Below are 72,089 nucleotides of genomic sequence, written 5' to 3'. Positions count from 1 at the left end.
CCTGGACTTCCTGGTCCACAGGCTGATGCTCTAACAGCTGAGCCTAACCGACCAGGGTTACTTTTGGTTTTTATTTATTTATTTTTATAGATATTTTTAGAGATATGAAGTGGGAGAGAGAAATGTCAATGTGCGAGAAAAATATGAACGTTTCAACTGAGCCATACCATCCCAACTGTTTCATAAAGAGTTGTTTAGCAATTAAAAGACTTCTCCACTTCTGACATAGTTATCCATTCAGGTGAAACTTTTTCTTCCCACCACTTTATTCAATGCTTTTCTAATGGTTCAAGATACACCTGTATTTCTTCTATAGATGTGACAGTGCACATGACAGTGGCTCTTTTCAGAGTAGCAGTGAGGGACACCTCTCTGTCTTAGGTAACAGGGTTTGGTAATCTGGGCAGTATATATTCAAAAACATGCCCGGTGGAAGCTGCTGGAAATGCAGACATTTGCTGCTGTTAACAAGGGAGCTGGAATTGTGCCTTCAAAATAAGTTGTATTAAAACTACTTCAACCCTTCACGCAACCTTCATGTGCTAAATTTTGCCAGCCTGCTCCTTATTTGCAATACAGCAAACCACAAGCTAGTGGACAAGATAAAGCTTATATTTTGCATAATTCTTACATACTAGAATTTTAACCAAAAAAAAATCTTTGTTGTTTTTTATACCAGCAACATCAGAGTATGGAATCTGGTATAATGAAATACAGGCCAATCCCCCCACATAAATGAAGTATGTTATGCCTGTATTCAGTTGTCCTTGGGGAACAGGTTCGCCATTGCTTTATATGAAAATAAATTGTGTTGTTTAATGGTTTCCTCTAATCTTGAATATCCTGATTGAGCCTATTTGGTGCCCTGTGAAAAAGACTTTAGTCTATTGACATAATTTAGGCTTTGTCCCTTTAGTATGACTGACTGTTGCAAGGTGCTGCAGGGTGCCCCTGCCTACATATACCCAGGACTTAGCACACTGCCTGGTATGTAACATCACACGTCAAATCTGCTGAACCCTTACCTGCAAACAGCCCCAAATAGGGAGGGCAGCTCTGGCTATAAACTTTTCTTATTCACATGAAACTACCTTGGCTTCTGGTTTAGCAGTCAGGCCAATCTGAAACTGTCATTTGTTTTCTGTCATGTCAAAGGTATATGTCAGTGAAAAAGGGCATCTAAGTAACTAAACAAGCCAAATGAAATAGGAACTGGATGTCACTGTGACATCTAGTAATCCAGGACTGTTTAAAATGTCTTTCACCTAATCAGAGTACAAGACTGTAAATTGGAGGTCAGTCTGTTCTTGCTTTGTCATTCCAGACAATATCCGCAAAGTAAGGAACTAAATGTTAAGGCCTGCCATACCTCACCCCTATCTCCATACATCTGGTTCTTGGCCACACCTGTGGAATTCTGTCAACTGCTGATTCAACAGCTCCTCATTATTTGATCTACTTAAAAAAAGCATATTTCTGGTCAAACAACCTGAGGACACAATCACAATGTGAGTTTATTCATGTCTCTTTGCATATTACTCAGGAATCACTGTGGAGTTGAAGAGTGCAGACCCTGAGGTGTCAGAGGAAAAAAAAAAAAGCATGCAATAAGATCCCTGGAGTGTCACAGTGGTTATTGATTGTGGGAGGCTTGGATGAGATAGAGTGCAGTGTGTTCCATGGGATCCCAGTGCTATGAACTGGGCATACCCACATGGGGAACCCTTGGGATCACAGAGGTATGTGTGCAATGGAATCTCTGGGGTGTCATGGTAGATTGTACATGTTGGCAGCCATTGGTTATCAAAGTGGAGTTTTGGCATTGCATATGCTAATATCTGACAGTGTAAGGAGGGCAAGAACTTGGATTTTGGACACTGACCGTAGTCTGTCACAGTAGACTGCGGTCAAGAGAAAGCACATGGTGATATGTTGTACTGTGGAACATGGGAGCCCAGAGATTCAGTGGGGACAGTGTGCAATGAAACTGCTATGTTGTCAAAGTGGAAGGTGGGCTGTGGAACCTTGGAGGGTCATGCTGGAAAGAAGACAGTGGAAGCCATGTGGTGTCACAGTGGAATATGGGCAGTGGAGACAGAGGGTGTCACAAGGGAGCAGGTAATGTGAGGTCTCAGTAGAGTGTGGGCCCTGCAGTTCGTGAAGCATCAAAAGAACATATCTACTTCTGAAACATAACAGACCCAGCCCTCAGAGGGACTGGGCATTGCCAGGCAGGTAATTGAAAAGTTTTCATGGACTCAGCTCAGATCCGTACACAAACAACAAGCAGACACAGACATTTGATCCTGTTTATCTTCCCACTTTATTTCAGGCTGTTTATGTCTCCAAGTGTAAATGCCTTGCCATAGAGACACTTCAGTTGTTTCCTGTGCAGGAAAACAAGATTGGTTGAAAACATATTTTTATCTGAAAAACCTTTGTATGTGCTCTACTATCATTTGAAGCAAAGTTGGATAATAATGCATATTCATCTCAAATGTGGGATGTTCCCTGAACACAACACACAAAATAACCTCTACTCTGAGCACTGCAGAGGAGTATTTAATAATCATTTGAGGACCTAACAGACAAAGGAGGTCCATGCTGCAACTGGGACCTCTAAAATTCTCTGCAGTCCTATGTTCAACATGTTCCATTCCAACCTCTTTACAATAAACAGTGTTCTCACTGGGCCCTACAGGATTGGGGCACCCAAGGAGGGTACAAAACAGCTGTGATGATCAGAAGAGGTAACTGGGGCAGAGGTACACCTTTCTATAAAGAAGACAGCTGGCTACTTTTTTAAAAAATCTTCAACAGAGACATTTTTTGCAGTTATCTTCAGATAGAACAGGAAGGAGAAAGAGAGACATCAATGTGAGAGAGACACATCAAATGGTTGCCACCCACCTGACCTTAACAAGGACCAGGGACAAACTGCAACTGAGGTAAATGCCCTTAGCAGGAACCAAACCCAGGACTCTCTGGTCCGTGGGCCAACTCTATTAACTACTGAGCCAAACCAGTCTGGGAAAGACAGCTGGCTATTTGTGGGAGTTGGGAACAACATGAAGCAAGTGTTTTCTTCTAGAGGAAAACGTGGTCTGGGGGGAGGAGGTTTGGAGGCCTGGAAGAAGAGTTCTGAGGAGCGAGACAATGAGTGTGCTGTTGTTTTGAGGGATATTGGAGTGCCCACTCCCTCATCTTCCTCCGGACCGCAGGCCGACGCTCTAACCGCTGAGCCAAACCGGCCAGGGCTCCCTCATCTTACTTAAGCTTCCTCAGTAAGTGTCTGAATGGCAATGCAGTTCTCCAGACTTCCTGTATCCTGGTGACACTATGAAAACTTGAGGACACAGGTTCTATTTCTCCCAGCCTCAATGTGTCCATGTGGGAAAGAAATGCCCCAGCTATTGGGCAAGGCAAGGTTGAGACCCTAGCTGGGACCTCCTCACCTGTCCGACTCCTTCTCCCCTCCCCTGAAGCAATCGTCCTCACATAGTACTTCAGAGGATTGCGCCACAGGTCCTTTATGATGATCTGGTTGAAAGAACACAGCTGGTCAGAATAAGGCTGGCCTTTGAATGTCAACTCAAGCAGCTAAAGAACACCTCAGCACCATTGTGACATTGCACGTGAGGCCCCACCTCCGCAATCCTGCTGGATCCGGCCACGTTGTGGTCCGAGAACCAGTTGAAGAAGTTCAGGCTGCTGTTTTGGTGCCAGCGCCGGTAGACCTGTCTTTCATAATACTGGGACCACTGAATGGGAGTGCAGTGGGACACCCTGTATCCTGCAGGAAGATGTGTATGTGACCAGGAATGCACAAACTTTCAACCTCAACCCACCCCCTGCTGCCACCCATGCAGGCAGCCTCCTCTTACCTTGCAGAGTAATGAGATACTCCTTCACAATCACATTATTGCAGAAGTAGGGGTTCTTTTGAAAGAACAGCAAAATCTTGCAGCAATCACTGGCATCCCTGACCTCCTCCACCTGTAGAATTAAAGTGTATCAGGAGGGTGAAATTTGTCATGGGGACACACGCCTTCTCCAGTTGGCAAGGATAAGGTCAATTTTCCACTCTGCCTCCCTCCCCTGTCTCTGTAACCCCAGGCTGACCTTCAAATTGATCATGTGGCTGAGCATCTTTTCATCTTGCTCACAGATCATGGCTGACAGATCCGGGTGGTTGACAAACTGCGCTGGGTCAAGGAGCCTGCACACTGCATTCTGCTATCAACACCAACACAGGCCAAATCTCTTGCCTTACACACCAGGATCTCGACCTGAACCTGTGTGCTGCTCTCTGGGCAGAATACAATATGCTTTCTTCTGCCCACTAAATAAATATATATATATATAAATATATATAATATATATATATTTATATATATATATAATATATATATAATATATATATTTTCATATAATCTGCTGTTTTCCTGAGTCTGATGTGTAACCAAGCCCCCGCACTACGTTTCCAGAAACCATATAAGATAAGGGACATCTCCAAGGTTTGGGCCAGACTGTGGTCTCTACACCAAGTTTCTCTCCAGTGTGTCTTTTGCTTCTAAACTCTCCTTGTTGATCTCTTCTCCTGCACTGGCACAGTCACATTGTGGACACCCCATTACAGCTTCAAGGATACAGCTTTGGGCAACTGTAATCAAAACAGCCTGGTACTGGCACAAAAACAGGCATATACACCAGGAACAGAACTGAGAACCCAGAAATGGACCCAAGGCAACATGCTCAATTCATATTTGACAAAGGTGGCAAATGGAGTAAAGATAGCCTCTTTAATAAATGGTGTTGGGAAAATTGGACAGCTACATGCAAAAAACTGAAACTAGACCATCAACTTACACCATACACAAAAATAAACTCAAAATGGATAAAAGACTTAAATGTGATCCGTGAATCCATAAAAATTCTAAAAGAAAATGTAGGCATCAAAATTTCGGACATCATATGCAGCAAAATTTTCACTGATACATCACCTAAGGCAACAGAAACAAAGGAGAAAATGAACACATGGGACAACATCAAACTAAAAATCTTCTGCACAGCAAAAGAAACAATCATCAAAATGGAAAGACAATCCAGTGTATTTGAGAACAGCATTGCTAATGATATATCAGATAAGAGGTTAATTTCATATATAGAGAGAGTGCTCATACAACTCAACAAAAGGAAGACAAAGAACCCAATTAAAAAATGGGCAGGAGAGCTGAATAGACACCTCTCCAAACAGGACATACAAATGGCCAAGAGGCATATGAAGAAATACTCAACATCACTAATCATCAGAAAGATGCAAATTAAAACAACAATGAGGAATCACCTCACACCTGTCAGAATGGCTGCCATCAACAAATCATCAAACAATGAGTGTTGGCGAGGGTGTGGAGAAAAGGGGACTCTTGTGCACTGCTGGTGGGAATGCAGACTGGTGCAGCCGCTATGAAAAACAATATGGTGTTACCTCAAAAAATTAAAAATTGGACTTCCATTTGACCCAGTGATCCCACTTCTAGGAATATATCTTAAGAAGCCTGAAACAATAATCAGGAAGTATATATGTACCCCCATGTTCATAGCAGCATTATTTACAATAGCTAAGATCTGGAAATAGCCTAAGTGTCCATACTAGATGAATGGATAAAAAAAGCTGTGGAGTACATATACACAATGGAGTACTATGCAGCTGTAAGAAAGAAAGATCTCTTATCCTTTGAGATGACATGGAAGGACCTCGAAAGTGTCATCCTAAGTGAAATAAGCAGAAAGAGACAAATACCAAATGATCTCACTTATATATGGAGTGTAATGAACATAACAGTCTGAGGAATACAGCAGAACCAGAAACATGGAAGTAGGGCACAGACTGACATCCCTCAGAACAGGAGGTAGGAGGATAGGAAGAGATAAACCACAGAACTTATATCATGTATGCATAAACAATGGACATGGACAACAACGCGGGGGATGGGGTGGGGGGATGGGGAGGAGGGTGTCAATGGGGTAAAAAAGGAGAAACATCTGTAACAAAAATAAATAAGTAAAATATTTTTTAAAGAAAAGGATACAGCTTTGGCCCAGAATCCCCGGATGTGCTCAATAGGGGTGCTTCTAAGCTGTAAGTAGGGCTTGCGCCTCTGCCATGTCTTGCGCTTTAGCCGGGAGAAGGCCTTGCTGGCTTGCTCATTCACGGGAGCCATCTCTGACTGGAGGAGCTGGAGCTGCTCCACCGGGGACCAGGTGCACTGCCCACCCTGCCCAGACTCAGCCTGTGCCCGCTCCTCGGACTTCTCTTGCTGCTTTGCTTCAGCCCCTGACTCAGGATGCCCCTCACCTCGCATCTCCACAACCTTCACCATGTCCTCCCAATGCAGCACATTCTGCTTCCCAGCAATTAAATTCCCCTGAAATACCTCCTCCTCCTCCCCCTGCTCCTCCTGAGGACCCAGCATGAGCTCATCCTCCTTCTCCACCTCCCCATGCACCACCTCCTCCTGCCGCCCCAGCTCCAGATCTAGAAAAACCTCCTCCCCTTCCCACAGCAGGCCATGCCCTGCCACCACCTGCACCTTCTGCATGAAGCCCTGCTGCTCCATGACAAAGTGTTGCCCGTACACCAAATCCTCCTCCTGGGCCTCCCCCCCGTCATCCTGTTCTTCACTTTCTGGACCCAGCAAGACCTCATATTCTTTCTCCACCTGCAACAGCTCTCCATGCAACATGTCCTCCTGCCTGCCCGGCTTCAGGTCTGGAAAAACCTCCTCCCCTTCCCCCAGCATGCCCCGCGCTGCCACCCCCTGCTCCGGCAGCCCGAGGCCGTGCTGCCCGGACCCCAACTCCCCCGCCTGGCCCCCCTCCCCTCGCCAGGGCTCCTCACACTCTGGTCCCTGCTGATCCTCCTCCTCCTCCTGCACAAAGCCCTCACCGGACAACACCTCCTTCTCCCTCCCAAGCTCAAGCTCCACAAAAATCTGCTCCCCTTCCACCACTTCTCCCTCCATCTCTTCTTCCCACTGCTGCTCCCTATGTGGCCTCTGTTGGACCTCATGCTCCTTTTTCTCTACCAAGTCCTGTCCAGCCACTACATCCACCTCACTCCTCACTTCAAGTTCCCACAAAACCTCCTCTCCTTCTTCCAGCATGTCACATGCTGGCACCACCTGCATCTCCAGCCTGAGGCCCTGCTGCTCCAGGACAAAGTGCTGCCCGGACCCCAACTCCCCCGCCTGGCCCCCCTCCTCTTGCCAGGGCTCCTCACACTCAGGTCCCTGCTGATCCTCACCCTCCTCCTGCACAAAGCCCTCCTCGGACAACACCTCCTCCTGCCTCCCCACCTCAAGTTCCAGAAAAATCTGCTCCCCTGCCACCACTTCTCCCTCCATCTCCTCCATTCACACTATTCTTCCCTCTCTGCCACTTGCAGAACCTCACCCTTGTCCTCCTCCACTAACTGCTCTTCAGCCACCACCTCCTCCTCCCTACCTACCTCAAGATCTGGCCAAACCTACTGTACTTCCACTACCACCTCTTCCTATGCTGTTACTTCCACTACCTGTATAGGGTCCTCCACCTCCAGTACAAAGTACATCCAGCACCAGCTCCTTCCTCACCACCTCCAGCTCTGGAACAACCTCCTGCCCACCAACCAGCTCCTCCTCCACTGTTTCCTCCCAATGTACCTCCCCTTCTCTTCCCTGACCTTCTTCCCAATCCTCCTCCACAACCACCTTCTCCTCCACACCCTCCTCCCACTGTTTCATCTCCTCTGCCCTTGCCATCCTCCAACTCCTCCTCCTCCACCAATTCTCTCTCCAACCCCTCATCCTACTTCCACTGCTCTTCCCTGTATGCCCTCTGCTGACTTCCCACTTTTCTTCCTCCATTTCCTCTATGGTAACCACAAAACCTCCTCCTCAATTGCCATAACTCCTCCTTCTGCCAACACTTCATTTCTGATCCAACTTCCACCACCTGTGTGAGGTCCTATAGCTCAAGCAACAACTCTGCCTTCAATATTGCCTGTGTCCTCACCTCTGGGGGGTATCACTTTCCTAAATTTCTTCCAACATAAAATTCTTACAGGCATCTTCAGCAGTTTGATCTGCACAGTTTTCACACCCACTACTGTATCCTGTGTCCTCAAGGGCCTCTGTCACCTAAAACCCCCTTCAGAAAACTAAGGTAATCCAAGTGACCAGGAAGCACAGCAATTTCTATACCCAGTCTCCTCTCCTTTTGGCCGAGGTCAGGAGCCTAGCAGTTGCCAAGAAGCACATCTTGAAAGGGTGCAGACTGCATAGCCAGTGAAGCCCGCTGTGCATGCACTTGCCATGTCCTGATCCAGGTTTTTACTGCTGACCCTGTGCTTGGCAAAGATAGGGGTATGTGCACAGGGCTTTGGGATGCCACCATGAAGATTCTGTAAGCAAGGGAAGTTTTCTGCCCACACGTTTCCAGCACTTTTTGCTTCCTGCTGTTTAGACTTCTATCTAATTCCATTTCTTCACTACATAAGTAGTTTATCACCTCACTCTGCCCCTTGTCCTCAGTCACCTCTGGGAAACAGACAGGGTGAGCATCCTGGGCAGTAGAGCCTCTCCTGCCACATCGGGTAGCTGAGGTCCAAGGTGCAGGCAGGGGAAGGCTGTGTCGGGATGGCCCCGATCCTCCGTCCTGGGAGAGTGCAAAGCTCAGGGAACCCGGACACGGAAAGACTCCTGCTTCCTCTCGTTTCCCTTGTTCACTCTACCTTTGGTTTCTGTGCTCTTTGCAGTGTGCCCTTCACCCCACCATTTCTCTCAACTCTCTGCCTGTGTTGTATACAGCTACAGCCAGAAAGTGCTTTTAATAAAGAAGCCACTTTTTTTAAAAGTTACTAGCCCTGGCTGCTTTTGCTCAGTGGTTAGTGCATCAGCCTGTGGACCAATGAGTTGTGGGTTTGATTCCAGTCAAGGGCACATACTCTGGTTGGAGTTCGTCTCTGGCACTGATCAGGGTCAGGGTCATGCGGGAGGCAACAATCTGATGCGTCTCTCTCACATCAATGTTTCTCTTTCTCTCTCTCTGTCTCCCTCCCACTCTATCTGAAGATAAATGAAAAAAAAATATATCCTCAGGAGAATTTTTTAAAAAGTTACTTAGTAAATAAAAGACCTATTCTTCTCTTTCATAGGCACCCATTACAGTTACCAAATAGAATCAGGAACTTTTTGTTCCTACCTTTCCATTATGGTTTTATCATGGATCAAGACAGAACTGTGTCCCCTCTAAAGCTGTGACAAAGCACAAGACTAGGTATTGATGGCTCTTTTGAGAGGGGCAGTGAGAGACTTTCTTTTTGCCTTGGGGGGCACAGTGAAGCACCAGATCAGCCGGGCAGAATATGTTCCAATATGTCCCAGTCGGCAGCTGATACATTTGCAGGCATTCACTGAAGCCAATAGGGAGAGTGTACTGTGTCCACAAATTGAGTTCCGCTGAAGTTGGAACAAAATCTTGTCCAGATAACAGATGGCATCGCTTGCCCACCCACCCCTTACATGCTGCCCAGCTGACCTCAGGCAGAGGACAAGCTATGTCATCTTTTGCACAATACATTCCTAACTTCTTCCCAAGGAGCTGTGCTGTGTTGCAGCAGCAAAATGGGTGTGGACAAACTGGCACAATGAAAGGCATGGGAGACTCCTGAACTTGAGCAAAAAGCAAGATTTGATTCTGTGCAGTCTCCTCTGGGGAAGACTTTTCACCGTTGCTTAACAGGCAAATAAACTTTGTTCTTTAGGGGTTTTCTCTACACTTGAACCTCTCATGGGTGTTATGCTACTCATTGTGTCCAAGGCTTCAGTGCTTTGACACAGTTTAGCCTTTGTCCCTTTTGCATTACTGACGGATGCAGGCTGCTGCACTGCACGCCTGCCGACATTCACCCAGGACTGCACACCCTACTTGCTGTGTAAAAACACCCCTCTGAGGAAGTAGTCCTGCACACTTCCTTGCAAGCTGGCCCCACAGAAGAAGGGTGACTCTGCGTATTAAGTTTTCTCCTTGACACAACCCTGCCCGGGTCTTTAGCAATCATGCCTAGCTGAAAAGGACATCTCTCTTCTGTCATGTCCATGGCAGATGCATGAGAACATGGTCATATGAGCAACTTCCCAAGCCCAAGGATGTGAAGACTTATGTGTCAGAAGCTACCATCAGGCTCCTGTTCTCCAGATTTGCACACAGTCATGTCACCTGACCAAAGTACAAGACCTGTCAGTTCCTCCTCACTTCTGCACATTATCTTGAAAGACAATAAAACATTAAGGCATTCTGGACACTCATTGCCACTTCCATACCCCTGTTTTTCTGCTCCACAAGCAAAATTCCAGGAGATTCTCCTTCTACAGAGCCTTGTGAGGTCATTTGCTGAACACTACTACATTTCTCTGCTATAAACAACTCAAAACAGAAATGCATTTCAAGCTTCTTTATGGTTCTTTCAGTCACAGTTAGCATATATGACATATTCTCACCTAAGGGAGTCTGACAAGTGGTTGATAAAAGTGAAAGTAATTTAAATTATAAGACTAAAAGAAAGATAAGACATCAGAAAGAATGACTATGCCTGTAGTGGCAAGAGGCCTAGAGAAGTACTGAAGGCACCAAAAATACTATTACAGAAACATGATAATAAACCAATTTTCTTGCCTAGTTTCCTGGGCCATTCACCCTAAAGGCTTAGGTGCTCAGAGCTCTTGCACAAACTTGTATTCTGTGGGCCTTAAGGTCTCCCAGATGCTTTTATCTACCCTCCATCCCTATCCCTGCTGCCGTAGAGTACCCTCCACTTGACTTGAGATTTTTTTTTTCCTACATTTCCTTAGGAAAGGACATTCACAGGTGTTACAACTCACCATGGAGTTCTTAGCACCTGGGCTCCTCAGAAACACGTTTGCCTCCCTGCTCCCTCCGCTGGGTTCTGCATCCCTTGGTAGTGCTGCAGGGGGTTGGCCCACAGGTGATCACTGATGATCTGGGTGGAAAGACATAGCAGAGAGAGACTGAACCAGTCCACTTTCCATTCCCTTGGATCCATCAATACCTCCTTTTCTAAAATGGCCAAAGGACTATTACCTGTGCAATCCTGCCTGACCCTGGAAGGTGGTGTTCTGACAAACAGTTGAAGAAGTTAACACTTGTTGTGTCTTGCCTGTGGTTGGGGACTCCATGTTCATAATCCCAGAACCAAATTACTCTGGTAGAACTAGATGTCCTGTATCTTGGAGAGAGCTGGGAGGGTGGGTCCCCACTGTTTCAGTCTTTACAACTATTCACCATTTGGGTGCTCACCCAAACCCCCATGCTGGGAAGCATCTGACACCTGCAAGACTGACGTGATACTACTTAATGATCACATCGTTCAGAAAGTAGCAATTGTCCTGAAAATAAAAAAAAAATCAATTTGCAGTGCTACTGCGGATGGCCCAGTTCCCTCACCTGCCAAGAAGCAGTTACTTGTTTTCACTCCCAGCTTCCTGAGTCAGGCTACTTGCAGTAATCACCCATTCTTCATCCCTTCTTGCTTCTCAAACCCATCCCAGTGGTGCCCAATCTCCAACTGAACAAACTACTATGTGTCCCCAGTCTGACCTCCAAAATGATTAAGTAGTTCAGCAAGTCTTCATCTTGGTCTCCTATGATGACTGCTATCAGGGATGGCTCAGAATATGCTTTTTGGTCAAGGATTTTCAGAGACTAGCAAATGGAGAGCTCAAAGGCACAGAGCACAAGGGGAGACCACAGTGGACCATTGCCATAGACTGCAGACATTGCCTTCCATCCAAACTCCTCCTCATCTGCCTTTCTTACACATTCTGACAACCATACTACCTTTGGCTTTATGTTCTCTAAGGCTGCCTGCAGTAATAAAGGGAAAATGCATTTTCAATGCTTTCCTGAGCCCTACCTGACCTCTGTGTGCTGCTGCAGAGGATTCAGACATAAGCAGGTGCTTATATACTGTCTCACTGCTCTTTATTCCCCTAAGAAAAGTCTGTGTGTTCTCCCAAAAAGTGTCAGCACACATCTTCTTGAGATACCTTTGTTTGAGAACAGCTGCTCCAATTTGGAAATACTCAGCTTGCAATGACATTATTTAGGGCTGTGTGTGTTTGTGTGTAGGTGTGTGTGTTTGTGTTTGTGTGTGAGTGTGTGTGTGTGCATGTACCTGAGCCCATGTAGGTGTGTCTGTGAGTGTGACCATGTAAGGAGGGTGGAGGCTCATATTGTTGCCTCTATTAAACTTATTTTGTCATCAGATATTTCTGAGACAGTGTACTGGAATCACTTGGCTTATATTTGGTTAGTAACCAAATGTGTTTCCCCGGTGAGCTCGTTGGTAAAGAATAATGTATTTGAGGGTGGGGGTAAGGGAAACAATAGAAAATAAAACAAGTTTAGATTGCCAAGGATCATGGGTGATTCCAATATGTGATTTGTGGCAGTGGTACCCTGTGCTGGTACGTTTTGTTCTAGAGACTGAATGACAGATTCACACTTGCCCAGGTTTGTGCCACCACAGATGGCAGGCTGTTTTCTCTGCACCTGAACCTTTACCTTGGCCAGGCTCCTTCTGCCCATAAACCCTGTCCTTGTTTCACAGTCAAGCCAGAAGGGCATGGTCAATAATACTGCTTTGGACCACACGCTGGGAATGCACTGAATGATGGCCCTTCTGGGCTCAAGAATGGGCTTTCTTCACTGAACAGCCTTGTGCTTCACTCGAATGTAGGCCCTGCAGGCTCGGGCTCTCTCACTGCTCAGCTGGAACTAAAGGGCCTGCAGTGCCTCAAGTGCCTGCTGGGTGTGCCAGGCGCTGGTCCCACCGGGCCCTGCCTCTCTTCTCTGCTCCTCCTCAGGCTTGTGCTCTGCGGATACCTGGGCCTCTGCCTCCTTGGTGGCACACATTTGCTCCTCACGGGACACTCTAACAACCTGCGTGAGATGGTGCACATCCAGGAGCCGCTCTGCCCTCAGCAATTCCTCCACCCTCTCCTCCAGTGCTTCCGCTACTCTCAGAGTTCACCCTGAAGCTGGAGGTCACTGTGCCATCCCACCTACCCTGGCTTGCAGGGTCCCCTCACCCTCCGCCCCATTCCCATGTAGTGCTTCAGGAACCCTGACCCTGTTTTGACCTGAAGGGCCCTTCCAGGTCCTGTGCTGACCCACGGTGCCAGGGGAGCCCCGCTGTCTTCAGATGCAGTGGAACTCGCCATGTGGCCCTGGCTCTGTGCTGGGCAGCTGCTAAGAAGCAGCAAGGAGCAGCAAGTGTCTGCTGCTGAGCCAGTGAGCCCACACTGAGTAGCTAGTGCCCAGATGTGGGTCCTTGAGGAGGACTTTTTGCTTCAAGAGGTGGGCCTAGGCAAGATTTTGGTCGCCCCCTTGCGGAAACGCCGCTGACAGTGTGAGCTTTGCTGGCCACGCCCCGCCGGCTCCTCCCACCTACTCCAGCAGGGAGGGAGGACTTCACCCTCCTCCCCTCCTCCCTCCTTTCCACACCGGGGCCTGCCACTCCTCACCCCCCACGCAGGCCCATGGTCCTCAGGGTACCCCAATCCCCGACCCTCTCTGGGCGTTTTTTGGTTATCCACACCTGCTCTTTCACCGGAAAGGGACACCTGATTTGTGCATACACCGAATTAGTGTTCTGCATGGCTTTCAACTGAGGCAATTTTTCCTCTGGTGAAATGGACAGCGACAGCCCTGACGGGGTTTGGATTGGTTGGATGGTTTAGTTGATAAGAGTGTAGTCTGTACACCTTTGAGAACATAGAGATAGCCAATAAATATCTGAAATAAAGCTCCATGGAACTAATCATCAGCGATATGCAAATTAAAACCACAATGAAATATTACCTCACAACATGGCTTACATCAATAAATCACTAAACAACTGTATGTTAGGATCTGGAGAAAGAAAAGCATTATACACTACTGGAAATGCAGACTGTTGAGCCACTGTGGAAGACAGCATTGAGTTTTCTCAAACCGGTGTTTGACCTAATAACTTTATTTCTGGGCATATATTTTTTAAAAAGCCAAAATACTAATTTATAAGAATATATGCACCCCTGTGTTTATTGGAGCATTATTTAAAAGAGCCAAACTATGGAAGCAGTCCATATGTCCATCAGTATACAAGTAGATATGAAAAACAAAACAAACAAAATACTAAAAAAAATAAAATAAAATAAAATAAAACCTGTGGTGCATTTACCCAGTGGAATATCATTTTGCCATAAAAAGAAGGCAATCTGAACATTTGTGACAGCATGGATGGACCTAGAATATAATTATTCTAAATGAATAAGTCTGTCAGAGAAAGATAATTATTATATTATTTCACTTATATGTGGAATCTAAAGAACAAATAAATGATCAAACAATATGGAACCAGATTCAAATGCAGAGAACAATTGCTTTGAGAGAAGATTGGGGAACTGGGTGAAGAAGATGAAGGAATTAACAAATATATAGTGGTAGTTACAAAACAGTCACAGTGATGTTAACTACAGCATAGGGAATATACTCAATAATACTGTAATAACTATGTATGGGGCCAGGTGGTCACTAAAAATATCAGGAGAAACACTGTAAAATATATAAATGTCTAACCATCATGCTGTATCCCTGAAAGTAATATAAAATAATATTGAATATAAATTGTAGTTGAAAATATATTTTTAAACTGGCCAAGTTCTGGTAGGGCAATCTTTTCACAGTTTATTACAGGAAGATGAAGACCTTAAATGTCACACTTCATAACTTGAAGATTTGTCTATTAAAAAAGACACGTTTTAGAACTTCATAAAAACCATCTTCAACCTTGCCGGAAAGGCCTTTATATCAAGTACTGCTAAAGAACCCTTGTGCTGCCAAAAACACCCAAGAAAAGTTTCCTGGATTTATGTGACATATCTCAAAAAAGTGTCTTACCCTGCCTGGACCAGCACACCATCTGGTAATCTGAGGTAAAAATTTTAAAATGGAAGATAATACCTGACTTGAGAGCTTTCTCCAGATGTGCAAACCAGACCTCTTAGAAAGTTCAGGATTCACAGAAGTATCTGCTTTCATATAAACTATTAATTGATCTGAATTTTAGTTCAAATTCATAATCTGTGAAAATGCAAATTTACAGGCCATATTTTTTTAAAACATTTTTATATTTCCAAACAAACTCAGCATCCACTAAACAGTAATACTTTATTTTCATCTACCTTCCCGGATTCCAGCCTGTGGCAACCACTACTTTCTGTTTCTATAAAATGGACTATTCTACACACCTCATTATAAATAGAATCATGTACTTACCCTATTGTGTCTAGCTTATTTTCACTTAGTATACAGCTGACTCTTGACAATGTGATTTTGAACTGCATAGGTCCACTTACATGTGGAGTTGTTTTTTTAATAGCTACTGTAAATTTATTTTTCTTATAATTTTCTTATTTCTAGCTTACTTTATTATACATATAGCATACACATTATGTGTTAGTTGACTATTTTAATGGTGAATCTTCCAGTCAAGAGTAGGCTATAAGTAAAGTTTGAGGGATTAAAAGTTATATGCAGATATTTTACTACAAGGATAAACTATAATGTCTCCAAGTTCATCCATTTTATAGAATGTATCAAAAATCTCCTTTCATTTTATTTTTAAAGTACAATTTACATTAGTGTTTTGCATTAGTTTCAAGTATAAAATATACTAATTATATAATCAAATATTTTGTCAAGTGTTTCCCCTGATATTTATAGTACCCACCTCACACCACACAGTAATTACAATATGATTAACTATGTTGTACTTTACATCCCTGTGATTGTTTTCTATCAATTTGTACTTCCTAATCCCTTCACCCTTTTTACTCAGTTCTCCAACCCAATCTATTCTCTGTGCTTAAGTCTGCTTCAGTAACACATGTATTTTTATTTATTGATGATAGCAATTGTGACAGATGTGGGGTAATATATCATTTTTGGTTTAATTTGCTTTGCTACAATAATTAGTGACATTGAGTAATTTTTTCATGTCTAGTAACACTTGCATGCCCTCTTTGAAGACATGTCTGTTCAGTTTCTCTGCCTAATTTTAAACTGGATTGTTTTTGGTTTGCTTTACAGTGATACCTCGGTTCTCGAACGCCTCGGTTTTCGACCAAATCAGTATTCGACCAGGAGATTCGAGAAACTTTTATCTCGGAATCCGAACAAATATTTGGAACTCGAACTTCCGAGATGAGCTGAGTTGAGCCGAATGGCGTTCATTCGGCCCAGCGCACCTTGCTTGCGTCATCAGTGTGAGTGCAGAGAGAGAGTCACGCTTTGTGGAGTCAAGCTTTCCTATTGGTTTCATTGCTTCGGTTCTCAAACAATTCGGTTCTCGACCGTCCTCCTGGAACGAATTATGTTCGAGAACCGAGGTATCACTGTATTTGTTTGTTTTTGGTGCTGAGTTGTATGAGTTCTTTATAACTTTCGGATATTAATTCCTTATTAGTGAAAATCTTTTAGTAAGTAGGTTGTCATTTTGTTTGGTTGATGATTTCCTTTACTGTGATAAAATATTTTAGTTTGATGTAGTCTCATTTTTTTATTAATTTCCCTTGTCTGAGGACATATATTAAGAAAATATTACAAAGATAAGTGTCAAAAACTTTACTGTCTGTTTTCTTTAAGGAGCCTTATTGTTTTGAGTCTTACATTTAAATTTTTAATCTATGTTGAGCTTATTCTTGTTTGTGCTGTCAGAAAGCGGTCTATTTTCTTCTTACTTTTTTTTTTGGCACATATCTATCCAATTTTCCAAACACCATTCACGGAAAGACTGTCTCACCTCATTGTATGTTCTTGCTTCCATGGTCAAATATTAATTGATTATAAAGGCCTGGGTTTATTAGTAGGCTCCGTATTCTATTTCTTTTATCTACAGGTCTGTTTTTATGCTGGTACCATGATGTTTTGATTATTATATCTTGTAGTATAGTTTGATATGTGAGGTTATTTGAGTCTTTTGTGGTTCCATATATATTATGGATTATTTGTTTTAGCTCTGTAATATATACCATTGCTATTTTAATATAACATCATTGACTCTATAATTTGTTTTGGATAGTGTGGATGTTTTAATGATGTCAATTATTTTTATCTATGTGCATGGTATATGCTTCTATTTATTTGTATCTTTTTTCATTTTTTACTTCCTCAAGTACATGGATTTACATCCTAGGTATTAAATTTAATCCTAGGTATTTTTTTTTTATTATTTAATTTTTGTTACAGATGTTTCTCCCTTTTCCCTCACTGTTCCCCCCTCCCCACCCTCCCTGCACTGTCCCCAGTTTGTTGCCCATGTCCATTGTTCATGCATACATGCATATAAGTTCTGTGATTTATCTCTCACCCACTACCCCCTCTTCTGGGGATTGTCAGTCTGTACCCCATTTCCACGTCTCTGGGACTACCTTATTCCACAGACTGTTAGGTTCATTATATTCCACAAATAAGTGAGATCATATGATACTTGTGTTTCTCTGTTTGGCTTGTTTCACTTAGGATGATACTTTCCAGGGCCCTCCATGTAGTCTCAAAGAATAAAAGATCTTTCTTTCTTACAGCAGCTTAGTACTCCATTGTGTATATGTATCACAGCTTTTTTATCCATTCATCTACTGATGGACACATGGGCTGTTTCCAGATCTTAGCTATTGTAAATAGTGCTGCTATGAACATGGGGGTACATATATTCTTCCTGATTGGTGTTTCAGGCTTCTTAGGGTATATTCCTAGGAATCACTGGGTCAAATGGCAGTTCAATTTTTAATTTTTTGAGGTAGCACCATATTGTTTTCCATAGTGCTTGCACCAGTCTGCATTCTCACCAGCAGTGTACTAGAGTCCCCTTTTCTCCACACCCTCGACAACACTTGTTATTTGATGATTTGTTGATGGCAGCCATTCTGACAGGTGTGAGGTGACACCTCATTGTTGTTTTAATAATGATTTGTGATGTTGAGTATTTCTTCATATGTCTTTTGACCATTTATATGTCCTTTTTGGAGAGGTGTCAATTTAATTCCTCTGCCCATTTTTAAATAGGGTTCTTTGTCTTCCTTTTGCTGAGTTGCATAAGCGCTCTCTCTCTCTCTCTCTCTCTCTCTATATATATATATATATATATGAAATTAACAGTTAACCTCTTATCTTATAATCATTGGCAATTATGCTCTCCCATACAGTGGGTAGCCTTTCCGTTTTGATTATGGTATTTTTCGCTGTGCGGAAGCTTTTGAGATTGATGTAGTCCCATCCATGTGTTCATTTTCTCCTTTGTTTCTATTGCCTTAGGTGATGTGTCAGTGAAAATTCTGCTGTGTATGATGTCTGAAATTTTGTTGCCTACAGTTTCTTCTAGGATTTTTATGGATTTATGAGTCACATTTACGTCTTTTATCCATTTTGAGTTTATTCATGTGTATGGTGTAAGTGGATGATCTAGTTTTATTTTTCTGCATATAGCTGTCCAGTTTTTCCAGCACCATTTACTAAAGATGCTGTCCTGACTTCACTGTATGCTCTTGCCACCTTTGTCAAATATTAATTGAGCATATTGCCTTGGGTCCATTTCTGGGTTCTCTGGTCTGTTCCACTGGTATATATGCCTGTTCTTGTGCCAGCACCAGGCTGTTTTGATTACAGTGCCCTTGTAGTATAACCTGAAATCTGGTAATGTGATCCCTCAAAATTTGTTCTTCTTTTTCAAGGTTGCTTTGGCTATTTGAGGTCTCTTTTGGTTCTATATGAATTTTTGAAGTACTTGTTCTAATTCTGTGAAGTATGCCGTTGGTATTTTGATGGGGATTGCATTGTCTATAGATTGTTTTGGGTAATATGGATATTTTAATGATGTTAATTCTTCCAATCCATGAACAGAGTATGTGCTTCCACTTTTATATCTTCTTCTATTTCTTTTTTAATGACCTGTAGTTTTCTGCAAATAGGTCCTTTTTTCATTGCTTAATTTTTTGCCGCAATGGTAAATAGGATTGTTTTCTTAGTTTCTCGTTCTGTGAATTTATCATTGGTGTATAAGAATGCCATCAATTTCTTGATGTTAATTTTGTATCCTGCTACATTTTCAAATTCATTTATTAAGTCTAGAAAATTTTTCATGGAGTCTTTGGGGTTTACGATGTATAGTGTCATGTCATCTGTGAATAATCACAGTTTCACTTCCTCCTTTCCAATTTGGATCCCTTTTTATTCTTCCTGTCTAATTGCTGTGGCTAAGACTTCCAGTACTATGTTAAATAGGAGTGGCAAAAGTGGGCATCCTTGCCTTGTTCCTGTTCTTAAGGGAAATGCTTTTAGTTTTTGCCCATTGAGTATGATGTTGGCTGTAGGTCTTTCATATATGGCCTTTATTAGGTCAAGATATGATCCCTCTATTCCCACATTGCTGAGCTTTTTTATCAGAAATAGATGCTGGATTTTGTCTAAGGCTTTTACCGCATCTATTGATATTATCATGTGGTTTTAATTCTTCTTTTATTTATGTGGTGTATCACATTTATTGATTTGCAAATATTGTACCAGCCTTGCATCCCTGCGATAAATCCCACTTGGTAATGGTGGACAATTTTTTTGGTGTATTGCTGGATCTGATGTGCTAGTATTTTGTTCAGGATTTTGGCACCTATGTTCATCAGGGATATTTGCCTGTAGTTTCCTTTCTTTGCAGTGCCTATTTCTGGTTTTGGGATTAGAATTATGCTAGCTTCATAAAACAAGTTTGGACGTCTTCCTTCTTGATTTTTTGAAATAGTTTGAGCAGAATGGGTGTTAGTTCTTTGAATGTACAGTAAAACTCCCCCATAAAGCCATCCGGGCCTGGGCTTTTGTTTGCTGGGAGAGTCTTGATTACATCTTCAATTTCTTCTGTTGTTATTGGTTTGTTCATGTTTTCTATCTCTTCCTGGTCTAGTTTTGGGAGACTATGTGTTTCTAGAAATTTGTTCATTTCGCTAAGATTGTCGAATTTAATATATGTTTAATATGTTGCCATATAATTGTTCATAATAGTTGTGGACGACATTGTTTTGAAAGGATTTTTAGGTAAGGGGGCAGGAAAATTGAATGGGGGGAAAGTTTCTGGATAGGTGCATATAGTTTGTAAAAAGAAGTGTTTGCTGCTTCTGGGTTGCTTGTGGGCAACAGTCTGAACAGTTCCTGCATAAGCAAAAGGCAGTGACAGCTGTTCTCTCTACATGACAGCTGAAAGAGCACCCTGAAGGGGATCAGAAGTTTCACGTACATTCAGTTTTATGAGCAGTTATTCTTCGGTTTCAGCCCAGGGTTAACTGATTAACATTGTCGTTTCCTCCTACTTTCCCTCCTGCTGTGATAGAATTTAAGACATCTCAGAATTGTTTTTCTCATCAGTTTGTATACCTGAGATATCTTAAATTAGGATTAGATTTTGTGTCCTTTGGTATTTTGTGAATAATCGTGATATTAAATTTTAAAATGTTTTAATATTCCAATATAGAATGGAAAAAGGAGAAACTGTTGTCTAGATCAGATTATTGAAGTTCACGTGGGTTCAGAATTTTATTGCTGCTTTTCACTTCTTTATAGCGGAAGTGTGTGAAAATTGAGTAAAAAAATGAACATATTATAACTTGGAAATTAGTAGCATTTGATTGAAAGTTGTAAGTACCAGGTGAGGGTACAAAATTTTTTGAAAATCAAAGAATATTTAGACACTTTTATTCTTATGAATGGTAGTGTTTACTCGGCTAGAAAGGTTTTCAAAATTCTTAAAATTGTGGGGTTAGTAACATAAATAAGTAAAAGTTTTTATACTTTTAAAACATTATAAAGGAAAAAAGTTATAAGTAAATTCTTCATAAAGAAAGGAAAAGAAAAACAAGTAAATTTAGTATAACAAAGATAATACAAGAACAAACACATATCCACTTTATGCAAACTGTATGCAGTGCAGAATGAATAAACAGTAAAGTGTCTGAAATAAGAATAACCCTATGTCATTTAATTTTTAAAACAAGCTCTTTTAAAAGGAATTTGTTTTGCTAGAAACTTATATGTTAAGGTAATATGTAATGTATATGGTCAAATTAACATAATATATAGTGTAAAGTTACAAAAGAATAAAATATTTATTACGTTAGAGCCCCATGTATATAAAGCTGATAGAATCTTTATTCAGCCTATTTTCAGTCTTCCTCTTAAATTAAACATGCTGAATAATAAATCAAAAGTGTTTAACCTTACTTACAAATAGAACATATAAAATAACTACATTTTTTTTTACATATTTATTGGCAAAAATAACAAAATGTATTCAGGATGAGGAAATAGGCATTTGTGTGCACATTGTTGGTACTACTATGGTACTAAAAATACAATTTTAAATTATTAAAATCTTAAATGGCATACTCTCCTGTCTTAACTTCTATTAATTCATCTTTTAGAACACTGTGCAACAAATTCATGGGTATTATCTTCCCAGGTTTTAATATTTATTTATTTATTTATCTTTATTGATTTTTAGAGAGAGAGGAAGGGAGAGGGAGAGAGAGAGAGAAACATCGATGAGAGAGAACATCATTTGGACACCTCCTGCATGTCCCCCACTGGGGATCGGCCCACAGCTTGGGCATGTGCCCTGACCAGGTATCAAACTGCTGACCTCTTGGTGCATGGTTCAATGTCTAACCATTGAGCCACACCAGCCGGGCCTAGGTTTTAATATGTAAGAGTGACTAAATGATAACACGGATAACTCAGTGCCATCAATACAAAAGGTATTTTTTAACTGCTCACCCGAGGATATGTTTGTTGATATTAGAGAGAGAAACATTAATCCATTGTTATCCATAGGCTCCTTGGACACAAATTGAATCCACAGCCTTTTGGTATATGGGATGTTGCTCCAACCCACCGAGTTACCTGGCCAGGAAAGAAAGAAAAACTTTATTGGTACTTACAGGTCACCTAGAAACAGGAGATCGACCACAGCACAAAGGCCACAAGAAGCATCAGTGTCAGTGAGGAGGCAGATAAGAGCAAGGAGAAGGCTTAGGAAAGGTACAACAGAGTTGGATAAACATTTTAGGACTGAATAGTTTGAATAAATCCAGCAGGTTTTGGAGCATAGAGACTTTCTCTAGTATTTTGATTTCTTGGCATGCATTGATTTAGAGCAGGGAAAATATCTTGCTTGGTGTGTGTGAATTTGATGAGGTTATTTAGAGTTCTGGACTTGTGATCTATTGGTTTCTATATGAAAGGCATAGTAACCTAGATTGTTTACTGCCTCTAAGAAATACCTATTCATAGGAGCAGACCCAGGAGCAGCCAGGAAGCATTCTGTCCCTTCCTGTGGCATGTTAAAACATTATTAACATCATAAAATATAAAAAACAAAAAATAGCCATGACTTGTGTGGCTCAGTGGATAGAGCATGGGCCCATGCATGGAAAATGTGGTGGGTTTGATTCCTAGACAAAGACACGTACCTGGGTTGCAGGTTGAATCCCCACTTCAGTCTGGGTGCTTGTGATAGGCAACCAATCATGGTTTCTCTTTCAATCCATCTTTCTCTGTCTCTCCCCAACCCCCTATCACTCTTACTCTCTCTAAAAATCAATGGAAAAAATATCTTGGGGTAAGGAAGATATTTATATGATGTGTGTGTGTATACACACACGTGTATATATATATTTGTATGTGTATATTTATATATATATGTAGATATCTACATACACACTAAATACAATTAATTACATCATTGTTTATAATAAAGGAGTAGGTTTAAAATGTTTCTGAAATAGCAATATAATGTGCTATTAATATAATAAAGCATGGGACAGGTGGTCTCATCTATATAGAGAGATGGTCTCAATTTTATTACATTTTTGTTGATAATCCTCAACCAAGGATATTTTTCCACTGATTTTTAGATAGAGTGGAAGGGAGGGAGAGAAAACGAGAGAGAAACATCGATGTGAGAAAGACACAGCAAACGGATACCTCCTGCATGACCCTGACTAGGGCCGAGAATTCAAACCTACAGCCAAGGTATGTGCCCTTGACTGAGAATCAAACCCAAGACCCTTTGGTCTGAGGGCCCAATGGTCTAACTGCTGAACCGAGACTCAAAATTTTTATTCTTGAACAGACTTCCTCCTGATCATTGGGAGATTGTTTACAATCCTCATCATGTCCCCAGTTGACCCTCTGTTTCTCATGGATATTGTCAAACAATATGTATTATTGCCTGCATAAGTTATTTGGGGAATAAAGCTAAAGCAGAAAGTATGTGTGTTTGTATATGTGTGCAGAAAACCTATAAAAGTAAATCTCAGGCTTTGTAAGTGCTTTAATTTAAATGTAGAACAAAAACTGAAGCATAAATAAAAATAGATCTCATGGTGACCAGTAGGAGATACATTGTGAAAATGATATAATATGATATGTGTATTTTTTGACATATAATGGATTTTCAATTTTACATCTCTCAGATTACATTTTGGGAGAAAAGGAGTTACTTGTGATGATCTGAATTCCAAACAGAATTCTCATTCCTGTCTTCCCATTTGCATCTTCAACTCAATGGGTTTGTTTATAATGCATTTATTGAATTCTTTTTGTTTTTTAATCCTCATCTGAGGACATTTTTCCATTTTTTGTTCAAGGAGAGTGGGAGGGAGAGAGAGAGAAACATCAGCGTGAAAGGGACACATTGAATGGTTGCCACATGCACGACCCATCCAGGGCTGGGGACAAACTGAAACCAATGTACACTCCCTTAGTGGGAACCGAAACCCAGTCTCTCTTGACCACAGGCCGATGCTCTAACCACTGAACCAAATGGGCCAGGGCTATTGAATTCTTTATCATAAGTTATATACGTCATGATATATAAGCCTAACTAGTATTGCAAACATAGGAGTATTCACTCAATTATTATATTTATAACATAAACAAAGTTGAGAATAGGAATTACCTTCCAAATTTGTCTGTTCATTTGTTCCTGCCTAGCCATACTTTATTTACAGGTAAAATTACACAACATAGGTGATTGTTTGTTTGTTTTTTAATTCTCACCTGAGAATATGTGTATTGATTTAGTGAGAGAAATGGGGAGAGAGAGAAAAAGAGAGAAAGCAAGACATTGATTTGAGAGAAAAACATTATTTGGTTGCCTATCATACATGTCCCCATCAGGAACAGAGCCCACAACCTGACCTAGCAACCTTTTGTTGTAGGGGATGATGCTCCAACTAACTGAACCACAATAGCAAGGTCAACATTTGTTTGATTTTAATGTAAACTGTTTTGCTTTTATTATGTCTATTTGTGTAAAAGGCACATTATTTTAATTTTATTTTTATTTAATTAACTTATTTTTGCTACAGATATTTCTCCTTTTTTCCCATTGACATCTGCCTCCCATTCTCACCCCTCACCCCCAGCATTGTTCATTGTTGTCTATGTTCATTGGTTATACTTATATGCATAAGTTTCTCTCTTTCTACCCCCCCCCCACCATCCCCTCTTCTGAGGCTTGTCAGTTTGAATTCTACTACTATGTCTCTGGGTCTATTTTATTTGTTATAGTCCACAAATAAGTGAGAGCATGTGATAATTTATCTTTCTTTAATTAGCTTATTTTGCTTAGCATACTACTCCCCAGGTCTTTCTTTTTTTTCTTTCAATAGCCCACAGAGGAGGATATTGAGAAGAATCCAGAGTTGAAGAAGCTACAGATTTATGGGGCAGGCCCCAAGATAATGGGCTTGGGCCTCGTGGCCAACGATAAGACTTTAAGGAAGAAAGTTGTGAAGCATAATAGTCTGAGAGACAGTGTGAAGGGTAAAGTACTCAAGTATTGTGGAAAGATGGTTTGTTAATCTTGATGGGGAATACATTTATTTATTTTGGGATTTCTTTCTGACTCTTAGATAAAGAAGAGACCATATACCCTCTCCCTGTTGTGATGAAAGAGGAACCAAGTGGGAGTGGAAAAATGATGTCAACATTGTCCGAGGAGGACTTGAGTCAAACCGTAGAGCCCTGCACCAAGACGACCATGGGACTATGAAAGAATCACAGCAGTGCTCAGTTTATATGGACTCACCCATGATTTTCTAGCAGTGTTTTTGAAATTTCAGGACTAGATAGAACCTCAAATTATTTCATTCACCTTTCTATTTCCTTCCATTTTCTTCTGAGCATGATAGCCAGGAAGGGGAAGAAACATATTTAAGATATTATAGTTAGGAGCAAAATTCATATCTCCTGTACTTTTAGAATCTTTTACCAAACTCCTCTATCTTACACAGTGGTGCCTTCCTTCTATAATATTGCTTTACTTGTGTCTTTACATATATAATATTTTTCTTCTTTTTATTAACATTTACCTGAAAGATTTTTACAATCTCTTAAATATTCTAGATTTTCTACATTTGTATAAAATGATAAATCCCCTTTCTTGAATTTTGTCATACCTGTATTTTTTGTTTTTTTTTTTCTTTTAATTAATTTATTTTTTATTAATTAATTTTTGTTACAGATGTTTCTCCTTTTCCCCCCACTGCTTCCCCCCTCACCCTCCCTCCCTACCCTTTCCTCAGTTTGTTGTCCATGTCCACTGTTCATGCATACATGCATATAAGTTCTGTGGTTTATCTCTTCCCCACCACCCCCCTATTTAGGGGATTGTCAGTCTGTATCCCATTTCCGCGTCTCTGGGACTCCCCCTTCCTCAGACTGTTATGTTCATTACATTCCAAAAATAAGTGAGATCATATGAAACTTGTCTTTCTCTGTTTGGCTTGTTTCACTTAGGATGATACTTTCCAGGTCCCTCCATGTAGACTCAAAGTATAAGAGATCTTTCTTTCTTACAGCTGCATAGTACTCCATTGTGTATATGTACCACAGTTTTTTATCCATTCATCTACTGATGGACATTTGGGCTGTTTCCAGATCTTAGCTATTGTAAATAGTGCTGCTACAAACATGGGGGTACATGTATTCTTTCTGGTTGGTGTTTCAGGCTTCTTAGGATATATTCCTAGAAGTGGGATCACTGGGTCAAATGGAAGTTCAATTTTTAATTTTTGAGGTAGCACCATATTGTTTTCCATAGTGGCTGCACCAGTCTGCATTCCCACCAGAAGTGTACTAGAGTCCCCTTTTCTCCACACCCTCGCCAACACTTGTTGTTTGATGATTTATTGATGGCGGCCATTCTGACAGGTGTGAGGTGATACCTCATTGTTGTTTTAATTTGCATCTCTCTGATGATTAGTGATGATGAGCATTTCTTCATATGTTTCTTAGCCATTTGTATGTCCTGTTTAGAGAGGTGTCTATTCAGCTCCTCTGCCCGTTTTTTAATTGGATTCTTTGTCTTCCTTTTGTGGAGTTGTATGAGCACTCTATATGTATGGGAAATTAGCCCCTTTTCTGATATATCATTGGCAACTGTGCTGTCCCATACAGTGGGTAGCCTTTCTGTTTTGATGATTGTATCTTTAGCAGTGCAGAAGCTTTTGAGTTTGATGTAGTCCCATGTGTTCATTTTCTCCTTTGTTTCTATTGCCTTAGGTGATGTGTCAGTAAAAATTCTGCTGCGTATGATGTCCGAAATTTTGTTGCCTACAGTCTCCTCTAGGATTTTTATGGATTCATGAGTTACATTTAAGTCTTTTATCCATTTTGAGTTTATTCTTGTGTACGGTGTAAGTTGATGGTCTAGTTTCATTTTTTTTGCAAGTAGCTGTCCAATTTTCCCAGCACCATTTATTAAAGAGGCTGTCCTTACTCCACTGTATGCTCTTGCCACCTTTGTCAAATATTAATTGAGCATATTGCCTTGGGTCCATTTCTGGGTTCTCTGTTCTGTTCCACTGGTCTATATGCCTGTTCTTGTGCCAGTACCAGGCTATTTTGATTACGGTGGCTTTGTAGTATAACCTGAAATCTGGTATTGTGATTCCTCCAACTTTGTTCTTCCTTTTCAAGATTGCTGTGGCTATTCGAGGCCTTTATTGGTTCCATATGAACTTTTGAAGTAATTGTTCTAATTCTGTGAAGTATGCTGTTGGTATTTTGATGGGGATTGCGTTGAATCTATAGATTACTTTGGGTAATATGGACATTTTAATGATGTTAATTCTCCCAATCCATGAACAGGGTATGTGCTTCCACTTTTTTATATCTTCCTTCTATTTCTTTTTTCAATGGCCTGTAGTTTTCTGCGAATAGGTCCTTTATTTCTTTGGTTAAGGTATTATCCTAGGTATCTTAAGTTTTTTTCGCAGGACAATGGGAAATGGGAATTTTTTGCTTAGTTCTCTCTTTCATGTGAGTTCATCATTGTGTATAACATGCCATCGATTTCTGGACAGTTAATTTTGTATCCTGCTAACTGTTGCCAATTCATTATATTAAGTCTAGAACCTTTTGATGAAGGCCTTCGAGGTTCTTCCTATGTACAGTATTATGTTCATCTGCAAATAATGAAAATTTCACTTCTCCTTTCTAATTGGATCCCTTTATTTTTCTCTTCATGTCTGATTGCTGTGGCTAAGACTTCCAGTACTAATGCTAAATAGGGTGGACGAAAGTGGGACAGCCTTGCCTTGTTCCTGATCTTAAGGGAAATTGCTGTAAGTTTTTTGCCCATTGAGTATGATGTTGGCTGTAGGTCTTTCATATATGGCCTTGATATGTCTATATATGATCCCTCTATTCCTACATTGCTATGCATTTTATTAGACATGGATGTTGGATTTTGTCGAATGCTTTGTTGGCATCTATTGATATGATCATGTGGTTTTTTATTCTTCATTTTGTTTATGTGGTGTATCACGTTTATTGATTTGCGAATATTGTACCAGCCTTGCATCCCTGGAATGAATCCCACTTGGTCATGGTGAATAATTTTTTGATGTATTGCTGGATCTGATTTGGAAATATTTTGTTAAGTGTTTTGGCATCTGTTTTCATCAGGGATATTGGCCTGTAGTTTTCTTTCTTGTAGTGTCTTTTTCTGGTTTTGTATTAGAATTATGCTGGCCTCAAAAATTAGATTGGAAGTCTTCCTTCTTCTTGAATTTTTTGAAATAGTTTGAGGAGAATGGGTGTTAGTTCTTCTTTAAATATTTGGTAAAACTCCCCCGTGAAGCCATCTGGGCCTGGGCTTTTGTTTGCTGGGAGAGTCTTGATTACCTCTTCAATTTCTTCTGTTGTTATTGGTCTGTTCAAGTTTTCTATCTCTTCCTGATCCAGTTTTTTGGAGACTGTGCGTTTCTAGAAATTTGTCCTTTTCGCTTAGATTGTTGAATTTTTTGCCATATAGTTGTTCATAGTAGCTGTTAATGATCTTTTGTATTCCTGTTGTGTCGGTTGTTACTTCTCCTCTTTCATTTCTGATTTTGTGTATTTGGGTTCTCTCTCTTTGTTTCTTGGTGAGTCTAGCTAAGGGTCCATCAATCTTGTTTATCTTTTCGAAAAACCAGCTCTTTGTTTCATTGATCCTCTGAATTGTTTTTTGGTCTCTATGTCATTTATTTCTGCTCTGATCTTTACTATTTCCTTCCTTCTACTTGCTCTGGGGTTTTCTTTTTGTTTGCTTTCTAATTCTTTAAGTTGTGAGGTTAGACAGTCAATTAGAAATTTTTCTTCTGTTTGAGGTAGGCCTGTGGTGCTATGAACTTCCCTCTCAGAACTGCTTTCGCTGCATCCCATAGATTTTGTGTTGTTGTGAGTTCATTTTCATTGGTTTCCAGGAAGTTTTTAATTTCTTCCTTGTTCTCCTCGGTGACCCATTCATTGTTTAATAACATGCTATTTAGTCTCCATGTGTTGAAATGTCTTTGCATGTTCTTGTTGCAATTGATTTCTAGTTTCATGCCTCTGTGATCTGAGAAGATGCTTGATATGATTTCAATCTTCTTGAACTTGTGGAGATTTAGTTTGTGTCCTATCATGTGGTCTCTCTTTGAGAATGTCCCATGTGCACTTGAGAAGAATGTGTATTCTGTAGCCTTGGGGTGTAATTCTCTGTAGATATCTATTAAATCCATTTGGTCTAGTGCTTCATTTAGAGTCTCTGTTTCCTTGCTAATTTTTTGCCTAGAGGATCTATCCAGTGCTGTCAACGGGGTGTTGAAGTCCCCTGCTATGATTGTATTGCTTTCGATTTCTCCTTGGAAGTCCTCCAGAAGATTTTTAATATATTTTGGTGCTCCTATATAGGGTGCATATATGTTTATCAAGGTTATATCTTCCTGTTGGATAGATCCTTTCAATATTATATAGTGACCTTCTTTGTCTCTAGTTATGGTCTTCATTTTGAAATCTATTTTATCAGATATGAGAATTGCTTCCCCAGATTTTTTTTTGCTTTCCATTTGCTTGGAAAATTTTTTTCCATCCATTCACTGTCAACCTATGTGAGTCTTTTGTTGAGAGGTGAGTCTCTTGTAAACAACATATAGATGAGTCATGCTTTCTTATCCAATCAGCTACTCTGTGTCTTTTTATGGGAGCATTCAATCCATTTACGTTTAAGGTGACTATTGATATGTACTTATTTATTGCCATTTTTGTTTAGTGTGGTTCTATTTTTCTTCCCATTTCTACTGCTAATTACAGCAGTCCTTTTAACATTTTTTGCAGTGCTGGTTTGGTGCTAATGTATTCCCTTAGCCTTTTTTTTTTGTCTGGGAAGCTCTTTATTGGATCTTCTATTTTGAATGATAGCCTTGCTGGGTAAAGTAGTCTTGGATTCAGATTCTTGTTTTTCATGACTTTGATTACTTCATGCCATTTTCTTCTGGCCTGTAGTGTTTCTTGTGAGAAGTCAGGTGAGAGCCTTATGGGGTTCCCTTTGTAGGTAACATGTTGCTTGTCTCTTGCTGCTTTTAGGATTCTCTCTTTGTCTTTAATTTTTGGCAGTTTGATTACTATGTGTCTTGGTGTGGGCCTGTTTGGGTTCTTCTTACTTGGGACTCTCTGTGCTTCTTGAACTTGAATGCCTTCTTCCTTCGCCAAATTAGGGAAGTTTTCTGTCACTGTTTTTTTGAATATATTCTCTATCCTTTGCTCATTTTCTTCTTCTTCAGGGACTCCTATGATGCGAATATTATTACGTTTCCAGTTGTCCCATAGTTCTCTTAAGCTGTCTTCCTGTTTTTTAATAGTTTTTTTCTTTTGTTTTTCTGATTGGTTGAGTTTTTCTACCCTGTCTTCTAATTCACTGATCCGGTCCTCAGCTTCCTCTACTCTGCTTTTTAAACCTTCCAATGTGTTTTTCATCACATATTTTCATATGTCATTTTTTATCTCTTCTGGTTGGTTTTTAATTTCCAATCGGCTTATTTTCAGTGTCTCTATGTCCTTACTCATGCTGTTCAGCTTCTTCAAGATCATGGCTCTGAATTCTAGCTCTGTTAACATGCCTAATTGCTCCACCTTGATCTCATCTTCAGTGGAGGTCTCTGGCTCTTTCATTTGGCTTCTGTTTCTGTGTTTCACCATTTTGGCTATCACTGTGGGTTTTGGAGCCTGTTAAGTTCTCCCTGTGGGTGTTGGTGTTCTGCTGTTTGTGGCTCCCTCTCAGTCTTTGTGTTGAAGGAACATCCAGCACGAGACCAGATCCTGACTTGTAATTGGTGCCACCCCTTCCTGATCCTTTGTTGACTCCAGGTCTGGGTTGGTCCTGAGCCTGAGGCAGGACCTTGGGCTCCAGCAGAGAGAAGGCAGACTGGACTGGAACTGTGTGGGGACACTTGGGATTTGTAGGGTGCTCAGAGCTTTTGCTGAGTGCAGCCACCCAGGACTAGCCTCATCTTACTCCCTTGTTTCTTTGTTTCACCATTTTGGCTATTTCAGTGGGTTTTGGAGCCTACCCATTTTCCCTGTGGTGTGGCATTCTGCTCTTTGTGGCTCCCTCTACTGGGTTTGGATGGGCCTGGATAGGCCCACGTTAAACACCACTGTCAAGTCTAACTTTCCTTGGTAGATTTGCAAGCCCAGGATAGGTTCTATTGTCCTCTGGCTTTTCCTGGAGGCTAGTAGTCTCAGTTAAGCGGTGCCTTGGAATGTAGCCCTCTTTTTCTGCATAAGAAGATTTCCAGAGGGTGGGATATATGCTTGTTGTTAATGAGCCTCAATTTGCATTTCTTTGCCTCACCTGGGAAAGGCTGTATTTCCGAGGTGTTGGAGGCTGCTGCTTTTTACCACAGTTCCATGAAGGAGCACACTGGCCACTGTCCTTTGTGGTCACAATTTAGTAAAAACTCTGAATGCCCGCCAAATACCAGGTGTCCCCAAAGAGTTCAGCCCAGTGCCCTCCCTCTGCTGTCGCCCCCAGGTAAGTGGCTGTGGGTATTTTAGCGCTCTGTCCTAGCTCTCTGTGCTGGGCAGCAGGCTTGGTGTTTATTCCCCAAGGGTGCTGCTCACAGCTAAGACTGCTGCTGTATGTGGGGTCCCAGCCTTCCACATTCTTGAGCCTCCACTGATCCTACCCAGTGTCCCTGGTTTTATGGTTCGGTCCTGCTGCTTTTCTGTTGCTTATTTCTGAGGATTTTTATTTATTTTAGTTGTAATTCCCATTTGTCCTCGGAGATGGTCTGTGTAGCTTCCATTCACTGCACCTCCATTTTCACATCCCCTAAGCCTATCTTATGTGCAGCTGGGTCACACAGGCCTCTCTGTTGCTTCAACACCCCGCAGGTCTCGTGGGTAACTGGATGGCACAGTTCCTTTTGGGTAATACAGGCCTTTCTGGTGCTTCTGCTCCCCATAGATCCCATGGGTAACTAGATCATACAGTCTCTGCTGGATTTCACTGGCCTCTCTGGTGCTTCAGCACCCCTCAGGTCCTACGGGTAATTGAATGGTACAGTCCCTGCTGGGTTACACAGGCCTCTCTGGTGCTTCAGCACCAAGAAGCTTCTGCAGGTAAGTAGATTGCACATTCCCTGCTGTTTTGCATGGGCCTCTCTGGTGATCCACACCCTGAAGGTCCCAAGGGCAGGCAGCTGGATTGCACCAGTTTCTCTTGGGCACAGGCTTCCCACTGCTCTTGTGAGTTGCTGGACCACATAGGCCTCTGTGTAGCCCCAGGTCCCGCTGCTGGTGGCTAGGGAGTGCTACTGCCCTTGGGGTTCAACTCCTGCTCAGCTCTTACTGTATTTTGGGGGGATGAATCTCAGCTGCTGGTCTGTGCTTCTGTTGCCTGGGGATGGATGTCTCTTCCACAGCCTCTGTTGTTGGGGGTATAGCTCGACTCTCATTGGGCTGCCACTATGTGCACTGGTCTGTGTTGACACAGAGTGTCCACTGGTCTGATGGTGGCAGGTGCGCTGGTGGGATCAGGTTGCTGGGCCCTAGCTGCTCCCTCTGCCTCCTCCCTGGGAAGACCTGGGATCTTCCAAAATGATGGGGCCTCCCCGTGGTGCAGGGAGCAGCGCCCGGAAGAGCTTACTGTGGTAGCCAGCTTCTCCCATCCACAGCACGGGAACCTTCTGCTCAGAGGCTCTGCACTGCAGGTGTGGACCTTCAGGTGCACTCATTCTCTCTCACACACTAGCTCACTCTTTCACACACTCACCCTCCCTCTGGTCCTGCCCACTGCCATCTTCTCACCAATTTTCTTAATAGCTAATTACTATTTGACCACTCTTTTATTCATTCATATTTTTCATGTTAATTGAATGTTTTAGTTTTTAGAATTCCTAATTTTCTTTTTTCAGATTTTTCTGTTCAGTATTAAGGAAAATTTTATTTTTCTTGCTGCTTTTTATGGTTATTTTTAATATACTGATAATTATACTGCCTATACTATTAGTAGGTCTGTTTGTGTAGTTTGATTTTTTTCAACATATTTTAACTGATTTTACTCCCACCTCACGTCTTTTGTTAGTTTATTGTGAACTTATGTTTCCTTTAACCACATATATGGGACATTTTCTAGGAGGATAATTTAAAATGTGCTATGCTTAGAAATAGTTTACTATTTCCGCTAAATACGTAAGGACACTAGAATTCAGGACTACATTTTGTTTTTCACTTAACATGTTCTAGAATGTGAATTCTGGGCCAAATTTCTGTGGTAATAGGTTTTGGATAAGAATTGTAAATAGGCTTTGTTTTGTTTTCTTCTCTTACAGAGGCAGAGATTCACTTTCTTAATGTTTAGTGTTTGTTTGTTTGTTTGTTTGTTTGTTTGTTTGTTTTAATCCTCTTCAGTTTTACTGTTAAACAGTTAGTATTGATGGGAAATGTCATAACTTTAGGTTGAAGTCTGTAATATCTAAAGTTTTATCTTCTAGCTTAAATTTTGGCAAGCAAAACTATGTGATCCAGTTAAACATTAGTTTTCACACTTTTATTTGTAAAATATTTTAATTCTTGTATGTTTTATCTTCTAAGTGTTTTTTCGATCTTAAGGTGCTTTATTTCTCTAAGTATTCAACCATAATGTGGTAGAAGATCGAAGTTATAGATACTAAATATTCAACTAAGGAATATTTGAAGAGGGTTGTTCAGTAATATTACTTATAAATACAGTTGTGTCATTTTTATTGTTTACATATTCAGGGTTTTTTGTTTTCCTCTGACTCTTTTGGGTCTTGCTTCTAAAACATTGGCAGATAAGGACATTATTTCTAATGGCTCTTTGTTAAGCATTGAGTATAATGGCTATATATATTTATTATGTTAAAAAATTTATTTATTTAAACTATTTTTATAGTTTTTATTTTTAATTAGGAATGGATGTGTAATTCAGACAGTCTTGACTGTTAACTGTTTTTATTATTCCACATTTTTGTTTTATTTGACTATGTCATTCCTGTGTAAGCCTGACTTAGTTTGACTTTCTTTATGCAATACTGCACCTTTCCCACTCTGACAAACTTCTGAAATAACAGGAATATGGGACCAGTGGTTGGAACCTGAATGTGATGCCAGTGCTGGATCAGTTTGTTCTCTACCACATCAATGCAGACATCTCAGGCATGAAGGTTCCCTGGCTATATGTGGGCATGGTTTTCTCAGCATTTTGTTGGCATATTGAGGATCACTGGAGTTACTCCATTAACTACTTACACTGGTGAGCAAGACACAAATGGCTTGGATGTCAGAACTCTCTTCATATGCAAAGCTATGTCCAGGCTTTACATGTCTCCTCTTTACCTGAGCAGGGGTGAGCCAAAGACCTGCTATGGTGTACCCTCACTGGCAGCAGAGCATTTGGAGGAGGTGATGAAGAAGCTGACACCTGAGCTGTTTGATAGTCAGCCTGATCTTCTACACCAACTGGATACTCTAATGAATCCCAACACCCTTATGTCTCATGGTGTTCCTGTGAGTACCGGGAAATAAGGGACAAAAGGAATTTAATCCTGCCCTAGGGAGGGGCTGGAAAGAGAAGAGCTTAGATTTAAGGAAATAAAGTTACATGCATGTTGATGTGGCAACTAGGCATTCTGTGATGCTGTCAATCTGCCAACCTACACACATCAGTAGAGTATCCAAAGAGGAAGAGAAAAGACATCAGATAATAATTTAACAATGCAATAGCTGAAACCTAGATTTGTCCTTTTTATCTGCTTCATAGTCTAGTATTGCTTTTTGGATGTTGTTTTTAATGTCAACTAAAAGCTTTTTATTTTTTTGTAAATTTTATTAATTTATTGTTGTAAGATGTTTCTCTTTACCCTCCTGCCTACAGCCTCCTCCAGATCCCGCACCTGCCTTCCCAGCATGGTTGTCTTTGTTCTTTAATTACGCATACATGCACATAAGTTCTTTGGTTTATCTCATCCATACCTGCTGTCCCCCACCTCTGAAGTCTATTAGTCTGAACCATACTCCTCTCTCTGTCTCTGACTCTGTTTTGTTCATCACTTCATTTTCTTCATTATATTCCACAAATAAGTGAGATCATGTGATATTAATCTTTCTCTGCTGGGCTTGTTTTGCTTAGTATAATACTCTCCAGGTCCCTCCCTGTCATCTCAAAGGATAACAGCTGCATAGTACTCTATTGTGTATATGTACCACAGCTGTTTATCCATTTATCTTCTGATGGACACTTGGGCTGTTTCCAGATCTTAGCTATTGTAAATAGTGCTGCTATTAACATGGGGGTACATATATTTTTTTCTCATTGGTGTTTCAGCCTTCGTAGGGTATATTCCTAGAAGTGGGGACTACTGGGTAAAGCGGCAGATCAATTATTAATTTTTTTTTAAAAACACCATACTTTTTCCACAATGGCTGTACAAGCCTGCATTCCCACCAGCAATGTACAAGAGTCCCCTTTTCTCCACGCCCTCGGCTGCACTTTTGTGATGATTTGTTGATGGCGGCCACTCTGACAGGTGTGAGGTGATACCTCATTGTTGTTTTAATTTTCATCTCCTGATGATTAATGACTTTGAGTATTTTTTTATATGGCTCTTGTCCATTTGTATGTCCTGTTTGGAGAGGTGTCTATTCGCTTCTTCTGCCCATTTTTAAACTGAGTTTTTGTCTTCCTTTTGTTGAGTTGTATGAGTATTCTACATATTTTGGAAATTAACCCCTGATCTGATGTATCATTGGCAATTATGCTCTTCCATATAGTGTGTTGCCTTTTCATTTTGGTGGTTGTTTCTTTTGCTGTACAGAAGCTTTTTAGTTTCATGTATTTCTGTGTTTTCATTTGTTTCTCTTGCTTTAGGCATTGCTATCTGTGAAAATTCTGCTGCGTGTGATGTCTGAAATTGTGTTGCCTACATTTTCTTGTAGAATTTTTATGAATTCATGAGTCACTTTTAAGTCTTTTATTGACTTTGAGTTTATTCTTGTATATGGTGGAAGTTGGTAGTCTGTCTTCATTTTTGCATGTAGTTGTGGAATTTTTCCAACACCATTTATGTTCTTGCCCCCTTTGTCAAACATTAATTGAGCATAATGTCTTGGGTCCATTTCTGGGTTCTCTGTTCTGTTCCATTGATCTATATGCCTGTTCTTGTGCCAGACCCAGGCTGTTTTGATTACAGTGGCTTTGTAGTATATCCTGATATTCAGTATTGTGATTCCTCTTTCGTTCTTCCTTTTCAAGATTGCTGTGGATATTTGGGGTCTTTTTTGGTTCTATATAAACTTTTTAAGTATTTGTTCTAGTTCTGTGAAATATGTAGTTGGTATTTTAGGGGGAATTGCATTGAATCTGTAGATTGCTTTGGGTAGTGTGAACATTTTAATGATATTAATTCTAATCCATGAAGAAGGTACATGTTTCTACTTTTTTATATCTTTGTGTTGTTTTTTTTGTTTGTTTGTTTTTTTGTCTTGGAATTTTCTGGAAATAGGTCCTTTACTTCTTTGGTTAAGTTTATTCTTAGATATCTTAATTTTTTTGGTGTAGTGGAAATGTGATTGTGTTTTTTGTTTTGTATTTTTTCTTTTCCTTTTTACTTATCAGACGGAGTGGGAGGGAGGAGAGGGAAAGACAGAGGAACCATTGATGTGAGGGAGCCTCCTGCAGGACTCCACCAGGGCCAGGGACAATCTGCAAATGAGCTTTGCACCCTTGACCACAATAGGACCCATGCCTCATTGGTCCTTGGTCTGGCACTCTAACCTCTGAGCCAAACTGGCCAGGGCTGGGATTGTTATTTTAGTTTCTCTCTCTGTGAGTTCATTATTGGTGTATAAGAATACCGTTGATTTCTTGATCTTAATTTTGTATTCTGCTACCTTGTCAAATTCATTTATTAAATCTAGTCAATTTTAAAGGAGTCTTCAGGTTTTTCTATGCACAATATTATATCATCTTATAAGGACAGTTTTACTTCCTTCTTTCCAATTTGGATATCTTTTATTTTTTATTCATGTCTGACTGCTATGGCTAAGATTTGCAGTACTGCCTTAAATAAGAATGGCAAAAGTGGGCATCCCTGTCTTGTTCCTGTTCTTAAGGGAAATCCTTTTATTTTTTGCCCATTGAGTATGATGTTGGCTGTAGGTCTTTCATACATGGCCTTTATTATGTCAAGATATGATCTCTCTATTCCCACATTGCTGAGCATTTTTATCAGAAATAGGTGTTGGATTTTGTCAAATGTTTTTTCTGCATGTATTGATATGATCCAATGGTTTTTATCCTTCATTTTGTTTATGTAGTGTATCACATTTATTGATTTGTGAATATTGTAATAGTTTTTCATATCTGGAATGAATCTCACTTGGTCATGGTGAATAATTTTTTTAATGTATTGCTGCATTCGATTTGCTAATATTTTGATAAGGATTTTGGCATTTATGTTCATCAGGGATATTAACCTATAGTTGTTTTTTTGTTTTGTTTTGTTTTTTATCCATTTTTTGTTCAAATAGAGTGGGAGGGGAAGAGAGAGAGAGAGACACCGACATGAAAGAGACACATCGAGTGGCTGCCACTCACACAGCCCAACCAGGGCCAGGGCAAAACTGCAACCAAGGTATGCGCCCTTAGCGGGAACTGAAACTGGGTCTCTCGGAACTGCAGACCGATTCTCTAACTGCTGAGCCAAACTGGCCTGGGAAGACTGTAGTTTTCTTTCTTTGCAGTGTCTTTATCTAGTTTTGGAATTAGAATTATGCTGGTCTCATCAAACAAGTTTGGAAGTCTTTTTTCTTCTTTAATTTTTTGGAAAAAATTGAGGAGAATGGGTATTAGTTCTTTGTTTGGTATAACTCCCCTGAAGCTATACGGGCCTGCCTCTTTGTTTGGGAGATTCTTGATTAAATGTTCAATTTTCTTAGTTGTTATTGGTCTGTTTAAGTTTTCTATCTCTTCTTGGTTCAGTTTTGGGACACTAAGTGTTTCTAGAAATGTGTCCATTTTGCCTAGATTATTTAGTTTGTTAGTGTATAATTGTTCATAGTATCTGTTAATGATCTTTTGTATTCCTGTAGTGTCAGTTGTTACTTCTCTTAGTTTCTGATTTTGTTTGTTTGGGTCTTCTCTCTATGTTTCTTAGTGAGTCTAGCTTAGGATTCATCAATCTTGTTTATCTTTTCACAGAATCAGCTCTTTATTTCATTCATCTTTTGAATTGTTGTTTTTTTGTTTGTTTTTTGTCTCTGTCATTTATTTCTGCTCTGATGCTTAAGTAGTTCTTCTATTTGCTCTGGGTTTGTTGTTGTTGTTGTTGTTTGTTTTCAGTTCTTTATTTGTGAGGTTAGTAAATTAGAAATTATTCTTGTTTTCTGAGGTAGGCGTATAGTGCTATGAACTTCCCTCTCAGAACTGCTTTCGCAGCATTGCATAGATTTGGTGTTGTTGTGTGTTCATTTTCATTGGTTTCCAGGAAGTTTTTAATATTTTTCTTAATCTCCGTAGTAACTCATGCATTGTTTAATAACATACTATTTAGCTTCCATGTGTTTAAATGTTTTAGTTGTAACTGATTTCTAGTTTTAAGCTATTGTGATCTGAGAAGATGCTTGATGTGATTTCAGTCTTTTTGATCTTGCATAGAATTACTTTGTTTTCTAACATGAGGTCTATCTTTGAGAATGTCCCATGTGTTCTTGAAAAGAATGTGAATTGTGCAGTTGTAGGGTGTAATCATTGTAGATATCTATTAAATCCATTTGTTCTAGTGCATCATTTAAGAGTCCCTGTTTCTTTGTTAAATTTTTGTCAAGAGGATCTGTCCAGGGATGTCAGTGGGTTGTTGAAATTCCCTGCTATGATTGAATTGCTCTCTATTTCTTCTTTGAAGTCTTCCTGAAGTTTTTAAATATATTTTGGTGCTCTTACATTGGGTCCATATATGTGTACCGAGGTTATATCTTCCTGTTGGATATACCCTTTCAATATTATGTAATGACCTTCTCTGTCTCTGGTTACAGCCTTCTGTTTGAAGTCATTTTATCATATATGAGTATTGCTACCATAGCTCTTTATTTCTTTCTGTTTGCTAGGAAGATTTATTTCCATCTCTTCACTTTCAACCTATGAGAGTCTTTTTTGTGAAGTGGGTCTCTTGTAAACAACATGTATATGATTCATGCTTTCTTATCCAGTCAACTGCTCTATGTCTTTTGATCGGAGCATTCAATTTATTTACATTTTATGTTATTATTGATTGTACTTATTTATTGCCATTTTTGTTTTTTGTGGTTATATTCTACTTCATATTTCTTCTACTAATTACAGCAGTCCTTTTAACATTTCTTGCATTGCTGGATGGTGCTAATATATCCCCTTAGCCTTTTTTTTTTTTTTTTTTTGTCTGAGAAGCTCTTTATTTGATGTGCTATTTTGAATGATAGCCTTACTGGATAGAGTAGTCTTGGATATAGATCCTTGTTTTCATGACATTGATTACTTCATGCCACTCCCTTCTGACCTGTAGTGTTTCTGTTGAGAAGTCAGGTGATAACCTTATTGAGGTTCCTTTATAGGTAACCTGTTGCTTTAAGATTCTCTCTGTCTTTGTCTTTTGGGATTTTTATGTGTCTTGGTATAGGTCTGTTTGGGTTCTTTTTACTGGGGCTTTCTGTGCTTCTTGTACTTATATGCCTTTTTCCTTGAGCAAGTTAGGGATGTTTTTTGTCACTGTTTCTTCAAACATATTTTCTAACCATTGCTCATTTTCTTCTTCTGGAACTCCTATGATGTGGATGTTGTTATGTTTCATATTGTCCTACAGTTCTCTTATGCTGTCTTTCTGTTTTTCATTGTTTCTTTTTTTTCTTTTTTTTTTTTTTTGGTTTTCTGTTTGGATGATATTTTCTTACCCTGTCTTCTAATTCACTGATCTGGTTCTCAGCTTTCACTACTTTGGTGCTTATTTCTCTCAATGTGTTTTTTATTTCTGTTATGTCATTCTTTATTTTCAATTGGTTGTTTTTCAGTTCTATAGTTTTACTCATGCTGTTGAGCTTTGTCATGATTACTACTGTGAACTTGCCCTCTGATGTCTTGCTCAATACTGTTTTATTTATTTTCATCTTCTGTCCAATTATCTTCTGCTTTTATTTGGGATTTGTTTCTTTGTTTCTCCATTTGGGTCCTGTCAGTGGATTTTGGAGCCTTCCAAATTTCCCCTGTGGGTGTTGGTGTTACACCGGTTGTGACTCCCTCTACTGGGTTTGGATGAGTGTGGAAGGACCAACATTAAACACCACTGTCAAATCTTTCATGGGTAGATTTGCAAGTCCAGGAAAGGTTTAGTTGTCCTTTTGCTTTTTGCCTATAAGCCATTAGTCTCAGTTACTTGATGAGCCTTGGGTTGTAGCCCTCAACTGAATGAAAAAAATCCCTCAAGTGTCCAGAGTAAGAGGATTTCCAGAGAGTGGGGCAGGTGCTTGCTGGCTATTAATGAGCCTCAATTGTATTGCTTTTCTGTTAACTGTATAAATTCTAATTTTATAAAGCCATGGGACTGGGAGTGGTGTCAGACTAAGGAATTTCCAGGATTGATTTATATCAGCCAGTTTTAGAAAAGAGTGAGTAAATTTGAATGTGTATAAGAAAAATAGAAAGTGCTGTGTCTTTTCATAACACTTTTTCTTTTATGAACTTTCATAAGGTCCAAGTTAACCTCTACACTATTTTTATCACTTTTATGTCCACTCCCCTCATATTTTTCCATCTGTTGAAACGACTGTTGAAATGAGGCTCCCTTTCATTTCTGAAATGTTATCTTTCTTTTTTTTATATACCATTTCTTCCCTCATGATTTTTGCTTACTAATTTTTTTCTCCTCTCATGTATGTTCAGCACACTGTCACACATACCTATCACTATGATTTGTGAATTTTGCCTGCACTATATAATTTGGTGTCTTTCACTACTCTCTTACCCATTTTCTTCTGTAAGATTAATAATTTGAGTCTTTTTATTTTTTAATAAGTTGAGTCTTTTCTCTTTTGTCATCATCTTACTAAATGTTTATCCAGTTTTGTTAATTATTAGAAGCTATTTTTTTATTTTGTTGATTGTTTTATGTTTCTGTATTGTGTTTAATTCATCTTTTTCACTAATTGAACCTTCTATCAATATATAATGACCTTCTTTGTCAGAATAGTTTTTTACTTAAAATGATTAAGTAAAAGGCCCTGTCAATTAAGTATATATTGTATATTTATATAGCCAACCCAGCTTCCTTTGGTTACTATTTTCATGAAATATATCTTTTCATTTATTCACTTTTATGTCTTCACATCTAGATGAGTTTCTTGTACAGAAGATATAGTTGGATCATGGTTTTTCTTCTTTCTGCCAATATTTGCTTTTATTGAGTGTTTAATTTTGAAGTTAATATAAATATCAATGAGGAAGAACTTCTTCCACTTTGTTTTCTGCATCTCATATCTTTTATTCCTCAGTTCTTCCATTACTTTTGTGTGTGTGTGTGATGAAGAGGTTTTTCCTAGTGTTCTTTTTTAATGTGTGTCCTTGCTATAATTCTTAGTTCCCATCATATTACAATTACTATTTTAATTTATAACAATCCAGTTTGAAGTAACACTAACTTACCTTAAATAGTAACTTAAACCACAACAAAATAAACTGGTTTTATTTAGCTCTGTCTCTCTTCCTTTATATTTTTATTGTCACATTTTTCCAGTATCATAGTTTCATAATTATTGTTTCATGCACTTTTCATTTATGAAGAAAATAACAGGGTCATAAATAATTCAATTATTGCTGTAATGCTTGCCTATTTAGGTACCTTTACTAGTGTGTTTACTTTCTAGCGTCATTTCAGTTTGAAGGACCTTCAGTATTTATTTTTTTATCCTTACCTGAGGATATTTTTCCACCTTTGTTCAGTCAGAGTATGATGGGGAGAGAGAGAAACATCAATGTGAAAGGGACACATTGAGTAGCTGCCTCTTACAGACCTGACCAGGACTAGCGATGAGTCACAACTGAGGCATGTGCCCTTGACCAGAATCAAACCCAAGACTCATTGGTCTGTGGCATGGTACTCTAACCACTGAGATAAACCGGCCAGGGCAGTATTTTTTTAAATCAGTCTTAGAGAAAGAGGGACGTAGAGAAAAAACATTGATTGTGAGAGAGACAATCCATTGGTTGCCTTCTGCACTGGGGCCAGGGATTACACCTGCAACCCAGGTTGGTGGCCTTGAATGGGAATCTAACCCTTGAGTCTTTGGGTGCTTTGGCTGATGCTCTAACTACTGAGTCACACCAGCCAGGGCTTATTTGAACTATTATTTTTTTCAATATATCTTTTTATATTCACTCGAGGATATTTTTCCACTTTTTGTTCAGATGGATTGGGAGGGGGAGAGAGAGAGAGAAAGATCAACGTGAAAGGGACACATCGAGTGGCTGACATCCGCACAACTCAACCAGGGCCAGGGACAAACTATAACCGAAATCCATGCCCTTAGTGGAAACCAAACCCAGGTCTCTCTGGACCACAGGCTGACACTCTAACTGCTGAGCCAAACCAGCCAGGGCTTATTTGACCTATTTTAAAGCTCACCAATTCTTCCCTGCTTTCCCAAATTTATTTAAATTGTCCAGTGAATTTCACTCCAATTCTACATTTTAGCTTTCAGAGTACTTTTCTATTGCCTTTTTCTAATCTTTATCTCTTTATTCAGATTCTATATTTGTGGTGTGTCATTTTGTTTTTCTTAAGTTAACTTTTGCCTATTTAAGACAGTTTATTTTCGCCCTGGCCAGTTTGGCTCAGCGGTTAGAGTGTCGGCCTGCGGTCCAGAGACACCCGGGTTCGGTTCCCGCTAAGGGCATGTACTTCGGTTGCAGTTTGTCCCTGGCCCTGGTTGGTCGTGCGGGTGGCAGCCACTCGATATGTCCCTTCACGTCGATGTTTCTCTCTCTCTCTCCCTCCCACTCTATCTGTACAAAAAATGGAAAAATATCCTCGGGTGAGGATAAAAAAAAAAAAGACAGTTTATTTTCAGTCTTTCTTCAGTAAGTCCAGTGGGCTATCTCAATGGATAATTGTATTGAATATGCCATACTTTCTTGTTTCTTTGCATGCCTCCTAATTTTTTCTTAAAAACTGGATAGTTTGAATGTTATATTGTGGTAAGTCTGGAAAGCAGATTCCACTCACTATACCCCTTCCAGTTCTTACCGTTGCTGCTTTTTGGGGTAGTTCTGGTAATTTGTTTACTTGAAAGTCAGCCAGAGGTGGGGCTTATAGTCTTCTCATGACTTATCCTAGCCTTCTTAATTCCCAGGAATATGTGGGAGCTTTTTCAGATCCCTTAACTCTCAAGTAGCCCTTTACCTTTCCTTTTTTTTTTTTACCTAGTCTCCTTTACCACAGATAGCAGTGCTGTGACTTAATATACTTTCAACAAATAGAATGTAGGAATTTAATCCATTTATATTTTGGGGAAACTGTGAGGTAGGTGAAATAAAGGCAAGTCCTGCATACCTCCTCACTTTTTCTCATATAGGATCATGTTGCACTATGTGGCACCAGCAAGTTACAGCAGGATCTTAGATTACTGCCCCCATTGTAGATGCTGAGATTGGACTGAAGGGGTTGTAGATAGGTTGATGTTATTTTGACAAAAATTTAGAAGTTACTTTGTTGTTGTTGTCATTGTTGTTTTTTGTTAAATGTACTCCTGGTATTTGAAGTTTGTGATTCTATCACAGAGTATTGAAAATGCTTTTGTTAATGATGGAGAGAAATCCTCATCCCCACCTTGTACTTGAGGGAGTGGAATTCTTATTATATCTTGAGAAAAAGAATTTTCTGAGACTCCTACAGGAGAACAATTGATTTTTATTTGCTTGGAATAGCATACCTGAATTTCCAAGGTTCCCTCTCCCTCACAGTCCTGCTAGAGAGGAATTGTTTGCTGTGGCTGCAGTGGTTTCCTAGAGAGTACAAAGTAACACTTTTCTGGTAAAGCGGCTCAAATGACATGGCTGTAATATGTGAATTGTTTTAGTAGGGCAATGAAATTTTGGAGTTTTCATTATTTCTTGTGTCATTATATTCTGACTTTTTAAATTTACATTATTAAGTGAACAAACTCAGAATTTTCTTCACATGTTTTTAGATCATTTATGTTTCTTGAATTGCATGTTATTTTTATTTGTATCTTTCTCTAAATGTTCCTTTTTTAAATCCTCTCTTGAGGATGTTTATTTTTATTTTTTGTTAATCCTCATCTGAGGATATTTTTTTCCCATTGAGTTTTAGAATGGAAAGGAAGAAGGAAAAGGGAGAGACAGAAACATCCAGGTGAGAGAGACACATTGATTGGTTTTCCCTGAACATGCTTAGGGATTGAACCTGCAGCCTAGGTACATGTCCCTGACTGGAGTTGAACCTACAGTCAATCCACTTTGTGGGCCAATGCTCTAAGCATTGATCCACAGTGGCCAGGGCAAGGATATATTTACTGATTTGAGATGGAAAAACATCAGTGTAAGAGAGAAACATCCATTAGTTGCCTCCCATATGTGCCCTGACCAGTAATTGAACCAAAAGTGTTTTTTGTGTATGGGACGTTGCTTCAACCAACTGAGCCACCACGTCAGAGTTTTGAATATTACTCTTTTGTTCAATTTTTAATCCTCACCAGAGGCTCTTTTTCCATTGATAGAGAGGAAGATAAACATCAATATGAGAAAGATACATTTATTGTTTGCCTCCTGCATGACCCTGACTGGCGCCAGAGATTCAACCTGCTACCCTTTGTCCTCGTGCTTATGCTCTAATCACTGAGCCATACAGGCTAGGGCTCAGTATTACTTTTAACTTCATGTTGTCATTGTCTCCTTTAAGGCACATGCAGGAAGATAGAGCCTATATTTTTTCTTTGCCTCACACCTATAAGGGGACTCAAAGGCAATCTTAAGCCCACATTCTATTAATGCTCACTTAAACACTCCTGTGTCTTACTTTATGTTGTTCGCACAAATCAGTGTGCAGGAGAATTTGTCATTACTTTTCCTTGGATTTACCATAACGGCTTTAACCAAGGCTACAACTTGCTGAGGCTGTCAACTTTTGCACTGCCGACTGGGTGAGTCTGGGATGTGGTGGTGTTGTAACCCAGGAGATCGACCACACTCAGACTCCATTTTTCAGTTTTGGGGGATGTTTTATTACCTGCGCAGGGACTGCAGCCAACCTACACAGAGGAGAACTGAAGCCCCGAGCTCAGGGGGAGGGTTGCTTATAGAGGGCAGGGGTCATTCAAGAGTTTAGCAGAGCAAGCAAGCTGCTTGTACAGAAGCGGGGGCAATTAGCAATAAGCAGGAGGGAACGAAGGTGGGAGGGAGCTGAGGCGAAAGGGAACTGGGTGAACTGGGTCAGCATACATCTATCCTGCTATTCATTCCATTATCCAAGTTTTAAAAACTAACAAATTCGAGACGGATATCAGCGGTCAGTCAGGTGCAATACACACTTGTTTAACAGTTACAGTTGTATGGGGTAAAGGGAGCTTCAGTTTCTCCCTATCAGTTTCTTTACACAGCATGCAGGACACTGGCCTTGGGGCCGTTTCTGTCCTCCCTTTTCCTGAAGGATGTTGCTTTTCAAATTCCCAGTGAAGGTCAAACTCTGGTTAATTTTTATGGGGCTAAAGCCCTCTATAACATTCCCCATTGTTCATCTTGCTGTCTCTGAGGTTGTTCATTAGGGCAGCTTAAAGACAAGTTGGATTCTAAGGACAGTGAGCTACAACAGTGGGCTGAGTGATAGACAGGCATAAGTAATAAAAGTAGAGGTCACTGTGGAGCAACCAAGCCCTGTGATTCCCAGATAGCTACACAGTGTTAAATTACTTGCAGCTACCTGCTGGATGTCAGTGTATTGAACACTACTGCCAGCTCTGGCGCTACTGTGTCTTCTCCCATGAGAATCTGCAAGATGGCCACCTTTCCAGAGAAGTTGGACCTGAATCTGGCTGTGGCTGTCCACAAGGAGATGTTCCTAATGATACAGGAGGAGCGATGTTTACAAAAGGCCCTGGTGGAGAAGGTGGGTGGGTGGTGGAGATAGGGCTTACAGATTTAGTCAAGTAGATTATGGAAGAGAGACAAAGACAAAAAGCACTCTGTACTACATCACAAAGTATACATCTTGAAATGGAGACATAGAGACTGTATGTGTTTATATTTTTTCTTCCAATTTTTCTACAGTTATCCTGACAAAGTTGAGCCCACAGAAGGGCTCATTGTTGGCTGATATGGGGTGTCAACAACCCTGCTTCTAGTCTTTACAGTATATGTGGGTTAAACATCCTTCAGGGTATCACGGAGGCTGAACAAGAGGTTTTCAAGCTGCTTTCAGATGATGAACGCCAGTGCATCAAGTTAAAGACAACATGCTTCCTATCAGCTTTGGCCTGCTATGACTGCCCAGAGGGCCTTATCTGCCTTTCCCACATCAGTGACCTGTGCAGTTGCTCAAGTAGCCAGCAGTACCTGCGGTGAGCATGGTGCCTATTAAGAGGACAAAGACAAGGTTACAGAGCAGAGCCAGATGTGCATTTTTTTGCCCCCTTTTTTTCCCAGATGTCAGTACACCTTGGATGAGCTACCCGCCATGCTGCATAAGCTGAAGATTTGTGCCAAGTCCTTTGACTCCTGGGCCAATAATAAAGTGCAAGTGGCACTGAAGGTAGAGAAGGGCCAGAAATGCAGTAAGTGATGAAAAATCAAGCACCAAGTTGTTTTTTTTGTTTCAGCATTCTCAGCCTCCTTTGTCCTGCTTTTGGTAGCATTGTCTACCTCTGGCAACTTTTACTCTGTCTCTAGGCTTTGAAGAGCTAAGGTCACTGGAATCGGCAGCTCGTGAGAAACAATTTTCTAATAGTGAGCTGCTTCATCACCTGAAGAACTGCCCGAATAAAGCAGAAACTTGTGACTCCCAAGTCCTGGGATTGGTCAGTGGTCAAGAGGCTAGGTATGTTAGAGAAAAGGGCAAAAAAGAATGGCATTATGTGAATATGGATAGACTATAAATAATGTGCATAGCAAAAGTTAGTAAGTAATATATGGCCATATTGGTGAACAAAAGTTATAGATAACCTAGTTAAACAATCATGGATTCAGGTTATGACAGTGGCAAAGACATGAAAAGAATATCAGATGAACTATAAATAATTGGAAATAGACCATTTCAAACATAAATCTACAGGCATAGCTCATTTTATTGTGCTTCATGGGTGTTGTGTTTTCTACATATTGAAGGCAAGACTGTCTACCACCACCAAGATTATGACTTGCTTTAATGTGAAACTGCATTATTTCTGAGGAATTCTTATAGTTCAGACTCCCAGCAGGAATAACAATAGCAATGAAGATGGGAAAGAAGAACTACAGTCCTACCATACTTTTTATGCAAATTTAATAAATGTGTTAGACATCAAGATTTCCAAATAATCCTTTCTTGGCTTTGTGAGTTAAAGTGAAATCTCGAATTTTACTTACTTACTGATTGTCAAATATATATGTCTACTTTTCTGGCTGAAAAATCAAGTGAATGATTATTTATATATACTGGTTTGTAAATTTCACATAAAAATAGAACAGGAGCTGTTAATTATGTCAAAGTAAGATTTCCTTGAATACAAAGAATTCTTTAATATACATATGAATATTTCATTCATCAGATATGAAAAAAAAACTAAAACTACTTTAAATCAGTTAATCAAGGCATTGTCCTTTTTCTTATTAGCAGAACCTGTGTACAACAACCCTCAGCCATAAGGACTGACATACAAATAGGTTTGTAGCTCAGACTAATGGCTATCCTCAAACATTTCACTGTTGTATTTACCCATTTCTTCCATCATTAAGTATACAGTAAGCATGTCTTCTATTGCTTCATCAACTCCGCTGTCCTAGAAAACATTAATAACTAAGAGCTTTTATACTACCCATTTTGTACCATTCCTTGTTTTTCAGTCAACTTACAGTGTCAAGGTTCATATTTGGATAAAATAATAAAGGTTATAAATACTGTCTTTTATGTTTTCTTTAGGCTTCTTCAGGGCTCTAAAATGTCAATTTTAGTTTCAAAATATATTTGGAACACATTCCTGAATTCACACACAATTAATTTTTTAAAAGTTTATTTTTAATGTTCAAAGCATAGCAAAATAACTTGTGCCTCCTTTTTTCCCCATTGACACCCTCCTCTCCTTTCCTATCTCCTCCTCTACTTCTTTCACAATTGTCTGTGTCCATTGGTTGTGCATACATGCCTATCAATTCTTTGATTAATTTCTTTCTGCCCTCCCACTCACTATTACTCTGAGGTTTGTCAGTGTGTTCCCTACTTACATGACTCTGGGTCTGTTCTGTTCATCAGTTTATTTTGTTCATTATATTCCACAAATAAGTGAGATTATGTGATTCTTGCCTTTCTCTGACTGGCTTGTTTTAATTAGCATAATACTCTCCAGGTCCCTCCATGTTGTCTCAGAGATTAAGAGATCTTTCTTTCAACTGCATAGAATTCCACTGTGTACATGTACCACAGTTTTTTTATCCACTCGTCTACTGATGGACACTTGGGCTGTTTCCAGATCATAGCTGTTGTAAATAGAGCTGCTATGAACATAAGGGTACATATACCCTTCCTGATTGGTATTTCAGGCTTTTTAGGATATATTCCTAGGAGTGAGATTACTGGGTCAAATGGCAGTTCCAGTTTAAATATTTTGAGGAAACACTATACTGGCTGTGTAGGAGGTCATATTTGCCAATGATACATCAGATAAAAAGGTGATATCAAAAATAAATAAATTACTCATACAGTTCAACAAAAGAAAATCCAATTAAAAAGTGGGCAGAGGCCCTGCCAGTTTGGCTCAGAGGTTAGAGTATTGACCGCGGTTCAGAGAAACCCAGGTTCAGTTCCCGCTCATAGCATGTACTTCGGTTGCAGTTTTGTCCCCAGCCCTGGTTGGGTCATTCTGGTGGCAGCCACTTGGTGTCCCTTTCATGTCAATGTTTCTCTCTCTCTCTCTCCCACTCTATATGAACAAAAAATGGAAAAATGTCCTTGGGTAAGGATTACAAAAAAAAAAGTGGGCCAAGGATCTTAATAGACACCTCTCCAAAAAGGACATACAAATGGCCAAGAGATATATGAAGAAATGCTCAACATCACTAATCAGAGATATGCAAATTAAAACAACTATGAGTATCAATCACCTCACACCTGCCAGAATGGTTATCAACAAATCATCACACAAGTGCAGCTGAGGGTGTGGAGAAAAGGGGACTCTAGCACACTGCTGGTGGGAATGCAAACTGGTGCAGCTACTATGGAAAACAATATGGTGTTTCCTCAAAAAATTAAAATCTTAATTTTTTTTTCTTTTTTTCCTCACCTGAGGATATTTTTTGTTCAGATAGAGTGGAATGGAGAGTGAGGAAGAGAGAGAGAGAGAAACATCGACATGAGAGGGACACACAACCCAATCAGAGCCAGGGACAAATGGTAACCAAGGTACGTGCCCCTAGCAAGAATTGAACCCGGGCCTCTCTGGACTTCAGGCCAATGCTCTAACTGCTGAGCCAAACTACGCAGGCTCCACATCTTTCTTTTGCTTTACCTTTCTTTTTCTCTTCTTTTTACCTTGGCATGACTTTTTTTTTAAATTATTTCCCTCTTCTTACTTTATTGTTTTTTTTCCTACTCTCTACTATTATTTTTTGCTCTCCTTTCCTTTCAAAATCTTTTTTTCTGCCCCATTTCTCTTCAGGTTTTGTTTTTATATTTTATTTTACTGTATTGTTATCTTTTTCTTTCTTTCTTTTTGTGTATATTCTTGTTCCCTGTCAGCACCTGTACAATAGCTTGCTTACACAATGAGGTTGTGGCTAAGCCTTACAGTTAGCCAGACTTAGAGGAAAGCCCACACACAGATGCAACACTCAAGATCCAATTACTGCAGGAGAGCACTGTAGGTGTAAAAACAAGATGGGAAATTTTATGGTATGTGTATTTTACTATGCTAAACTTTTGGAAGATAAATATTTATATAAATAACATGTTTGGAGGAGGAAAAAATGGCGGCGAAGTGAATGGAGGGACCCAGACCGTCTCCCAAGACCAAACTGGATTTACAACGAAAACAAAGGCAAACCGTCAGGAAAGGGCAGCTGAAGGACACCTTGGAGGACCACTTAACCAGAAACACCCACTCAGTCCTGGTAGGCTTGCGAGGACGGGAGAGGGGACCAAGAGCCCAGGGTCCGCAGCGGCCTGGGCAGGGGCCAGGGAACTAGATGGGAAGTTAACTCTACAGTCTTTCTTTCCACCGTGCACGGCCTAGAAACCCTGTTGCCGGCTAGGCTAGGCTCTCTGCGGAAGCCACACAGACTCGCAGACCCCAGGCAAATCGGTGGGACCGGGGAACGCGGTGGAGAGTTAACGCTACCGCCTCCCTCCCTGCCGTGCACGGCCTTGGAAACTCTGCAGCCGGCTAGGCTAGGCTAGGCTCTCCGCTGGAGCCGCCCAGACTCGCAGCCGGCTAGGCTAGGCTCTCTGCTGAAGCCACACAGACTCGCAGACCCCAGGCAAATCGGTGGGACCGGGGAACGCGGTGGAGAGTTAACGCTACCGCCTCCCTCCCTGCCGTGCACGGCCTTGGAAACTCTGCAGCCGGCTAGGCTAGGCTAGGCTCTCCGCTGGAGCCGCCCAGACTCGCAGCCGGCTAGGCTAGGCTCTCTGCTGAAGCCGCACAGACTCGCAGACCCCAGGCAACTCAGTGGGACCGGGGAACGTGGTGGAGAGTTAACTCTACCGCCTCCCTCCCTGCCATGCACGGCCTTGGAAACTCTGCAGCCGGCTAGGCTAGGCTCTCCGCTGGAGCCGCACAGACTCCTGGCCCCCAAGGAACTGGGCGGGACCAGGGAACTCGGAGGGACCGGGGAACTAGGCGGAAAATTAATTCTACTGCCTCCCCTCCTGCCGTGCAAGGCCCTGTAGCCGCTGAAGCCGCACAGACTCCTGGCCCCCAGGCAACTCGGTGGGACCGGGGAACGCGGCGGAAAATTAAGTCTACTGCCTCCCCCCCCCCTGCCGTGCACGGCCTGGAAACCCTGTAGCCGGCTAGGCTAGGCTCTCCGCTGAAGCCACACCGACTCCTGGCCCCCAGGCAACTCGGTGGGACCTGCAAACGTGGCGGAAAATTAATTCTACCACCTCCCTCCCCGCCGTGCACGGCCCTGCAAACTCTGCAGCCGCTGAAGCCCCACGGACTCACGGCCCCCAGGGAACTGGACGGGACCAGGGAACTTGGCTGGAAATTATTCCCACCACCTCCCTTGCCACCCTGCATGGGCCCTCCTAACGCTATAGCCTGCTAAACTCTCCGCTGGAGCCACACAGACTCCCGGAGAACAGGGGACTTGGCGGGATTAAAGTGGGTCCTCCCTGGTGCATCCAAACCCAGGAGAGGGAGCCACAAACAGCAAAACACGAACACCCACTGGGAAAACTTGGCAGACTCCAAAGCCCACTGTGATAACCAAAATGGTGAGAAACAGAAACAAAAGCAAAATGAAAGATCAAGAGACCTCTACAGAAGATGAAATAAATGAGGTGCAGTTAAGCAAGTTAACAGAACTAGAATTTAGAGCCATGATGTTGCGGAAGCTCAACAGCATGTGTAAGGACATGAGCAACATGAGTAAAGACATAGAAATGTTGAAAATAAACCATCTGGAAATGAAAAACCAACAGGAAGAAATGAAGAATGACATATCAGAAATGAAAAACACACTGGAAGGTCTAAAAAGCAGAGTAGGGGAAGCTGAGGACCGGATCAGTGAATTAGAAGACAGGCTAGAAGAAATCAACCAATCAGAAAACCAAAAGGAAAAAAAAGATTAAGAAACAAGAAGAGAGCTTAAGAGAATTGTGGGACAACTGGAAACGTAATAATATTCGTATCATAGGAGTCCCTGAAGAAGAAGAAAGTAAGCGAGGGCTAGAGAATATATTCAAAGAAATAGTGACAGAAAACTTCCCTAATTTGGTGAAGGAAGAAGGCATTCAAGTTCAAGAAGCTCAGAGAGCCCCAAGTAAGAAGAACCCAAACAGGCCCACACCAAGACACATAGTAATCAAACTGCCAAAAATTCAAGACAAAGAGAGAATCCTAAAAGCAGCAGGAGATAAGCAACAGGTTACCTACAAAGGAACCCCCATAAGGCTCTCAGCTGACTTCTCACAAGAAACATTACAGGCTCGAAGGGAATGGCATGAAGTAATCAAGGTCATGAAAAACAAGGATCTGAATCCAAGACTACTCTACCCAGCAAGGCTATCGTTCAAAATAGAAGGTCAAATAAAGAGCTTCCCAGACAAAATAAGGCTAAGGGAGTACATTAGCACCAAACCAGCACTGCAAGAAATGTTAAAAGGACTGCTGTAATTACCAGGAGAAATGGGAAGAAAAATAGAACCACACTAAACAAAAATGGCAATAAATAAGTACATATCAATAACCACCTTAAATGTAAATGGACTGAATGCTCCCATAAAAAGACACAGAGTAGCTGATTGGATAAGAAAGCAAGACTCATCTATATGCTGTTTACAAGAAACCCACCTCACAACAAAAGACTCACACAGATTGAAAGTGAAGGGATGAAAAAAAATCTTTCAAGCAAATGGAAAAGAAAAAAAAGCTGGGGTAGCAATACTGATATCTGATAAAATAGACTTCAGATTGAAGGCCATAACTAGAGACAAAGAAGCCCACTACATAATATTGAAAGGATCTATCCAACAGGAAGATATAACATTGATAAACATATATGCACCCAATATAGGAGCACCAAAATATATTAAAAATCTATTGGAGGACTTCAAAGGAGAAATCGATAGCAATACAATCATAACAGGGGACTTCAACACCCCGCTCACATCACTGGATAGATCCTCTAGACAAAAAATTAGCAAGGAAACAGAGACTCTAAATGAAGCACTAGACCAAATGGATTTAATAGATATCTACAGAGAACTACACCCCAAAACTACAGAATTCACATTCTTCTCAAGTGCACATGGAACATTCTCAAAGATAGACCACATGTTAGGGCACAAACTAAGTCTCTACAAGTTCAAGAAGATTGAAATTATAACAAGCATCTTCTCAGACCACAATGGTATGAAACTAGAAATCAATTGCAAGAAGAACATACAAAGACATTTTAACACATGGAAGCTAAATAGAATGTTATTAAACAATGAATGGGTCACCGAGGAAATCAAGGAAGAAATCAAAAACTTCCTGGAAACCAATGAAAATGAGGACACAACAATACAAAATCTATGGGATGCAGCAAAAGCAGTTCTGAGAGGGAAGTTTATAGCACTACAGGCCTACCTCAAAAAAGAAGAAAAATCTCTAATAGACTACCTAACCTCACAACTTAAAGAACTAGAGAGTAAACAAAAAGAAAACCCCAGAGCAAGCAGAAGAAAAGAAATAGTAAGGATCAGAGCAGAAATAAACGACATAGAGACCAAAAAAACAATCCAGAGGATCAATAAAACAAAGAGCTGGTTTTTTGAAAAGATAAACAAGATTGATGGACCCTTAGCTAGACTCACCAAGAAACAAAGAGAGAGAACCCAAATACATAAAATCAGAAATGAAACAGGAGAGATAACAACTGACCCTACAGAAATACAAAAGATCGTTAACAACTACTATGAAAAATTATACGGCAACAAATTCGAAAATCTAAGCGAAATGGACAAATTTTTAGAAACACATAGCTCTCCCAAAATTGGATCAGGAAGAGATTGAAAACTTGAACAGACCAATAACAACAGAGGAAATTGAAGATGTAATCAAGACTCTTCCAGCAAACAAAAGCCCAGGCCAGATGGCTTCACAGGGGAGTTTTACCGAACATTCAAAGAAGAACTAATACCCATTCTCCTCAAACTATTTCAAAAAATTCAAGAAGAAGGAAGACTGCCAAACTCGTTTTATGAAGCCAGCATAACTCTAATTCCAAGACCAGAAAAAGACACAAAAAAGAAAGAAAACTACAGGCCAATATCCCTGATTAACATAGATGCCAAAATCCTGAACAAAATACTAGCAAATTGAATCCAGCAATACACCAAAAATATTATCCACCATGACCAAGTGGGATTCATGCCAGGGATGCAAGGCTGGTACAATATTCGCAAATCCATAAATGTGATACACCACATAAATAAAACGAAGAATAAAAACCACATGATCATATCAATAGATGCTGAAAAAGCCTTTGACAAAATCCAGCATCCATTTCTGATAAAAACGCTCTGCAGTGTGGGAATTGAGGGATCATACCTAGACATAATAAAGGCCATATATGAAAGACCTACAGCCAACATCATACTCAATGGGCAAAAACTAAAAGCATTTCCCTTAAGAACAGGAACAAGGCAAGGATGCCCACTTTCGCCACTCCTATTTAACATAGTACTGGAAGTCTTAGCCACAGCAATCAGACAGGAAGAAAAAATAAAAGGGATCCAAATTGGAAAGGAGGAAGTGAAAGTGTCATTATTTGCAGATGACATGATACTGTACATAGAAAATCCCAAAGACTCCACCAAAAGCTTACTAGACTTAATAAATGAATTTAGCAAAGTAGCAGGATACAAAATTAACGTCAAGAAATCGATGGCATTCTTATACACCAATGATGAACTCACAGAAAGAGAAACTAGGCAAACAATCCCATTTACCATTGCGGCAAAAAAATTAAGATACCTAGGAATAAACTTAGCCAAAGAGATAAAGGACCTATTAGCAGAAAACTACAGATCTTTGAAAAATGAAATAGAACAAGATGTAAAAAAGTGGAAGAACATACCCTGTTCATGGATTGGGAGAATTAACATCATTAAAATGTCCATATTACCCAAAGCAATCTATAGATTCAACGCAATCCCCATCAAAATACCAACGGCATACTTCAAAGAATTAGAACAATTACTTCAAAAGTTCATGTGGAACCAAAAAAGGCCTCGAATAGCCACAGCAATCTTGAAAAGGAAGAACAAAGTTGGAGGGATCACAATACCAGATTTCAGGTTATACTACAAAGCCACCATAATCAAAACAGCCTGGTACTGGCACAAGAACAGGTATATAGACCAGTGGAACAGAATAGAGAACCCAGAAATGGACCCTAGGCAATATGCTCAATTAATATTTGACAAAGGTGGCAAGAGCATACAGTGGAGTAAGGACAGCCTCTTTAATAAATGGTGCTGGGAAAATTGGACAGCTACTTGCCGAAAAATGAAACTAGACCATCAACTTACACCCTACACCAAAATAAACTCAAAATGGATAAAAGACCTAAATGTAACCCATGAATCCATAAAAATCCTAGAGGAGACTGTGGGCAACAAAATCTCAGACATCATACGCAGCAGAATTTTTACTGACACATCACCTAAGGCAATAGAAACAAAGGAGAAAATGAACACATGGGACTACATCAAACTCAAAAGCTTCTGCACAGCGAAAGATACAATCATCAAAACGGAAAGGCTACCCACTGTATGGGAGAGCATAATTGCCAATGATATATCAGATAAGGGGTTAATTTCCAATACATATAGAGTGCTCACACAACTCCACAAAAGGAAGACAAAGAATCCAATTAAAAAATGGGCAGAGGAACTAAATAGACACCTCTCCAAACAGGACATACAAATGGCTAAGAGACATATGAAGAAATGTTCATCATCACTAATCATCAGAGAGATGCAAATCAAAACAACAATGAGGTATCACCTCACACCGGTCAGAATGGCCGCCATCAACAAATCATCAAACAACAAGTGTTGGCGAGGGTGTGGAGAAAAGGGGACTCTAGTACACTGTTGGTGGGAATGCAGACTGGTGCAGCCACTATGGAAAACAATATGGTGTCACCTCAAAAAATTAAAAATTGAACTTCCCATTTGACCCAGTGATCCCACTTCTAGGAATATACCCTAAGAAGCCTGAAACACCAATCAGAAAGAATATATGTACCCCCATCTTTGTAGCAGCACTCTTTACAATCGCTAAGATCTGGAAACAGCCCAAGTGCCCATCAGTAGACGAATGGATTAAAAAGCTGTGGTACATATACACAATGGAGTACTACGCAGCGGTAAGAAAGAAAGATCTCTTGTCCTTTGAGACTACATGGAGGGACCTGGAAAGTATCATCCTGAGTGAAACAAGCCAAGCAGAGAAAGACAAATTTCATATGATCTCACTGATTTCTGGAATATAATGAACATAACAGTTTGAGGACAATCCCCTAAGGAGTGGGGAGCTGAGAGAGGGATGAACAACAGAATTTATATGCATATAGGCATGAACAGTGGACATGGACAACAATCGGGGGAAGGGGCGGGGAGGGAAGGGGGAGGGGGGAACCACTGGGGGAAAAAAGGAGAATCATTTGTAACAAAAATTAATCAATAATAAAAAAAAAAAGTAGCAATTACAAATGAAAAAAATAAAATAAATAACATGTTTGTATATGAAATTATGCATGTACTCACTCCTAGAATTGAGATTTTAGGACAGGGCTGTAAATCATATTCTGAATAGATTTTCACTGAAGTCTCCATATTCTGATTAGATTTCCACTGAAGACTCCAGTTTGCTGGCTTATACAGTATAAGTCTATAAATATATTGAAAAATATTTATCATTTTTAAATAGCAATAAAACCCATATATTTTTGAAACACATGAGACTTAAGATACATTTTTGTATTTCCTCATTTTATTGCCTTTCAGACACTTAAAATTCTTTAAAAGGCAGAGAGTTTACTTGTAAAGTGAAAATACAAATTTATAACAATGCAATAAAGTTTAGTACATTTTTAGGCAAATTCAACTTAGGCTATTTTTCAATATTCTATAGTGGGCAGAAAAATAGCTGAACTTCTTTAGGTAAGACAATAAAATATATAAACAACCTAGTTGAATGAAAATTTTATTGCTTTTAAGAAATGATACAGTTAGTTGTGCATGGATGTAGTTTTAATTTGAATGATATTCAATAGCATATAGTCTGGAACAACATAAAGTTACAACATGAACCGCCCTTTAGTAGATTTAGACTCCCAAACACCTTTTCAATGTTCATGACTTAAGTTATGAAAGTTATCAGTCTCTATCACCAGGGTTTTGTATAAAAATTAAATTCAGTGTTCTAGACTCTCTTAATATTTTCCTTAAATAAATAATAGTAATGATAATAATGTTCCAAGTATAAACCAACTTATTACAAGGTACCTTATGTATATTTAAAAATAAAACAGTTGCCCTGGCCAATTTTTCCCAGTGGTTAGAGCATTGGCTTGTAGACAGAGTCCTGTAGGGTTCGGTTCCTGCTAAGGGCACATACCACGGTTGTAGTTTGTCCCCGGCCCTGGGTGGGATTGTGTGGGTGGCAACCAGTTGATGTGTCTCTCTCATATTGATGTTTCTCTCTCTCTCTTCCACTCTTTTTCCCTCCTGCTCTGTCTGAAGATGAATGCAAAAAAGTCCTCGGGTGAGGATAAAAGAACAGGTAAAATAGTTTATCAGTTACATTAAAACTAATAACAAATATATTGTTTTAGTCTCTCAACTGTGTTATATAAATCAGAAATATTTTCATATATGATAATGTCCCTTCTTTACAAAAATAGTTGTATTTTAAGAAGTATTCACAAGACTGAGACAAAAATACTGTGTACATACACAATGTGTGGGACCAGACTGCTCACCATTAGTCCTACAAGGCAGCATCACTGGGATTTAACTGTTCTACAGAGGAACCAAGCATAATCTGAAGCTCATTTGTTAATTAAACCAAATGTAGTAATTCCTTGCTTTTTGGATTGAAGGCTTCTAGGTCTTTGGGGCAAGAGAAGAGACTTGGTGAAACCTGCTTATAAAACTCTACTCTTGCAACTGTGACAATTTCTATATTTGGACAATTGTAGTGAAATGTGTGGATGACATTACCATTTTTTAAAGCACATTTGAAAGCAATAACCAGTTTCATGGTCTACAATATAAACAAAGAAAGTGGTTTAAACTTCTTGAAAAATTTGAAGTGCCCCCCCCCAAAATTTAATTACCATCTAAACTAGAATAGTCTAGAGCAGTAACAACATTTACTTCCACTTTCAGCTGCCTGCCAATTTTTTTCCCTATACCTACTCTTTATTTATTTATTTTCCTAATTGATTTTAGAGAAAGAAGAAGGGAGAGGGAGAGAGAGATAGAAACATCGATGAGAGAGAACAATGATTGGCAGCCTCCTGCATACCCCCACTAGGGATCAGGCCCAAAACATAGGCATGTGCCCTGACCAGGAATCAAACCGGTGACCTCTTGGTGCATGGGTCAATGCTCAACCACTGAGCCACACTGACCAAGCTATACTCACTTATTGATCAACCTCTTTTTAAGGTTAGGGAAAGTACTTTTAGTGACAGTGACCCTAGACTAATGTGGTTTGAAGAGAACATTTAGAGAAAAGACCGGGTGACTTTTCAAAGCTAGGAGGAACATCTTAACGAAACTCCAGAATGTTCACTGGATTGATTTCACTGCCAGTAGAAAGAAGACCTATTCACTCAATTCAGAGCACAATTCAGTATGTCCCACTGAGTGAAATCTGTACCCCAACCTAAGAGAATTGATTACAAACGTTTTTTATCTCTTTTCTTCCCCAAAACAGACCATTTTAAACAAATAAGGATGTTTCTTCTTTTCTTTAACATCTCTGCCCCTATCCCTCATCTCTTTGGGGATTTTTACTTTTGAAAAGCAAATTGATATACTCCTTATATTGACCCTGCAACACAGCCTGAAGATAATGCTATTTATTAAGCACCTTTGCTAATACACAGCAGAGCACAAGTACCTTGATAAGTAAACCCCTACTGAGTGGTCACCAGGGCACAGTGGCTCACCTATGGGGCAAAACTGAACCTAACCAAATCTGGTGATAGCACAGATCCTAGGAATCAATAATAATTTTTTAATGCTATATGAGAAGGGAGATTATCAAAAAGTGTTTTGATTTTTTTTTTTTGAGAGAGAGAGAAACATTGAGAAACATTGATCAGCTGCCTCCTTCATGCCCCCTACTGGGAATTGAGCCCACAATCTGGGCATGTGCTCTGATCAGGAATCGAATTGGGACCTCTCCATTCGTGGGATGACGCTCCATCTACTGAGCCACAGCAGCCAGGCTCAAAGCACCCCTTTAATGGAATGTTGACAAGCTTCTAAAGCTCTTTCCCAGAGATAAACTACTTAAGTATATAAGAGTCCAATTCTTCTGAGAATTCCAGTGAATGACAACTTCAGTGCTTTGGGGTCTAGACCATTCTTTGCCTTGGTAGTGTTTTGATAATGACATGTTATACTATGCTAAGACTCTGATCCCCACTGTATATCATTAATCTTTACCAGGTTCATGGAGACTTAGAACTTATTCATTTACCCTCATCTACTTAAAAATGTATTTACATCCCTGGCAGGTTTGGCTCAGTGGTTAGGGCGTTGGCCTGCAGTCCAGAGAGACCTGAGTTTGGTTTCCGCTGATGGCGCGTGGCTCGGTTACAGTTTTGTTCTCGGTTGGTCGTGTGGGTGGCAACTACTTGATGTGTCCCTTTCACATCCATGTTTCTCTTGCTCTTCCTCTCTCTCCTTCCTACTCTACCTGAACAAAAAATGGAAAAATATCCTTGGGTGAGGATTAAAAATAAATGTATTTACATCCTAGTCAGATATTTTTCAACAATATGATATACGTACTTAGCCCTGAGAAGCAAACACTTGGATGTTATAACATGGTAATAAGGGACTATCTGAAAATTCAAATTCAAACACATCACTGTAATCCTTATGTTCATCATTTTGGTCCTCTGATCTTGAGGGGTTTGCCAAAACATAATATCCTGTTTCATTATCTGGTTCTAATTTATGGGTAAAAGAGAGAAAGAAGTCATTACACTCTCATCAATTTAACAATTCTAAATAAAAAAGGTTATTTCCTAATGAACCCTGTTTACCCTGTCCCTACCCTTCTTCACCTCAAACCAGCAAGGAATGTTCTACTCATTCCCTTCCCTTTACTGAAACAAACTAGGTTGCTCACCACACACAGAGCTTCCATAGAACTTTGGGCAATTAAACCCATCATCACTCTGACCCTGTAGGTTATTTAAATAATCTGCAGAGAAAAAAATAATATGATGTTACTGGAAGTAATAAAAAAATTCCAGTGAGGTTGTAGGATACCTGGTCAAATATACAAAAATTTGGGAATAAACTTAACCAAGGGGACAAAAGACTCATAGACTACAAACTACAAATTTGATAAAAAACAAACAAAAAAACAAGGTATATACAAATGGAAAAATATTCCACATTCATGGATCAGAAGACAATATGGTTAAAATGTCTATTATATCCCCCCCAAAAATCTACAGAGTCAATGTTACGCTATCAAAACCCAAAGACACTTTTATTTTTCAAAAATAGAAAAATTGGTCCTAAAATTAATAAGAAATCTCAAGGTGTCCAAAATAACCAAAATACTCTTGAAAAAGAACAAAGTTAGTGGACTCAAACTTCTTGATTTCAAGACATAAAACAATAGTAATTGAGACAGTAGAGCACTGGCATAAAGACAGACATAGACAAAAGGGACAGAATAGAGGGCTATGTATACTGTTTGATAATCTTTGACAAGGTGCTATGGTAACACAATATGGAAAGAACAGTCTGAGCCACAAATGGTGAGGGAAAGCTGAATAAGCAAGAGCATAAAGTTGAATTCATTTACACTATATGCAAAAATGAACCCAAAATATATTAAAGAGCTGAAACATAAATATGTTACGTCATCCAAAAAGACCAAGAAACAGTTGTAAAAGAAAAGGGGGGGAGGTGAAAAGAAAAGCATGGTGTCAAGAAAGTCAATCAGTCTGGTCAGTGTGGCTCAGTAGTTGAGCATCATCCCTTGGACCGAGAGGTCCCGGTATGATTCCTGGTCAGGGCACATGCCTGGGTTGGGAGCTTCTAGGCAGTTAGTTGATCAATGTTTCTCTCTCATTGATCTCTCTCTCTCTCTCTCTCTCTCTCTCTCTCTCTCTCTAAAAAATTAATAAAAACATATGTAAAAAAAAAAGAAAGTCAAAATAAAATTAGGGAATATTTAAAAAACATGGTCATAGTGTCAAATGAAAAGAAGCAATGTAAGGACATTTTATTCTATCTGTTGAGGGACATGTGATTCAAAATGTTGCTTAAATGGAATATGATTCCTAAAATTTTGTAAAAATTTTGTTGGTGGAACTTAAAAGCTGAAGCAATTTATTTATTTTTATTTATTTATTTATTATTTATTTATTTATTTATTTATTTTATTTTTATTTTATTTTTATTTTTTTTATCCTCACCCGAGCACATTCTTCCATTTTTTGTTCAGATACAGTGGGAGGGAGAGAGAGGAAGAGAGAGAGAGAGAAACATCGATGTGAAGGGACACATCGAGTGGCTGCCACCCACACAACCAACCAGGGCTGGGGACAAACTGCAACGGAAGTACATGCCCTTAGCGGGAACCGAACCCAGGTCTCTCTGGACCGCAGGCCGACGCTCCAACCACTGAGCCAAACCGGCCAGGACTAAAAGGTGAAGCAATTTATGTTAACAACAATTAACAAAAACTATGTGAATTAAATTAAAGCCAATTTTAGTTAACAAAAACAAAAAACGGGAAAGGCTTTAGAAAATTCCACTTAGCAGTGATTTCTTAGGCATGACACCTACAGCATAGGCAACAAAAAATAAAAACACAAAAATATGACTACATCACTTCAAAATGTCTGCACATTAAAGGAAACAACAAAGAGAAAAGGCAACCTACTGAATAAAAAATATTTACAAACCACTTATCTGATATAGGGATTAACACTCAGAACACATAAGAAACTTCTACAACTCATCAACAAAAATTACTCAATTAGAAATGGACAAAGAACTTGAATAAGCAATTTTCCAGTGAAGATTTATGAATGCCCTATAAGCACAAGAAAAGATATTTAATGTCATTAATCACGAGGCAAATGCAAATCAAAACTACAGTGAGACATCCCCTTACATCCATTACTATGATCACTGTGAATTAAAACAGAAAACAGTGTTAGCAATCATCTAGAGAAATTTGAAATTTTATGCACTACTGATGCAAATGTAAAACAGTACAGCCAACCCTGGCCAGCGTGGCTCAGTTGGTTGTAGTGTGAAGAACAGATGATAGGGCAATAAAAAATAAATAAAATAAAAAATACAGCTAAAGTACAGTGAGAACTTGTAGTTACAATTCTCCGCTCACTGACCCTTAGAAACCAGGAACCTTGAAAGAAGAAGCAACCTTCAATCTTGTCAATCTCCTGCAAGAATAACTGCCCCATTGTGAGACTAAGGTCATTTACTCCCTAAGCAAGAATGCTAACCGCAGTTACCTCCTTCTGTATGTGCTTGCTTGCCAGGATCCGTCAAGCTAACTATATAAGCAGCCCTCTCCTGAGCTTGGGGCTACTCTCTCCTCTGTGTAGGATGAGACAGTTACCATGCAGATAATAAAGCTCTCTCAATTTGAACCCAATTCAGAGTCTGAGTCTGGTCTGTCTTGTTGGTGTACAACAGGAGCATCATCCTATGAATGGGAAGGTGGCAGGTTTAATTTCCCAGTGGGACCTCATACCTTAGTTCAGGTTTGATCCCTGCATGTGGGACAGGCTGCTGCTGAGGTATTTCTCTCGCATCATTGTTTCCCTGCCGCTTCCTCCCTGTGTCCCTCCTCCTGACCCTCTCTACCAAAATGAATTTTAAAAAGAAAAACAGTATAGCCACTTTGGGAAAAGTGTAGAGTTTCCTCGGAAAATTTAAAATAGAATTAACATATGTTTCAGCAATTTTATTTCTGGGTATGCACAAAAAAGAACATAAAGTGGGGCCTCATATTCACATCCAAGTTCATTACAAGACTATTCACGATAGTTAAGAGTTGTAAACAATCCAAATTTCCATCCTGAATGAATGAATAAACAAAATATGGCATATACATACAATGAAATATTATTCAGCCTTAAAAAAGAAACTCTTTTATGTGGTAAAACATGGATAAACTTTGAAAACATTATGCTCAGTGAAATAAGCTAATCACAAAAGGCCACATTGTGTAAGATTCCACTCATATAAGTCATCTAAAGCAATAAAAAATGATAAAAATAGAAAGGAGAATGCTGCTTCCCAGATAATGTGGGGGAACGGGAAGTAAAATTAATGTTTAATGGGCATAAATTTTCCCTTTCACTAGATGAAGTAGTCCCAGAGTTTAGCTACACAACACTGTGAATATTTTTAACAGTACTTAGCTGTATGCTTGAAAATGTTTAAGAGGAAAATTTTAATGTTGAATGTTTGTAAAACTCTATTTAAAAACTCAATTGGCAAAATGAAAAGCACTTCCCTTAACAACAGGAATAAGACAGGGATGCCCACTCTCGTCTCTCTTATTCAACAAAGTACTAGATATTTTAGCTACAGTGATCAGACAAGAAAAAATAAAAGTCATCTAAATGGAAAAGAGGAAGTGAAACTCATTATTCACAATTAACATGATATGTACATAGAAAAACCTAAGTATTCCACCAAAAATATACTAGATTTAATAAATTAATTTAGTAAAGTAGCAGGATACAAAATCAACATCCAGAAATCGTTGGCATTTTTATACTCCAATAATAAACTCACTAAAAAAAACAACACCATTTAGCATTGCAACAAATAAAGATAACTAGAAATAAACTTAACCAAAAAGGAAAAAGTCATGTTTTCAGAAAACAACTGGACATTGAAAAAAAAGATACAGAGGAAGATATTAAAATGTGGAAGCATATACCTTGTTCATGGATTAGAAGAATCAACATCTAAAATGTTCATTCTAATCAAAGCAATCTATATATTCAATGCAATCCCCAAAATACCAATAACATATTTCACAGAACTAAAACAAATACTCCAAAAGTCCGTATGGAACAAAAAAGGACCCCGAATAGCCATAGCAATATTGAAAACGAAGAACAAAGTTGGAAGGATCACAATATTAAATATCAGGTTATACTAAAAAGCCCTAATAATGAAAACAGACTGTTTCTGACACAAGAATAGGCATACAGATCAATAGAACAGAACAGAGAACCCAGAAATTGACCCAGGACATAATGTTCAATTAATATTTGTCATAGGTGGCAAAAGCATACAATGAAGTAAAGACAGTCTCTTTAATAAATGTTGGGTCCTGGCTGGTTTGGCTCAGCAGTTAGAGCATAGGCCCATGGACCAAAAAGTCCAGAGTTTGATTCCTGCCAAGGGCATGTACCTCATTTGTGATTCACTCCCAGCCCTGGTTGGGTTTATGTGAGTGGAAACCAATCAAGGTGTCTCTCATGTCATTGATTCTCTCTCTCTCTCTCTCTCTCTCTCTCTCTTTCTCTCCCCACCCCTCCCCCCCTCTGTCCCTTCTCCTCTGTCTGAATATAAATGTAAAATATCCTCAAGTGAGGATAAAAAAAATGGTTTTGGGAAAATTGGACAGCTAAATGCAAAAAAAATGAAGTTAGACTACCAACTTACACCATACCCAAGAATAAACTCAAAATGAATAAAAAACTTGAATGTCTCTTGTGAAAGCATAAAAATACTAGAAGAAAATGTAGTCAGACATTGTAGGTCGCAGAATTTTCATGGATGTATTGCTTAGTAGTAGAGAAACAAAAGAAAAAACTAATACATGAGGCTACATCAAAGCAAAAGTTTGTGCACAGCAAACAAAACCAACATTAAAATGAAAAGGAAATCCACTATATAGGAGAATATAATTGCCAGTGACACAATGGATATAGTATTAGTATCCAAAATATGTAGAGTACTCATACAACTCAACAAAAGGAACGCAAACAATTCAGTTGAAAAATAGTCAGAGGACCTGCATAGACACTTGTTCAAATAGGATCTCAAAATGGCCAGGAGATCCCTGGCTGGTTTGGCTCAGTGGTTGGAGCGTCAGCCTGTGGATCAGAGTCCCAGGTTTGGTTTCCGCTAGGGGCATGTACCAAAAAAAATAAATAAATAGCCAGGAGACATATGAAAAATGGTCGTCACTAATCATCAGAGAGATGCAAATTAAAACAATGAGGTATCACCTCACACCTGCCAGAATGGCTGCCATCAACAAATCATCAAACAAGAAGTGCTGGCAAGAGTATGGAGAAAAGGGGACTCTAGCATACTCCTGGTGGGAATGCAGACTCGTGCAGCCACCATGAAAACAATATGGTGTTACCTCAAAAAATAAAAAAATGAACTGCCATTTGACCCAGTGATCCACTTCTCGGAATATACCCTAAGAAGCCTAAAAACCAATCAGAAAGAATATATGTATCCCTATATTCACAACAACACCATTTACAATAAATAAAATCTGGGAACTGCCCAAGAGTCCATCAGTAGATGAGTAAATAAAAAAGCTGGAGTACACATGGGATTTATCAAAATAATTATATCAAAATGTAAGTCACACTAAAAATGACCTTGCTACTGAGAATTTTCAAAATGTGTCTCTTTGTAATACTTTGAATGTTAAAGATATTAATTGGGAATAATTCACTATCATTTTTTACTAATACATTTGATATAAAGGCTGGAGTTAAAGGTTGAAAAAAATATATCATACCAAATGGGGTAATTAATTTGAAAAGATTATGGAACATGATGGACAAAAAAAAAAGTCTTATATGCATGCATGCATAACCAATGGACATGGACATCAAAGCTGGGGACAGGGAGGGGAGGATGAGGAGAAGGGTGCCAATGGGGTAAAAAAGGAGAAACATCTGCAACAAAAATAAAATTTAAAAAATAAACTAAAAAAAAAGTCTATGTTACATTTACACAATGGAAAACTATGCAGCTGTAAGAAATGAAGGAAATTTTATCTGTTGCAACAACATGGATGGACCTAGACAGCATCATGCTAAGTGAAATAAGCCAGTCAGAAAAAGATAAATACCATATTATTTAACATTATATATATATATATATTATATTATATATATTATATATATATAATCTTATGAACAAAATAAACTGAAGAACAAAATAGAAATGGTGGCATGGAAACATAAAAAGACTGACAGCTGTCAGAGTGGAGGTGATTTGGAAGACTCACTTGATGGAAAAAAAAAATGAACAATTTAAGCAAAAGAACTAAACAAAACATTAAAATAACAGAGAGAGAAAATAGTATGGTGATTACCAGAGGGAAAGGGGGTGGGGCAGGTAGAAGAGAGTAAAGGGGAGGTAAGTGGTGATGGAAAGAGATTTGACTTAGGGTGGTGAATACACAATGCAATATACGGTGATGTCTTATAGAACTGTACACCTGAAACCTATATAATTTTATTAACCAATGTCACTAATGTAAATGTAATCAAAATATACATTAAAAAATAAATTAATTATATAAATTTAATAAATAAAAATATAAAACCTGTTCATACAAAAAAGTGTTAACAAATTTTAGTGGTATTTTAAAAATAATTTCAGAATAGGCTGGCATGTAACATCCTACATACACAAGAAAGCTCCCTTCCAGCACATGCATGTAATTCTTTAACAACCTATTCACTGCTGTATTTGATATAAAATAATATACCTCATCACTCACCTTCCCTAGGAACAGATCACTTCTAATATCCTAGCTGACTAACAAAAGCAAGACTAGCAAGATAAGAATATTTTAACTATCATATTAAAAAATAAAGAAGCGAGTCTAGCTAAGGGTCCATCAATTTTATTTATCTTTTCAAAGAACCAGTTGTTTCATTGATCCTTTGAATTGCTTTTTGGTCTCCAAGTCATTTATTTCTGCTCTGATCTTTACTATTTCCTTCCTTATACTTGCTCTGGGGTTTTCTTTTTGTTTGCTTTCTAGTTCTTTAAGTTGTGAGCTTAGATAGGTTATTAGAAATTTTTCTTGCTTCTTGAGGTAGGCCTGTAGTGCTATGAACTTCCCTCTCAGAACTGCTTTCGCTGTGCTCCATAGATTTTGTGTTGTTGTGTGTTCATTTTCATTGGTTTCCAGACAGTTTTTAATTTATTTCTTGTTCTCCATGGTATACCATTCATTGTTCAATAACATGGTATTTAGCCTTGATGTTTTCAAATGTCTTTGCATGTTTTTGTTGAAGTTGATTTCTAGTTACATGCCATTGTGATCTGAGAAGATGCTTGATATGATTTCAGTATCCTTGAATTTGTAGAGACTTAGTTTGTGCCCTAACATATAGACTACCTTTGAAAATGTGCCATGTGCACTTGGGAAGAATGTGAATTCTGCAGTTTAGGGGTATAATTATCTGTAGATATCTATTAAATTCATTTGATCTTGCGCTTTATTTAGAGTCTGTGTTTCCTTGTTCATTTTTTGTCTGGGTGATTTATCCAGGGATGTCAGCAGGGTGTTAAAGTCCCCTGTTATAATTGTATTGCTGTTGATTTCTCCTTTGAAGTCCTCCAGAATATTTTTAATATATGTTGGTGCTCCTATATTGGGTGCATATATGTTTACCAAGGTTATATCATCCTTTTTGATAGATCCTTTCAATATTATTTGGTGGCCTTCTTTGTTTCTAATTATAGTCTTCATTTTGAAATCTACTTTATCGTGTCTGAGTATTGCTACTCCAGATTTTCTTCCCTTTCCATTTGCTTGAAAGATTTTTTTCTTTCCCTTTACTTTCAACCCATGTGAGTTTTTTGTTGTGAAGTGGGTTTCTTGTAAACAACATATATGTGAGGCATGCTTTCTTTTTTTTATAATAAACAATTTTTACTGTAGTTTTCTTTAATAAATGTAGATGAAAAGATACTCAACATTACCAGTAATCAATAAATGTAAATAAAAACCACAAGCTACTACTACACACATAATAAAACAGCTCATGTTAAAAACACTAACAATAACAAGTGTTGAAGAGGGTTGGAGCAACTGGAAGTATCATATATTACTAATGGGAATGCAAAATGATAGAGCCATACTACAAAAATATGGTAATATCTTTCAAAATTAAACATACATTTACCATATGACTATTCCTAGGTATTTGCCTTAGACACTTGTATGAGAAAGTTCATAGAACATTCTTCACAATATCTAGAAATTGAAAACAACTCAAATGTCTATCAGTCAGTGAATGGGTAATCAAATTGTGATGTATGTATTCATTCATTGAATATTCATTTGAGTAGTAAATTAAATGTTAACAAAAAATTAAACGTTAATATATGCAAAACCACAACTCACTCTAATAAACATGCTAAATGAGAAAAGTCAAATACAAAGGCCTACATACCATACTTTATTATTTTATCTATAGGAAATTCTAGAAAAGACAAAGCTAGTGACAAAACAGATTAGTAATGATTACTTGGGGTCAAGGAAGGGGCTCAACTGGAAATAAGCATAAGAAAGCTTTTGTTATATATTTGATTGTGTTGAGTACAGGACTATATACAGTTACAATGTTTATATTAAGTGTACACTTAAAATGGATGAATAAAAAATGTAGGGTTTTATGTTTTACAGTGACACATATTTTAATGCTATTAAAACTCTAATAAGTTTTTGGACAGTGTAGAGAGATTACTGAACCACAAAGAGTAGAATTTCAAAGTAGAAATATTGAAATATTTCTCAGTAGAGCTCCAATTCATAGTGTGTCTCTATCTTAATCTGGAGACCAGATATTTTTTTGAAGAGAAGAGTTTCTTATACATTTTTCTCCGAGTGAACTAGAAATGTTTCCCATAAAAACCATATTCTAATATTCTTTAAATTATTAATCAGACTATTGTGTCTTCAAAAGAGTATAATATGTAAAATAAACATAACCACACTTTTTCTTCTCTTTAGTTATCAAAAATAAAGTTGCACACAAAGTTCTAAGAGTAAAACTAGATATGTTTAGAGAACTTAATTTAGCTTTTTGCCTCACTATAATTTTTGGGTAATTCAATTTCTAAGAATTTTTAACTTTTATGTGAAGTATGTTTGCTATATATAGTGAGTATTTCTAGGATTCTACTAAGTTTTATTCAGAATTCTGATGTTATTCAGAGCCATTATTAATAGTGCCAGGGGTATTTGTCTAAAAAACTAACCCAGTTTTTGAATTGATTTGTTTAGAAGACATAAAATTCAGCAAAGAATACAACTCTACACACTCAATATACAAACAATTCAAAAAAAAGTATCTTCTGAAGGTGAAGTTTGCATATGTTATCATACTGTTAACTTGAAGAATGCAGTCGTCCCCCACTTCTTCGCGCTTCAACCTTCCTAGCTTGACTCTATTGCGTTTTTTTCAAGTACTATATATATAAATAAAAAATCCTACTTCGTGGAAACTAATTTATTGCAGAGAGTCTGGAACTGTTTAACCAGGATAAACAAAGGCTGACTATAATTGTATTCTATCAAAGGATGTTAGTAGTCCTAAAATATCCTTCTATTTTCCTATAATTTTTTTCACAACTAAAGAAATCTTATATGGGTCATAAGAACAAAAATTAAGTAGCCTGCCCTGTCTGGTTTTGCTCAGTGGTTAGAGCCTCGGCCCATGGACCAATGAGTTGCAGGTTTGATTCTGGTCAAGGGCACGCACTTTAGTTGCAGTTCATCCTCGGCCCTGGTCGAGTCATGCAGGAGGCAACCAGTTGATGTGTCCCTCTCACATCAATGTTTCTCTCCCTCTTTTCCTCTCTCACTCCCTTCCTCCCACTGTCTGATGATACATGGAGAAATATCCTCGGATGAGGATTAAACATAAAAAATTAAATAGCCTGTTTGGGGGCATGGCTATCTCCTTAGCAATACTTTATTTAAAAATTCAAATAATGTTTTAGCCCTGGCCAGGTGACTCTGTTAATTGGAGCATTGTCCCATACATCAAAAGGTTGTGGGTTCAATTCCTGGTCAGGACACAAACTTAAATTGTGGGTTTAATTCCTGGTCAGGGCATGTATGCAGAGTCATGCTTTCTTTCCCAGTCAGCTATTCTGTGTCCTTTTATCAGAGCATTCGAAACATTCACATTTAAGGTGAAAATTGATACGTATTTATTTATTGCCATTTTTGTTTAGTGTGGTTCTATTTTTCTTCCTATTTCTTCTACTAATTACAGCAGTCCTTTAACATTTCTTGCAGTGCTGGTTTGGTGTTAATATATTCCCTTAGCCTTTTATTGTCTGGGAAGCTCTTTATTTGACCTTCTATTTTGAATGATAGCCTTGCTGGGTAGAGTAGTCTTGGATTCAGATTCTTGTTTTTCATGACCTTATTTACTTCATGTCACTCCCTTCTGGCCTGTAGTGTTTCTGTTGAGAAGTCAGCTGAGAGCCTTATGGGGTTTTTTTGTAGGTAACCTGTTGCTTATCTCTTGCTGCTTTTAGAATTCTCTTTGTCTTTAATTTTTGACTATTTAATTACTATGTGTCTTTGTTCCGGTTCTTCTTACTTGGGGCTCTCTGTGCTTCCTGAACATGAATGCCTTCTCCCTTCACCAAGTTAGGAACGTTTTCTGTCAAATATATTCCCTAACCCTTGCCCATTTTCTTCATCTTCAGGAACTCCTATGATACAAATGTTATTACATTTACTGTTGTACCACCATTGTGGTTCCTGTCTATTGGGAAGAAGGCAATGAACACAGAACACAAGACACATAGAGACAGTATATGGCTGCAGCCCCGAGTGCTTGTAGCAGTTTATTTTTAAAGGCAATAGTTTGGCAACCTCCCCTGCTTACTTGGAAGCTTTATTGGACTTTGTTCCTTATTCTTTTCTTGAATCCATTATCTGAATAACACACTCCTTTGTCTGTGCACGTACTGTTCTTAGTAAGAATGTTGCCAGGAAGGTCAGTGCATGCAACTGCTCCTTCAGGCTCCTGTTTGCAGCATAGGAGTGCCAGAGCTCATTTGCAAAGCTCCATGTATGATCATGGGAACACAATAAGGTTCAGCTGTTTGCAGCTGCCCTTAGTTGTCTTTAGTACGTGGGTCTCACTTCCATGATCCTCAGATCATCTTCACCCACAGTTCTCTTAAGCTATCTTCCTGTTTTTTAATTGTTTTTTCCTTTTGGTTTTCTTACTGGGTGACTTTTTCCTACCCTGTCTTCTAATTCATTGATTCGGTACTCAGCTTCCTCTACTCTGCTGGTTAGAACTTCCAATATGTTCTTTATTTCTGCTATGTCATTCTTCATTTCCACTTAGTTGGTTTTCAATGTTTCTATATTTTTACTCATAATGCTGATGTCCTTACTCATGCTGTTGAGCTTTTTCAAGATCATAGTGTTGTAAACCAGGAGATTGACCACACTCAGACTCAATTTTTCAGTTTTTGGGGATGCTTTATTAAGCTAAAGCCTGCACGCAGGGTCTGCCGTCCACAGACGCAGCTGAGAGCAGCAGCCCAGAGAAGCTAAAATGGCTGAGTTTTATAGGGGGCTTCTGGTGCAAATTGCAAGCAAGCAGGATGTACAGAAGCAGAGGCAGTTAGCGATAAGCAGGAGGGAACAGAGGTGGGAGGGAGCTGAGGCGAAAGGGAACTGGGTGAACTGGGTCAGCATACATCTATTCTGCTATTCATTTTATTATTTAAGTTTTAAAAACTAACAAATTCAAGTCAGATATCAGCAGTTAGCCAGGTGTAATATGCATATGTTTAACAGTTACAGTTTTGGGGGGTAAAGGGAGCTTCAGTTTCTCCCTATCAGTTTCTTTACAGAGCATGCAGGACACTCTGGCCTTGGGGCCATTT

The 72,089-nt window shown here is 39.3% G+C and overlaps 1 protein-coding gene and 1 pseudogene across 1 annotated transcript; one reads left to right on the top strand and one right to left on the bottom strand.

Moving 5' to 3' along the window:
* Positions 1 to 13,281: 13,281 nt before the first annotated feature.
* LOC118643102 (lysine-specific demethylase 5D-like) lies at positions 13,282 to 49,992 on the top strand. Its single transcript, XM_036280996.1, is given in 13 exon segments — positions 13,282 to 13,353; positions 24,816 to 24,969; positions 25,059 to 25,162; positions 34,047 to 34,228; positions 34,320 to 34,481; positions 45,037 to 45,119; positions 45,122 to 45,156; positions 45,929 to 45,996; positions 45,998 to 46,118; positions 46,388 to 46,569; positions 46,655 to 46,782; positions 46,898 to 47,045; positions 49,938 to 49,992. Coding segments are annotated over 13 exon segments (1,494 nt in total).
* Positions 49,993 to 57,906: 7,914 nt separating this feature from the next.
* Positions 57,907 to 64,034, bottom strand: LOC118643100 (annotated as a pseudogene).
* Between the last annotated feature and the right edge of the window lie 8,055 nt (positions 64,035 to 72,089).

The sequence above is a fragment of the Molossus molossus genome, unplaced genomic scaffold, assembly GCF_014108415.1.
Source record: "Molossus molossus isolate mMolMol1 unplaced genomic scaffold, mMolMol1.p scaffold_m16_p_30, whole genome shotgun sequence".
Classification (NCBI taxonomy): Eukaryota; Metazoa; Chordata; class Mammalia; order Chiroptera; family Molossidae; genus Molossus; species Molossus molossus.
The sequence above is the reverse complement of the archived record's forward strand: the minus strand, read 5'-3'. Positions and strand labels throughout refer to the sequence as shown.